Source organism: Spodoptera frugiperda, chromosome 19 (assembly GCF_023101765.2).
Source record: "Spodoptera frugiperda isolate SF20-4 chromosome 19, AGI-APGP_CSIRO_Sfru_2.0, whole genome shotgun sequence".
Classification (NCBI taxonomy): Eukaryota; Metazoa; Arthropoda; class Insecta; order Lepidoptera; family Noctuidae; genus Spodoptera; species Spodoptera frugiperda.
Genome location: NC_064230.1, coordinates 5,709,086 through 5,767,506, shown reverse-complemented (window position 1 = coordinate 5,767,506; position 58,421 = coordinate 5,709,086). Strand labels below are relative to the sequence as shown.

General features: G+C 41.6%; 1 protein-coding gene across 1 annotated transcript; it reads left to right on the top strand.

Annotated features, from left to right (window-relative positions):
• Positions 1–200: 200 nt before the first annotated feature.
• On the top strand, positions 201–57,912 carry LOC126911843 (uncharacterized). The gene is given in 49 exon segments (XM_050700818.1): positions 201–681; positions 6,059–6,187; positions 7,877–8,012; positions 9,217–9,290; positions 10,159–10,263; positions 10,729–10,783; positions 10,786–10,813; positions 11,430–11,518; positions 12,192–12,309; positions 13,371–13,507; positions 14,250–14,405; positions 14,957–15,071; positions 16,491–16,557; positions 17,155–17,305; positions 18,072–18,156; positions 18,824–18,859; positions 19,213–19,291; positions 20,037–20,104; positions 20,648–20,745; positions 21,430–21,534; positions 22,968–23,253; positions 24,109–24,229; positions 25,153–25,278; positions 26,255–26,349; positions 27,328–30,245; positions 30,545–30,627; positions 31,421–31,525; positions 32,430–32,549; positions 33,378–33,533; positions 34,491–34,589; positions 36,536–36,733; positions 37,610–37,833; positions 38,927–39,062; positions 40,054–40,213; positions 45,158–45,255; positions 45,930–46,049; positions 46,715–46,868; positions 47,534–47,608; positions 48,073–48,197; positions 48,651–48,791; positions 49,519–49,732; positions 50,162–50,361; positions 50,891–50,962; positions 51,546–51,632; positions 52,885–52,993; positions 53,842–54,785; positions 55,922–56,021; positions 56,929–57,102; positions 57,578–57,912. Coding segments are annotated over 49 exon segments (9,753 nt in total). The 5' UTR covers positions 201–378; the 3' UTR covers positions 57,757–57,912.
• Positions 57,913–58,421: the final 509 nt, after the last annotated feature.

Sequence of the window (58,421 nt, the reverse complement as noted above, 5' to 3'; positions counted from 1 at the left end):
GATTATTGTGAGATTTAATTGTTATATGACAGGGAGACATTGATATACAATGAAAATAATTAAGAAAAGAAAAATACGATTGTAAAATTATCATAAACATTTTCGTATCAAATGAGAATGCAAAACGCAATTTTAGCCTAAACTCAAAATTGCCATACGAAATATTGTCACGTTATCCGCTTGCAACTGGTCACAAAATAGCTAAAAATATCGCCGCCATATTGGTATTGTCAAAAACTTCGGGATATATCGGTGCCGATGAAAAAATGGTTTCAAGTCTTTTAATTACCGAGTTATCTGTTTTCGAGTGATCTAAAAGAACCTGCGGTGACTTTAGATGTTACGTTTGTCGTATGAGTTGTGTTATTCGGTTCTTAAATGATGTTTTCAATGGAGAAATGTTTAGGCCGTAGTGGGAAAGGTGGTAGTGAGGGTGCCGATTTATTCGCCGGCGGTGGCGAGGGTTTGGGTAAAGAGGGAGTGCCTTCTGATGAGGTCGCTTCAGCCGTGGCCGCGGTCTCGGACGAGATCGGAGACATCCTGAAGGATGAGCTGGGTGACGCTGATCGCGCGGATCGCATCGGAGCGGAGCTTGCGGATTTGAGCGCGGAGCTCGGTCTGCTGGCGGGTCTAGCTGATGGGGAGCCGCAGCAGGACTTCCCGTCACTCTTCGAAATAGCCGTGAGTACCAATATGGCTGCTTTGATCTACTCGCTCGGTCTTGACAAATCCACTGTCTGGGCCTAAGTGTCAATGAACTTCGTTTCGCCAATACATATAGTCTGTTTGTGTATATTTTGTGACAATCCCACATTGAGAGTGTTACCTCTATTGATTGGGTTGTGCCAACTCCTCGAAAACCTGTTTGCCTGGTACCTGGTTATTAGTTTAACTCAAAATTTCAGTTATTCTTATTGCAGTAAAATTCTTATTTGTGAAATGTCCACACTTTGCATAATGATTAGAGTTAATCTTCATGAAATATTAATTTGGAAGAAATGGTCAGTTAAATGCAGCAATGGTAGGGTTTGGTAGGTTTTGTAGTAAAGTCTGTATCTTCTCTTACAATTCATATTTATTTATTTTTGATAACTAACATATTATAAAGTAGAATAGAATGTGAAACATTGGATTCTAATTAGAAATTAGTATGTAAACAAATGTTAGTTAGTCAGATAAACATATTTATTTACTATTTATATCACTTTCCCTTATACACATAAATCAATATTCACATCATCACCCTTGTTGTGCTCCAAAGGTACAGATAGAGGTGTATTCTACTAGAAATACTGACCATCCCATGTAAACTAACAATACAATAGATTTTTTAGTTTTAATTCCACTTATAAATGTATTTTTTAACATGCAATACCTCCCTTCTGCCCGCAATTAAATGCTCATGCAGCAGAGGTGCAACATAAATTAGTATTGTTAGTGTAGCATGGATTTCCGTAAAGTAACACCTGATTCTATTCTATATATCCCATGTAAAGTCAAAGTCAAATCATTTATTTCAATTAAACTATAAATAGGTACTTTTGAAACGTCAACAAATTAATATTAATAAATATCTAATGATATTGTTAGTGACCATGTCAGTTTAAAATCTTTATGTCATCAAATTAAGAAATAAATAATAGTCTGTCAGTCTGTCCGCCAGTGAAGCTAGGTGCACATTCCAAAGTGTAGTTTTGAATGGAGAAGAATGAGCAAAAAACTCCATTAGTTACTCTTTTAAAACTCATCTTAGTAGACAATTTGAACATCCTTTATTAACCACTTTGCCACTACTGTACGAGACACAAGAGAAAATAAATGATTGCATCTTATTTATATCTGAATTCTCACAAACTGCAAGTTATACATAGATATAATATACATCATTAGGAACACTCCCAAATGTAGTAAATAGATGATGGTGAAAAACAAGTATAATTTTTAATAAAATAAGGAATTTAATGTTTATTTTAGTGATGTTGCATGAATAACACGAAAACTAAAACTAATAAAATTATATAGTTAAACAAAATATGTTTGTGTTTTTTGGGAGTGTTCTGTTTACACCTTTTATATTATCAAGTTTACCTAATACAACCACCAAAACTGACTGCCTCATTGGCCAAGTGTGTCTGCCAGGCAAGAGGTCTTAGATTTCGATTCCCACATCTCAAGTTTGCAGATTCTTAGGTTCTTATTAGATTTTTCTGATAAGCCCTATAGATATGGTTATGATCAGTATTAAATTAATTATGCATTGTTGGTCGAGTGGTTGCAGGTGTGACTGCCAAGCAAGGGGTATCAGTTTTGATTCTTATGTTGAGCAAAGCATTGCTTGGCTTTTTTCGGTTTTTCGAAAATTTCTTTTCGAAAAAATTGTAGTAATCAGGGCAGGTTCTCTCAAACTTTTATGGTTCTTACCTTAAAAGACCATTATAGAATACATATTTTTCTTGAATTATATTTAGTTTTTTTGAACTTATATTTCTTTCATTTTATTCAGTATATCTGAACTTAAACTAGACTGTGGCCTCAAATTTTGTTCTGGTGTTTCTTCTCAGGGTAAAAGCAGAACCCTTAAGATTTTCTAATAAAGTTAAAAATGCTATTACTTACAATTTGACTGGCTGCCTTCCTGCATGGAGCTACTCTTTGTGTGATTCACAAATTGTTGTTTTGGATCTAGGTGTCATGTGCATATGAACTTTCATGTTTGTAAACAAACACAGAAGAAAATCCTAGTGTGGGAAAATAATAAAAAAAGAATAGAAATTATAATTATTATAAATTCTTGTTGGATTCTTGTAACATGCCGATAATGTTATAATTAAACTTGTGTTTTCAAACTTATTAAATTTATTTTCAATAACAATTTACATTGTGTGGGAATTAGAGATTTAAAACGAATAAATAACTTTTGAGTATTTGAATAATGGTCCCAATTGCAACATCACGCCTTTTATCCTCGAAAAGGTTGGCACAAGTGCACATTACGGCACATAATGCCGTTGTACAAGGTACACCCACTTTTCATCACTTGTGTTATAAGTCCTATGTAATAGGAGCTGAGTCTATGGCCATATACTGGACACATTTCTAGACTTCATGCTACCACTGAGAAATTTTCGAAAAAGCGCAAATGTCCAGTAATACTTGGCCCAACAGGGGAATCTAACCCGAGACCCCTTGCCAGGCAGTCGCAATTGCGACCACTCGACCAACGAGGCAGTCTGCTGTCTGTCCCAAGTTTGTCCCATAGTATCTTTTTTTTTTTATTTGACAGCCTTATATAACCTTTTTCAAGAATATGACTATCAGATGTTTTCACAGATTAGTGAAATAAATAAACAAACACATGTTTATCTTTAGTGAATTACTTAGTATAGATAAGTATTTAAGGATTTGTAGTTCAGTAACCTTTTGTAAAAGGTTGTACTGTGCTTAACATAACATTATCCTAAAAGAGGTAGACAGAAAGGTAGTTACTAACAGCTAGGTGGAAAATACAACTAGGTGTGGTTATACAACATTACAGTACACAACACTACAGTGTGGCTATGTTCAAAAAATAGGCTAAGGGTGCTTTCTATCAGAGATGTGCTATATTACGTTGCTGTAGACATACATACATATCGTCACGCCTTAAACCCCTAAGGGGTAGGCAGAGGTGCACATCATGGCATGTAATGCCACTGTACAATGTACACCCACTTTTCATAATTTATGTTGTAAGTCCCATGTAATAGGTGGTGAGCCTATATGTTGCTGTAGATGTGTTTGGTTACCACCAATCATCGTCACTAGTAGCTTAGCACTTGTAGAAATGGGTTGGACGAAGATACTATGTTTTTTATATGGCAAGGTGTGAGCTATGATTGCGGTATGGATGGATACTACGTATGATTTCCCTACTATAGACACATTGCATACTCGAGCTGCATATCTTCCTCGTGCAGCTATTTATTTTTTTAAAAACGATGCCCCATATTAGGATTTTCTTCTGTGTCGTGTGTGCGTTTACAAACATACAAGTTCACATACACATGACACCCAGACCAGAAACAACAATTTGTGGATCACACAAAGAGTTGCTCCGTGCGGGAATCGAACCCGCTACACGTTGCACAGCGTCCAGTTGCCCAGCCACCGTGTAGTCGAAACATACTATGTATGATTTCCATACTATCGATACATTGCATACTCGAGCTGCGTATCTTCCTCGTGCAGCTATTTTACAGCGGCACCTCTTTATAGCACATCTTCCTCGCACAGCTACATAGCTTAGTATCGGTGGAAACGGTCACATAGTTTCACAGCTTAGCTATTACATCTTCGTAGCATAGCTACATATCACATCTCTCGTCGAAAAGCACCCTATAATAGGTAATTAGAATGCCGAATGGCGTAATTCTAACACAGATCTTTCACGCGTTTTTTCCTACTTACCTTTATGTTTTTTCCAACAAATATTTTCATTTCTTCATTTGAAAGATATTTTTAGCTTGTCTATTGACTCATACAATGCATTATGCATTTTGAGGTGACTATGGAAGGTCGGTTCTAATACGGCATCTGCTTATTTTCAATGTTGTATTTTTGTGTTTATATTATGACGACTGGTAGTTGTTGAGAGGTAAAGCAGAAGTATATAAGTATAGTGTTTGTGGGTGTTCTACATGAGCACCTTTTTTTATGAAACACTTTTTTCAAGGTTAACGAGCAGACGTATCACCTGATGGTAAGCAATCGCCGCCGCCCATGGACACTTGAAACACCAGAGGCGTTACAAGTGCGTTGCCGGCTTTTTGGGGGTTAGGAATTTAAGGGTTGTTGTTCGGGAATCGAAGATTGGGAAGATTGGGAGGGGGAATTGAGCTTCCGGTAACCTCACTAACACAATTCAATCGTTGTTTCACGTCGGTTTTCTGTGAGGCCGTGGTATCAATCCGGTCGAGCTGGCCCATTTGTGCCGAAGCATGGCTCTCACACACTCTGCCTAGTTATAATTTTGTAACGCGAATTGGGTTTCAATGCTCTTTTGAAAAACATTTTTTTAAAAGAGTAACGATAGGGTTTCTTGCTCGTTCTTCTCCATTCGAAGCTACACTTTGGAACGAGCACCTTGCTTCACTGAAAGACAGACTGACGGGCAATTCAATTTGACGTTTCAAAAGTGCCTAATTTAGGATTAATTGAAATAAATGCTTTGACTTTGACTTTGAATGTCGAAGAAAACACGTTTTTTATGGTTTACTCATATCCTTTAGCTGTTTCTTCCAAAAAACCTTAAACATTAATTTAACAAAATCATTATTCTCCCGCGTTACCTCACTTACATCACTCACACAACGCAAGCGGTGTTTCACGTCGGTTTTCTGTGAGGCCGTGGTATCACTCCGGAGCAGTGCCGAAGCAAGGCTTTTTCACACTTAAAAATGTACTACATATCTATACTAATATTGTAAGCCGAAAAGTTGGTTTGTTTGTTTGTTTGAACGCGCTAATCTCCGGAACTACTGGTCCGATTTGAATAATTATTTTTGTGTTGGGTAGTGCATTTATCAAGGAAGGCTATAGGCTATAAAACATCACGCTATGACCAATAGGAGCCAAGCAGATCGGGTGAAACCGCGCGGAAGTAGCTAGTTGTTTATAAATTGTATAGTTGTAAGTCAAAGTCAAAATCATTTATTTCAAATAGACCAGCCAGCCATTTTTGAACTTCAAAGCAAATATAATAATATTAATAACGTCTGTCTGTCGGTCAGTCCTCTAGTCTAGTAATAAATATTGTGTGATGAAGCGAAAGAGGTGTCTAAGAATCGTAGCAATTGGCGTTCCATTGTCTCTGCCTACTCCCATGGGACACAGGCGTGAGGTTATGTATGTATGTAGTTAGATTTAGATTTCAGCCATGATCGTCCCACTGCAGGACAAAGGCCTCCCTACCTTCCTTCCACTCCTCTCTGTTTGAAGCTTTTTGCGGCCAATCCTTGTCATAGTATAGTCATAGTAATATGTATGTAGTTGTAATAAATAATGATGTTCTTGTTCACAGATGGGCCACCGTGGTTCTCGCAGTGGGTCATCGTCGTCGTCGTGGTCGGGGGGCCGCGGAGGTCGCCCGAGGCGCAACTCGAGACCGCTGAGGGCACCCAGGCGGCGGCCCATCGCTAAGGGGAAGGAGGTAGGGGTCCCATACTTTGTAATGTGAACTTAAAGTTTTGAAGCTCATCTAGAGACCTCTGAGAGTGTCTTATCTTCAGGGTGCTTTACTACCCGACTATCCTACTGTACTGATGACGTCATACGGAATGCGTGCGATGCGGGTCTGTGGACGCTTACCTAGACTACATGTGTCTGGAGAATGTAACAGTGCAGTGTGCTTGTATAGTTCAGTCCTTACTATAAACTGTAAAAATAGAGTGAGGGTGCTTTTCCATCAAAGATGTGCTATGCTACGTTGCTGTGGATGCATTTGGCTTCCACCAATCGTATTCTTTGGTGCACATAGCTTAGCACTGGTGGAAACGGACTCAGCTAAGTTTTTTGTATGGAAAGATGCAATGGATGCTTCCTTACTATTGATACATCGCATACTAGAGCTGCGCCGCAAAGTTTAGGGGAGCGAATGAGCAGAATGATCACCTGATGGTAAGCAATCAGGGCTGCCCATGGACCATCTGCACCGCAATACCAGAGGGGAATTCTACTGTTGAGGTCTATATTTATCCAGGAGTAAACGGAAACTACCTGATGATTATGAGATCAAGGCTCTTACTCTTGATCTTGAAACCAATTTCAATCCAATAAAATCTCAATAATTATTCAATGTCAAAACTATACAACCCCAATCGTAGCTATTAAAATAGCATTAAGAGTACGGAATATAAAGCCAAACTCAATACCATTTAGTTAATTCAATATCCACGCAATACGGATGCAATGGGTGCTAGTGTTGCAACTCAAGAGTACGAAATTTCACAATGTCAATGTTGATCGATCGGAATTGGATTCAAGAGTAAGCCCCCTGTTCTTCGCAGCTTCATCATCATCAACAGCCTGTAAGTGGCCACTGCTGACTAAAGGCCCAATTCCCCCTTTCCCAATCTTCCCAATCCCCGATTCTCGAACAACAACCCTTAAATTCCTAACCCCCAAAAAGCCGGCAACGCACTTGTAACGCCTCTGGTGTTTCAAGTGTCCATGGGCGGCGGCGATTGTTTACCATCAGGTGATACGTCTGCTCGATTACCGGCGTGTCTCATAAAAAAAATCAATGTCGATCAATCGGAATTTGATTTAAGAGTAAGCCCCCTATTTTTCCGGTGCTGCGGACTACCTTACCGGGGCTTCGGCTCAAAAAGCAGGAGTAGGAACAGGGTGGTTTTTAGTCAGTAAGAGTCTAAAACTCCCTCCCGCCTCGCTGTTCTCAGCTTCACTAACTTTAATTCATACTTATTACTATACCTACCTATTACTGAAAGCAAGTATAACAGCTCACGCATAGGACCCACTTAGTTTTAAATCAAATTAGCGTGGTGCTTGACGACTGAACTACTCCCAGTGGTGTCACAGTCTCTTTAGTGCCTTTAGGCTTAAGTCATCCTGTCTCCTGCATTAAATTCACCGAGGGAAGTGGAAACTATCGTTTTCTTTTTCTTCTTCTCTAATAATATCTTCTGATTTATTTCGTCGCGGGATCCAAGACAGTCATTCATGTCCCTGGGACGCGCCGGACTTCAGTGTTCCGGTGTTTTCATGGTTGTATCTACTGTAGATCCTAGCTTACAGGAGTTGCTGCCGCAGTGAGGGAGGTTGTGGCTGGCTTGTCCCATAAAGATAAAAAAACTTTAATTCATCCTCTTGTCACCAGATGTCACGTCGACGCAGCGCAGCGGCTCGGCGCGCAGTGTGTATGCGCGTGCGCCGGGTCGAGGTCGTGTCGGACGCGTCGGACGTAGGCGCCGACTCCGACTCAGACGACCAGTGGACCGAGCTGGACGATCCATGTAAGTCGACAATAGGGTATTATCCTACTAGTCAAATTCAATACTTTTATCGAAATGTCAAAAACGTTACTTTTCTATGAATTTTGTATGACATTGCAAATTATGACGTCATAATTTTTTGCGTCAAATAGCATACTTATTACGCAAAAAATAGCAAGAAAAATTAAATAAATAAGTATATCGTCAAATGAATGAAAGTACGATTATTTTGGGATATTTTATTATATTGAAATATCAAAATAATTTATTTTTGACCTAGGAAACTACCCAATTGTGTTTAAGTCTTTGCCTGCCAATAGAAATACTGTTGAAGGCAAATCCTCCGCTAACGTCGGTCACCGGTGACCACCACGGCGTACAATGTGTTAATGTTTGGAAGTTGCTATATTAGCTCATAACTACTAAATGGCTACACAGAATTAGGTAGTTTCTTTAGTCAAAAATATATTATTTCGACTTTACAATTTATACAATATTCAAAAATAATCATACTTTCATTCATAGATTTGATGATCTACTTAATTTTCGAATTATTCTAGCTAATTTTCTAGAAATAAGTCTGCTATTTGACGTAAAAATCTAATGACGTCATAACGCACAATTTCATACAAAATTCATAGAAAATATCGTATTTGACGTTTCGAAAAAGAAGTATTGATTGACTAGTAGGAAACTAGCCAATTGGCTAGATTTACCTATTTAACAAATTGCTTCGAAATTAAAACACAATATAATATTTTAAAAAACTATTGATTTTGACTATAATTATACGTTATTTTTCTAGCAAACTTTAAACGAATAAATATGCTTTTTGACGCAAAAAGTCGTACAAAATTCACAGAAAAGTAAAAGAATTTGACTAAATAGAGAAACTATTGAGTAAATATATTGGTTTTTTTAAACTTTACCCCGCACTAGTATTTTCTCCTGTGTCGTGGGTGCGTTTACAAACATACAAGTTCACATACACATGACACCCAGACCCGAAACAATAATTTGTGGATCATACAAAGAGTTGTTCTGTGCGGGAATCGGTAGATAGTTGCCCAATGCCCAGCCACCGCGCCAACTGTGCAGTCCACTGTTCACTGACACATGTTCACACATAGTTGCTCCGTGCGGGAATCGGCAGCCAATTGCCCAGCCACCGCGCCAACTGAGCTGAGCAGTCCACTGTTTCACTAACACATGTTTGTTGCTCCAGGTTCGTCCGACGCTCCATCCATGAAGCCTGCAGCCGTTGACGTGGACTGCAACGGATACCAGCACAAAGCTTCGGTCAGTACTCCAGTACATATCCTAAATCTATACTAATATTATAAAGATAAATGCACTATTCAACACAAAAAGAATTATTCAATTCGGACCAGTAATTCCGGAGATTAGCGCGTTCAAACAAACAAACAATAAAACAAACTCTTCAGCTTTATAATACTAGTATAGATAAGTTGGTAATCGAGCAGACAGATCATTTGATGGTAAGCAATCGCCGCCTCCCTTGGTCACCAGAGGTGTTATAAGTGCGTTGCCGGCCTTTTGGGAGTTAGGAATTGAAGAGGTTGTTGGGAAATTGATTGGGAAGATTGGGGAGGGGGGTAATTGGGTCTCCGGCAAAACATCACTCGCACAACAAAACAAGCGTGGTTTCACGTCGGATTTCTGTGAGGCCGTGGTAACACTCTGGTCGAGACGAAGGATGCTCTCCCACACTTAAAACTGTTACTTTGTGTTACTCCTCCATCGTTACTCTTCCTACGGGTATCGTATACCCGACTAAGGGACTACTTACATAACAGAGACTAGGTAGGCAACTCTCTGATACTCTTCTTATAAACCTGGTCCTATTAAACTTAGAACGGGATATTTACCATGTTCATTTATGTCTATGAGTTTCCGATATTTCGGCACTGTTGCAAGCGCCATGATCACGGATGAACTGCTGCTCAGTTCATCATAAATTATCACTTATATAAAAACTAATACACATGGTAAATATCCTGTTCTTAGTTCTAATGATATTACTTGTGACCAACTTAGCTTAAAAACTGAGATCTTCAAGCCTGTGTCAGCTTATTGTCCAGTAGTGGACTATCACAGACTGCTAATAAATGCCGTAGATGATAAATATTCCAATGTTTCTCCACAGGCGGAGGCCCCAGCAATGGGCCAGTTTCTCCTGCCGCTGCTGAGCGCTGAGGCTCCGGCTCCGGACCCTGAACACTCCTTCATCCGACACGAGGACATACTGCAGGTATGTCGATTGTGGAAGGTACATACATATACACAGACATACATCTTAATATATGGTGACTGGTAATTAGTGAACGATATTCAAACACGTGATCGTACTCATGATTACAAACAACTTTCCTAAAGAAAGCTTTTTGTATACTCATTAGTTATTTTTTTATCACAATAATGAAACAACTAAATTTCTTTTCTAGTCAGTCAGTTACTAGTCTTCTGATAACGCGGGCGTCTCGCTGCTAACAGCTGATCATGTGGAAGCATGCGCGCGCGAAATTTTGTTGTTTTATTGTCGTTTGCATGTTTGTTTGTTTGTTACTCAATCACGTCAAAACGATGGAATTAATCGGGTTGAAATTTGGAACAAGGATAGATTGTGACTTTTTATCCTTCGGGAATACGAACGAAGCCACGAAATAAGATATAATTTATTATAATGTGATAATATAACATTGCCTTCGTATTCTAGCTTCTCGCGTCGACGGAGGAGGGAGTTCACGAAGAGATACCCGCCGAGGAGGATCTGCACTCCCTCTTGAACCACAGACTGACATGTAAGTTCCCATAAATAAATATTTATTTCTATTAGTAAGCACTTTTACTAGAGAAGAGGATGTGTTTCTCAGTAGTAGCACGGACTCTGGAATTGTGACCGGTATATGGCAATAGTCTGACTCCCTATTACATGGGACTTTTGTTATGGTATTAGCTGGCAAACGAGCAGACGTTTCACCTGATGGTAAACAATCACCGCCGCAGACACATTTGAAACACCAGAGGCGTTATAAGTGCGGTCCCGGCCTTTTGGGGGTTAGAAATTAGGAATTAAAGGGTTGTTGGGGAATGGGCTTCCAGTAACGTCACTTACACATCGCAAGTGTTGTTTCACGTCGGTTTTCTGTGAGACCGTGGTATCATTCAGGTCGAGCCGGCACAGCACTTTCTAACATACATTAAATTGTCTTTACTTATTAAATTCACTTTTATATATATATTTTAGTTATGTACAATGTCAGTTACTTTAGTTGGTTGTGTACCGTTGTAACTGTTGAATTAAATTGATTACATAATTAAAAGACAGTAGGTAGTATCTTAACTTAATCAATTCACTATTTATCCACATGAGCGTAGGTAGTATCTACATCTTTTTTTTTATATCTTTCCCCGCAGGCTATCTGGCAGCGAGGTGCTAGAGTTTGACGACACATCGGTGACGGCCGAGGAGGAGGCCGCCCTACTGCACTACGTCTGCGGGATGGGTGAGTACCGCGCAACTAGATAATTCATAGCACGGAGCTCCGGACAACGTAATATGTTACCGGGGCTCCGGATCAAAGTAGGAAAAGGAATGGGGTGTTTTTTAGTCAGTAAAAGTCTGACACTCACTCCCGCCTCACCCAAGAAGGGAGAAGTTATTACTTGATTTTCCCCCTAAAAAAAATAGCTAATACAAAGTGAAGACGTGGCTCCGAAATTAACTCAAGATGTTAGTGCAGGGGTCACTGCAAGGTTTGAGATCTTTCTGTCTTTTTCTCTCTGTAACTTTGGACTGTCGAGAGTTTGATGCTAATAAGTTCAGGGATGGGTGACGGTACAACGCATCAAGCTAATATAAAGAGATAACAATATTTAGATAAAATGAATCAAAGTTTAGGAGTGGGAGCAAATACGTCATTTCTACGTAAAAAACGTACCTAGAAGTGACGTCACGCGATATTTCAAATCGATATAATCCGAAATTATTTGTTTCCGTAAGAAAAAAAATACATGTCTAATGTTTTAGAATAGAATAGTTTTTTTAAGCAACTAGACAGTCCTACGGCCGTCTTTTACATCCTTTTTTTAATATTCTTTACTATAACGTTCAACAGTGCCTACGCTATCTATATGTATATGAAATAAAATAATCTTGTGTTTGTGTGTTGTCCGCAGACGCGGAGCGCAGCGAGTCGAGCGCGGAGTGGTCCCCGGTGGCGGAGTGGCTGATGGGCGTGTTCCACTCGTGGTGCGAGATCTCCGCGCTCATGTTCACGCTCATCGGAACTAACATGTCAGTATATACTTGAAGATTACTTTTTTTTTAATGTAATAGGGGGCAAAACAAGCAGACGTATCAGGATGGTTTGCTGGGACCTCGTTGTCGCACGTATTCACTCGCAGCAATATTTCACTTTTTAAAATTCAACAACCGCAATTCAGGACTGATTTTTTGCAGACAACCCTATACCACCGTGTTCGTAATAAAATTATCTTTATGTATTTTTATTTTAGTTTCATTCATTAATCAGACCGGTGCAAGTTACTAGTATGATTTACCTGTTTATACCCAAGACTTGTGACGGGAAATAAATAGTCAACCTAATGTTTGTATAATCTATAAGTTTCATATCTTCGATTGGAATGGAATTTGTTCATTAACCAAGCCAGTGTAATTTAAAAAAAATTTTTTTTCTTGTTAAATATGTAATCATATTCTGGACTGAAATTTTTTAGACAACCCATTAATATATTTATTGACTTATTTTATTTGATAAAGAATATCTTTCATCCATTAACCAGCTCGGTGAAGGTCGTTGTATGGCGGGATCCTATACTATTAAAGATTGATTAAAAAAATACTTTGACTAGGTCAAAAAATCGTTAAATAAACCTCACGTGATTAATGGACGGCTTTTTTTTAAATCATTTATTCATTAAAGTTTACGTATTTAACTTTTACATCAAAAATCTCCAAACTGTATTACAGTTTGTTGGCGATAGTGGCGCTCTTATACTTATACAATGTTATTACTTATTACTACTATTTACGATTACATAATATATATCTTTATATCTAAAACAATTAATTTTAATTTTAAACAGGTAATTTGACTGCACGGTTGGCGCGGTGGCTGGGCAACTGGCTGCCGTGCAACGGGTAGCGGGTTCGATTCCCGCACGGAGCAACTCTTTGTGTGATCCACAAATTGTTGTTTCGGGTCTGGGTGTCATGTGCATGTGAAATTGTATGTTTGTAAACGCACCCACGACACAGGAGAAAATCCTAATGTGGGGCAACGTTTTTTTTAAAAGAGAGAAGAGAGAAAGAGATTATTTATACTGTCTGTCCAGGAGCATGGAGATGATGACGGAGGAGTGGGTGTACCGGTCCCGGTTCGGCTGCCACTGCCGGCTCTGCCTGTGCCTGGCCAACAACGCCGACGCCGTCTTCGCCGTCATACGGGACGTAGTCTGGGCACTCGCGCACTGTACGTATACTCTACATTACATATACGTTTGACTACACTTTTGGCGCGGTGGCTGAGCAACCGGCGGCCACGCAATGTGTAGCGGGTTCGATTCCTGCACGTACTAACTCTTTATGTGATCCACAAATTTTTGTTTCGTGAATGTCGTATGTAAACATGTATATTTGTAAACGCACACACGACACAGGAGACAATCCTAGTGTTAAGTTTTTAAACTAACATGGTCACTTGTAATATCATTAGAACTTAAAATTGGATATTAACCATGTTTATTAGTTTTTATGAATTTCCGGTAATATTTCGGCACTATTGCATCAGTGCACTAGTACTAAGATAATGCAGATACACGCGAAACACAACATATTGTCTGTTGTTGTCTTATATTTACGAAAAGTTAATGAAACAAGGAATTTATTTTTGCAAATAGGCCTTATTAAAAATCCTTGTTTATTCAAGTAAAGTTTATGTATATATTTTGTCTTTGCTGTTTATTCTTTATTCTCCGTACCTTATTTTCGCAGACTTTCTCTTTAAACCCTAAGGTTCTCTAGTAGAGAATACCATACGGCATTAACCCGTTGTCTGTCGGAACGCAGATCTACGTGAGACACAATGCGTTTTCTATTGTGTCTTATATACCGACAGACAAGTGGTTAAGTTTGCCTTATGTACTACTATTCTATTGTATTGTGTAATGTACACAAAGATTAATAAAATAAATGATTGTCCCCCCTCCCCCCAGGCGGTAGCACAGTGGGCGTGGCAGCGCGAGTGGTACGTGGGTTGGCGGGCGGGCACAGTCCCCCGCCGCGCCCGCCGCCGGGTGCCACACACCCGCCGCACCCCGCGCAGCTCTGGGACATGCACACGCTGCACCGCGCGCTCACCGCGCCGCAAGGTACCGCTATGTCTATATACTCGCTGTCTACACTACATTCGTATAAACATTTTCATGTCTACACTTATTCACACTCTCACTCACTCAGTCCGTCACTCACTCAGTCACTCAGTCACTCAGTCACTCACTCACTGACTCACTCACTCACTCACTCACTAACTCACTCACTCACTCACTCACTCACTTATCCCTTACTTAACCACTCACTTCCTCATACAAACAATCACACTCACTCAACTACTCACTGACTCACTCATTCAAACATACTCAATCATTTCCTCACTCCTTCACTCCATCACACACTGTTACTTTCACTTACGCACACACTCACTCACCCATTCCCTTTCTCACTCTCTTCACTTACTCAACCACTCATTTCCTCATACATATATACATACACTTACACTCACTCATCCACTTACTCACTCACTCAATCACACTCAATCATTTCTTCACACGTACACTCATTCACACACTCACTGCTATTCATGAATATAAGCTCCAAGCATGCCTCGAAACTAGTCAAGTTACCATTAACGTATGTATTGCAGGGTCAGCGATAATCCACGAGCAGTTGTCGAAGCTGGCGGCGCACAGCGACGTGACGCGCGACATCGTGCACAACATATGTCTCTGTCGCCCCTACGACAAGCCGCTCGACAAGGAGTTAGTACCACGTTATAAGTTTTTTTTATGTTAAATTGGCCGACGTTTGGCCGCTATCTCGCCTGATGGTAAGTGATGATGCGGCCTACGATGGAGCACGTCTGCCCATAAGCAACCTATTCACTCGGGCTTTGAAGACACCCAGGTTATACCCATCAGGAAACACAGACTCCGGCAAGGAGTTCCACTCCCTAGCCGTTCGCACAAGGAAGCTTGAAGCGAAGTTCAAGTTTTTAAACTGACATGGTCACTAACACTAACATTAGAACTTGAGACGGGATATTTACCATGTTTATTTATGTCTGTGAGTTTCCGATATTTCGGCACTGTTGCAAGCGCCGTGATCACGGATGAACTGTTCATCTAATACTAGTTTTAGTACCATATTACTATTATAATGTTATTCTAACAAAGTAAACTTATAACGATACAAATTCAAACAACGAACACACTCAAAGTGCCATCAGACCGCCACAGATGAGGCCCAGTATGGTTAATGCCTGATTCGGGGCTGTGGACTGCCTAGAGGGTTACCGGGGCCTCGGCTCGAAAAGCAGGAGTAGGAACGGGGTGGTTTTTAGTCAGTAAGGGTTACTCCCAATTACAGAAGAATCCGTTTATTATGACTCCGCCTATATTGACCAACCGGTTATTATAACGTAATTGCATGACGAAGTTTGGTTTTCATATAAAATTCTTTATAAAAAAGTCGGATATAATGACTTCCCTTACAGTGACATGCCGCTTTATATGACCCATTTTTAATAAATTATGTCCGGTTATAATGACCGGCACGATTCTTTACCTTCAATAATGTTCGTTAATTCCCGACGAATTATTATCACGATTTGTCCACAGCAATATTGAAAATGATAATTTGACCATAGCTATGTCTTCTATACACAATAGTGTGAGAGTCTGTTTTTACAATAAAATGAAGAAACAAAAGCAGACAAAAATTACAGATTACTTACAATAAAAAATACACTTGTATGTGTTATTATAATAATCTGCTGATTACGTGCAATTTTGATTTTGATTTAATATGGTCTTACACATATATGCAAATATACTATGTTTCTGTATTAAAATACTTAATACATACATATTTACATAAAAAAGATTTTCATTTATACATAACGCTTTGTATGACGTCCGCTTATTATGACGTGTTTGTCAATTCCTTTCGATGTCATTATAAACGGACTCTACTGTACTCCCCTTCCCAATCCCCGATTTCCCAACAACCCTTAAATTCCTAATCCCCAAAAGACCAACAACACTCTTGATACCCTTATGGTGTTTCAAATATCCATGGGCGGCGGCGATTGCTTGCCATCAGGTGATCGTAAGCAATCGCCGCCGCCCATGACTCGTTTACCGGATTATAGAAACTAAATGAATAATGTATTGTTTCAGGAACGCTGGCGAGAGGTTTTACAAGATATTGGAGAACTTCAAGGCAGCTTCTACTATCACGTTCAAGGTACGTTTATACGGAATGTTCAGTCTCTTCATCATCAGCCCATAAGTGGCCACTGCTGACCAAAGGCATACTGACAAAAAGTAATCTATGGCTCCGTTTACACCTTTAGCTATCTTCGTCTAAAGAAATCACGTAAATTCGTTGCTTTGTTTTGCTGTAAAGGACAGATATAGACATAAAAAGACATATTATGTGTTGTTGTTTTTAGGTCGATTCGCTAAAAAGGTGTTATAAATAGTTCTTGTCGCTCTATATTCGTATGCTTGTTTATGTACTTATAGTTTATTTACTTTTTATCCTACAGAAACGCGGGCAAATCCGCCGACAGAAGTTAGTTATAAGTCACTTTACATTTATAGTTATATGGTTGTTTATGTACTGATACTTTATTATACAGGGCTGTTGGCTGCCTGTGTTATACAGTGTTAACATTTATTATATAGGGTATTTCTCAATTTATACAGGTTCTACTTTTCTCGAACACTGAGTTTATATATGATATTAAATTATGTGGTTTAGTCAAGATTCTGTACTTAACAGGTTGTTGAATTGTTTCCAATATAATTGGTATATATAATTGTGTATTTCGCTGTGCAGGTGGAGATGTGGTCGGGCGGTGGTGGCGGTGGTGGCGCGGCGTGGGTCCGCGCGGCGCGGGCTCGGCTGGCGCGCTCCCTGCGGCCGCAGCACCGCGCCGACACGGCCGGCCGACTGCGACACGTACGAGACCGGACCACGCCCGCCGACCGTACGTATACACATTTCTATTTTAAATAAACATTGCATTGTGGAAGGAGGGTAGAACAGAAACAGAAGAATCCATAGATTCAATCCCTCCCACTCTTAGAAATCATAATCAATTGGGCAGTTTTTTTTAATGCACTTCCTTTAGCACGCTTTCGATCTCTCTGATGAAACTCATTCGACCCGGGAGGTGCTGGATTTTTTTTCGGTTTTCCGAAAATTTCTCAGTAGTAGCACAGAGTCTGGAATTGTGCTCAGTATATGGCAATAGGCTCACCCCCTATTACATGGGACTTATAACACAAATTGTGAAATGTTGATGTACATTGTACAGTAACATTACGTGCCCCTGCCTACCCTTTCGGGGATAAAAGACGTGATGTTGCTATTTTTTATAATAATATCGATAAAAGCTACTCCAATTTCCATTGACGACCGTTTTCTCATATACCTCAATGGACTTTTAATATCGGTTTTTAGTCAGTAAGAGTCTGACACTCCCTCTCGTCTCGTCCAAGGCGTGAGAAGTCATTGGATGATTTTCCCCCTTAAAGAAAAACTACCCCTATTTCAATGACGATTGTTTACTCATGAAGCTCATGTCCTAATACTCAAACGCTACTCAATTTTAAGACGCTCTCAAATGTAGTTCTGTCACTATCAATTCTTTATAAAATGACAGAGACAGCACAATATTTAAGTACAACTTAAAATTGAGTAGTATTCGGGCGTCAGTAAAGTAATGTGAGTATTACGTTGTGTTGTTCCAGTGTCGGCGTGGGCGGGGTACAAGCACAGCTGCGACTGCCTCACGCCGCGGACGCTCTGTGCCCAGCAGAGGAAACAGTTGCTCAGGTATGTGGGGGTATACCTTCGTAGAATTACTGTACCCTTAGTACGAGTTTGCTTTACATTGAACGAAAATAAAATGAGAGCGCGATTGGCGCTCTTATTGGTTGGCTCTCGTTTCGATTACTTTGAACGTAAAGCAAACTCATACTAAAAACTGTTTTGTAAAACCGAGTTTTAATATTACATCTTTTTTCGATTTTGTGGTGTAATAGCAGACTTGGGTAGTTAATTGCGTCTATTATGACATAAAAACATATATACATTACTAGCTACTTCCGCGCTGTTTCACCCGCTCTGCTTGGCTCCTATTGGTCATAGCGTGATGTTTTATAGCCTATAGCCTTCCTCGATAAATGCACTATTCAACACAAAAAGAATATTTCAAATCGGACCAGTAGTTCCGGAGATTAGCGCGTTCAAACAAACAAACAATCAAACAAACTCTTCAGCTTTATAATATTAGTATAGATATTGTGTACTTACATATCATAATCATTAATATACTTAACATCGTACATATTGGCTTACTCACGTAACTGTTTGACAAGGAACTCGACTAGTTTCCGCGACACACGACGCGACGACTGTGAGACACCCGATAACATAATAAATTAATTTAGTACGTCTCACGAAAGTTATAACAAAATTAATTGTATGTCTTTTGTTACAGCGGTCTATGGGGTCGACCTAGATTCTGTACTACCATGTAAGTAAAAACTATATACTTTTATGGTATAAGACGGTAAATGTGCAGACAGATGATCATCAGATAAGCAATCGCAGCCGCCCATGGACACTTGAAACATCAGAGGCGTTACAAGTGCGTTGCCTTTTGGGTGAAGAATTTAAGGGTTGTTGGGGAATCGGGGCTAATAATATTTTCTGATTTATTTCGTTGCGGGATCCAAGACAGTCATTCATGTCCCTGGGACGTTGGACTTCAGTGTTCCGGTGTTTACATGGTTGTATCTACTGTAGATCCTGGTGTATACAGGAGTTGCAGCGGTAAGGGAGGTTGTGGCGAGCTAGGCATTAAAAAAAAATGTATTTATTTTCCAGAATCTCATTTTTCGGTACGATCGAGGGTGCGATCGAATTCAACGGGACGGAAATCGAAACGCGAGCCGACGGTGATAAGGTAACTTCAGTTTTATTATTTTAAGCTAATTTTGTAACTAAAGGAAAATATCCAAAAGTGTATGGTTCAAAGACCTAAAATTCGATTTAAATCATTTATATGTGGCAAAGAGTGACAAACATATTATTATATCCTAAAACCAAAAGTTTATTATGGCCTAGCCTTATATAATACGATCTCCGGCCACCGTAAGTGCGGGTCTGTAAGGCGAACAAGGGTAGCTCACCGCCCGAACAGAACCAGACCACTGCGTACTCAAAGAGCCATCAGACCACAACAGATGGGAGTAGGAACGGGGTGGTTTTTATTCAGTAAGAGTCTGACACTCCCTCTCGCCTCGCCCAAGGCGGGAGAAGTCATTTGATAATTTTCACCCCTCAAAAAAGTCTTAGTTTGTGTGAACATAAACATTGTTCAATTCAAATTGTGTAAAAGTTTATCATAAGATCAGGGGGTCTACTCTAATTCAACTAAAAACAAAGTTTCGTCCGAAACTTCGCAGATTTCATACTACAATTCCATTTATTGCGAACTTTCGTAAACAAGAATGAACGAATGAAAAGAAGATAAATAAATAGGTTTTGATATGAAATCAAATATAAAACGTTGTTTCAACTAATTCTATTAGTAGATCAATAAAACCTACGGCCGAAGATTACGAAACTTCGGATTCGAGAACTGGAGTAGGTCCCCAGGCATACTGAAGAGTTTCGTATTAATTTGAGTATGAATTAATTTCCTGCAGCCTCCGAACGAGCAAGAATCCGAGACGACGAGTAGAGAGCTACAGCAGGGAGATGGAACGGGTGCCAAGTGAGTATACTGTTATACTAGTACTCCGCTCACGGCTTCGTGCGCGCTTTTTTAAATGGGAGGGGGGGAGGACACGATTTTTTGTTTTACAAATAGTCCACATAGGTACCAAGTTTTAGCTTTCTGTCTTGGAAATTGCGGTATCTTTTATACAAATTAAAAATGGGGGGGGGGGGGCTTTTAGAAAAGTGCTCGTTCTTGTCCATAGGACACTTTGGGACGAGCAAATAGAGCAACACTGACCGAAAAACAGATTTTTTTTATATTGATTTGACGTCCAAAAGTATGTTCCCGGTCTATTTAAAGCACATAATTTAGATTTTTACTTTGAGACTGCAAATGTTATTTCGTTATGTTGTCCTTAAGTTTATTTTCTTTTTCTATCCCTTTGACTGAATATTGGTGTACATTGTTCTCACAAGAATTGTATTGTGAATCTGATTGAAAATAACCTATGGAGTTTCTTGCTCGTTCTTCTCCATAGGAATCTAGCACTCGTCTCTTGCTCTGACGTTCACTTATACTTTGACTTATTTGTCCCAGGCCTCCGGAGGAAGGCCCCGACGACATCGAGAGTATGGGCAGCGCGGAGAGCCACGCCTCGCACGATACGGGGGACGAGGCTGATACTGGAGATGGGGGTATGTAGCTGTCTTTATCTTAACTGTACCCCTAGTATGAGTTGTCTTTACTTTACGTATCGAGATCGTTAAGCCGGTAAACGAGCAGACGGATCACCTGATGGTAAGCAAACGCCGCTGCCCGTGGATACCCGAAACACTAGAGGCCGGCCTTTTGGAGTTTAAGATTTTCAGGGCTGTTGTTCTACGTGGAGGACCAAGGGGGAGGCCTTTGTTCAGGAGTGGACGTCTCTCGGCTGATGATGATGATGATGATGATGGGAAACGAAGATTGGGAAGGGGTAATTAGTAATTGGGCCTCCGGTAACCTCACGCATACAACGCAAGCGTTGTTTCACGTCGCTTTTCTGTTCGGCCGTGGTATCACTCCGGTCGAGCCGGCGCAACAGTGCCGAAGTATGGCGAGCCCACATTTGAACTTCCATTTTGGTCGGATAAAGTTCTAATAAGATTATAATTGTTGTTTAATTCGTCACAATGAAACAAAACTATGTAGTATGGAGTTAAAGAAATTGGTCAATAATGTCCAAATACTCAAACGCTACTCAATTTTAAGACGCTCTCAAATGTAGTTCTGTCCCTATCAATTCAGAGATAGCACGATATTTAAGTACAAGTTAAAATTGAGTAGTGTTTGAGTATTCGGGCGTAAGAGGGTCAACTTATCCCTCCTTACGTGAGCAGCGTCGAGTGTGTGCGAGGGCGGCGAGTGCGCGGCGGGCGAGCTGGGCGCCGCGGACCCCGCCGACAAGGACTCCGACTCCAACCCCACCTGCGACCTGGACGACTGTGAGTATACCACCCCCTTTTTTTGAGGGGGGAATATCATCCAATGACTTCTCCCGCCTTGGGCGAGGCGAGAGGGAGTGTCAGACTCTTACTGACTAAAAACCACCCCGTTCCTACTCCTGCTTTTCAAGCCGGAGCCCCGGTAAACCCGCTAGGTAGTCCGCAGTTCCGGATTTGGCATCAGCCCTACTGGGCCCCATCTCTGATACACCACTCTCTACATTACCTTCTTCAAGTCCCGAGTGAACAGGGGGCCTACTATAATTCAACGAAAAACGAAGTTTCCTTCGAAACTTCGCTGAAGCGATTCATGTGGCATCTAGTAAAAGGCAGTAATAAGGCAATAAGAAAAGCATCGTATAAAAACAAACTTTCACAATATCGAATGATATCTTTAAATAGTCGTAGAGAATTGTCCGATTGCTTATTCATGTATAAATTGATTAACAATATTGTAGACTGCCCAGTGCTATTAAACAAAGTGAAATACCGAGTGCCTGCTGGATACCCGCGCAATCGCATCACCCTTCTGTATCCGCCTCCTCGCAGGACTGTACTAGGAGCAAACTCCCCATTGCCGAGACTATGTAGGTTGCTAAACAACTGTGGCGATTTGGTGGACATTCACGCGACGTCATTTGGTCGGTTCCGATCTACGCTGCTAAGACATCTGTCCAAGAGAAACTAAAAAACGCATAAATGTGGGTTACTGTCTCTCTTTATTTTTCATTGTTTTAGTTATTATTATTTTTTTCTTAAAAGTCTTTTTTTGTGTTAATGTGACATACAACAACTGTTTTACTTAGAATTTACATTATATAACAGTAAGGTATAACCGATAATGCTGTATTTACCTATAAGTATTTGTTACACTTACCTTAAGAACTTGCATGTATTTATTATATTGTACTGGTGTAAACAAATGTTGGTAAATCTAAATAAATAAATAAAATAAAATAAAAATAAATTGCATACTACAATTCTATTTATTACGAACTTTCGTGAACATAAATGAACGAATGAAAATTAAGATAAACAAATAGGTTTTGATGTGAAATTAAAAATAAAACGTTATTTCAAGTTATTCTATTAGTAACTCAATAAAACCTACGGCCGAAGATTAAACGAAACTTCGCATTTGAGAACAGGAGCAGGCCCCCTTAACGCGCGTTTGGAAAAGTTGTTTGTAATCATGCGTACAATCACATGTTTAAATATCGTTCACTAATTACCAGCCACCCTATACAATGTGATAGGCGTGAAATTAAAATGGCCATAACTTTTAGGGGAGGGGATTCGACCCCTTCGACCCAGGACTTTTGTCGTTAAAATTAGATGTAGTATTCAGCCTTAACGGGTTAGAAGTCTCGCCCCTATCACATTGTATATTACACATATACATCATACGTAACAAATCCTCTTCTTAATTCCAGTATCAGAATCGGACGCGAACTCCCTAGGCCTATCAACATCATCATCATTAGACTCAGCATCAGAACTCCTGCTGGCTGCAGCAGCCGCAGTCGAATCCCGGTCCCGGTCGGGCTCGGGATCCGGATCAGGATCCGGGTCCGGTGGCGATGCGGCCCCGGCGCAGCTGTGTAGGACCGTGAGACACTTGATGAGGTCCATAGCGTCTATTGAAAGGTTAATGGATCGCGTTTTGAAGCACTGCGACGATTGGCCCGCCCCGCCTACGAGGAATGATCATGAGGCCAGGTATGCTATGTTTTTTTTTTATACTTTTACTAGAGGGTCGGGGCGTCTTCGCATGGGTGTAATGCTGATACTAAATACACTATATAATATTATATAATATACACTAACGATAATACACTATATAATATGCTAAATACACTATAGAAAAACTGTGAACGTTGTATATAAAAACATAGCGGCCCGCTCTGGCTTCGCACGGGTATAACATATAGTCTATGTCACTCTCTGAAAAATTATTAAAATAGATCCAGTATTTTTGATAATAACTATCGTGAGACATACTAAATTAACTAAATAATCACGGTTTACTCACGTACATTAATGGAGAAAAGTTTTACTAGTTTCGAATCACCAAGGGACTCTAGATGACTAATTTTTATTTTAAAACATTAGACACGTATTTTTTATTTTTTTACGGTAATAAATACTTTCGAAGATATATCGATTTGACATATCGCGTGACGACACTTCTAGGTACGTTTTTATACGTAGGAATGACGTATTTGCTCCCACTCCTAAACTTTGATTCGTTATATCTAAGTATTGTTATCTAAAAAAATACGTGTCTAATATTTTTTAATTACCTAACTGACGGACTAAATAAATTTTTAATTTTCATACCCCGTCATCATCCCTATTCGGTCGGTATATATTTTTTTATGAATGTATCTTTTTTTGGGGTGGAAAATCATCCAATGACTTCTCCCGACTTGGCGAGAGGAAGTGTCAGATTCTTATTAACTAAAAACCACTCCGTTACTACACCTGCTTTTCGAGCCGGAGCCCCGGTAATCCCGCTACGTACGTAGTACGCAGCTCCGAATAAATCGACCCTTAATGTTTTACTCTTTCCAGGAAACGCGTGGACATGGGTCTATCGGAGGTGGACCGCAAGCTGATGGCGATGTACCGCCGGCTGCCCGAAGTGCATCGCAGGCAGCTGCAGGTCTATAGGAAACAAAAGAAATTGTCCACCGTAAGTATTGTATCATTTCATCATACATTATCTATAATACAAGTCAGACTATAACTCCCGAAGTGCATCGCAGGCAGCTGCAGGTCTATAGGAAACAAAAGAAATTGTCCACCGTAAGTATTGTGCCATTTCATCATGAGCACAGGCCTCTTCTCTCTTTAATAATAACTATCGGTAGACATACTAAATTAACTAAAGAATCACGGTTTACTCACGTAAATTAATGGAGAAAAGCTCTACTAGTTTCGAGTCACAGAGTGACTCTTCATCGTCATGAGCCTATAAGTGGCCACTGCTGACCAAAGCCCTCTTCTCATACGGTGAAGGTTTGAGCATTAATCAACAGGCTTGCTCAATGCGGGTTGGCGATTTCAAACTTGTGCTCAAACTTTCTCCATGTGAGAAAAAGGCCTTTAGTCAGCAGTGAACACTTATAGGTTGGTTATGAAGAAGTTTAATTCACTATCCCTACTCTAAACGTGGGTATTGAACACCCGGCACAACAATATTATTATAATTTAAAACTCTGCAGTTCTAGTAGGGCCGCGTTTTATAACATAAAGTATTGGTATTCCTTCTCCCCCTATAAAGGGGGATGCCTTCAGCGGACTGAAAGGGGATCTTTTGTCTGATGATGATGCTTATGATTAACCACTTGTCTGTCGGTAGACACAATAAAAAACTCATTGTGTCTCGCGTAGATCTGTGTTCCGACAGACAACGGGTTAATGTACCTTAAATAGAAGGCTTAATTTTTTCCGCGATCATTTCGTGAAATACAGTCCATTAAAAAATCATCCAATGGCGTCTCCCGCCTTGATTTAATCATGACACACTTACTGACTTAAACTTGACAGGCTATCCACAGCTTTGGAGTTTGTATGTTTGTAGACGAATCACTAAAGATCCCCCCTCCCCCCTAGGTATGCATGCAGCTAGTGGGGGGCCTGGCGCCGGCGCCCCCTCCGCCCGGGTCCCCGCCGCCCGCGGCCCCCCCGCAGGCGTGTCGCGCGCTCTGTCCCGAGTACCATCTGCAGAGGTTCAAGGAGGTCAGTATACCACCATACTGCTCAAACGTAGTAACAAAAATATACAATGTGATAGGCGTGGGACATCTAACCCGTTAAGGCTGAGTACTACATCTAATTTTATCGACAAAAAAAAAAATATGGGGTTTGAACCCCTAATTGAAAATATTGGAAAATAGTGATTTTTTCGTTAAAAATAATTCACAAATGATTTTTTTTTCTCACCAAAACATTATCAAACATATGAAAATAGTAATGAATTAGTTAGCCAAGGTTATTAGCTACCGTTTGTCGTTTTTTTTTGTTTCTACGACGCATACACAACGCAACCTTTGATATCAAAAAAAGTAAAAAAAATATGAAAATAGCCATAACTTTTAGGGGGAGGGGATTCGACCCCTTCGACTCTCGACTTTTGTCGATAAAATTAGATGTAGTACTCAGCCTTAACGGGTTAGAAGTCTCACCCCTATCACATTGTATTATTATGTATATTATGTATCATACCAAACTAGTGACGCTCGCTGCTCGGCTCCTAATGATTGCAGCGTGATGTTTTATAACCTATAGTCTTCTTCGACAACGGAACTAAAAAATTATTCAATTCCAATGAGCAATTTTAGCCCAAAATAGGACGTAATGACACCAGATTGGTTGAAAAAGATTTAAGATGATGATGATATGAACAGAGAGTGAGTCCAAATAATATTTAATGTACGGTAATGTCCCAATATATGGCAATAGGCTCACCCCTTATTGCATGGGACTTATAACACATTACAAATGGTAAAAGTGGGTGTACATTGTATAGCGGCATTACGTGCCGTAATGTGCACCTCTGCCTATCCCTTCGGATACTTGTGTTTAGTTTGTTAGAATCACATTATAAAAGTAATGTGGCAATCCGGAGCTGCGGACTGGATAAAAAGGGGATAAAATGGCGTGACGTTGTATGTATATGAAAATAATGTTTGTAACGTTGTTTGTTTGTTTGCAGGTCCGTCGTAAAGTAATGCACATGCGCGACCAACAACTCTACTACCACAGGCTACGGATGTGGCTTGAGGATCAGCTCAGGCAGGAGAGGGAGAGGTCAGTAACCTTACCTTAGATTAGATGGGCATAAGAGGGAGAGGTCAGTGTACCTACCTACCTACATTATATGGTTTTTATGGTATAAGCCGGTCAACGAATGACAATACGATTGGTGCGGTGGCTGGGCAACTGGTTGCCGCGCAACGGGTAGCGGGTTCGATTCCCGCACGGAGCAACTCTTTGTGTGATCCACAGATTGTTGTTTCGTGTCTGGGTATCATGTGTATGTGAACTTGTATGTTTGTAAACGCACCCACGACACAGGAGAAAATAAAAGTGTGGGATAACGTTTAAAAAAAAATGAACAGACGGATCACCTGATGGTAAGCAATAGCCACCGCACATTGTCCCATGGAAAAGCACATTTAGCCTTCGTAATTACATTTCCATGATCGTTTATCCACTTCTCACCAGTTTTAACTTGATAGAAACGATTTATATTAATTATTATGTTATCGGCTTACTCACGTAACTGTTTGACGAGGAACTCGACTAGTTTCAAGCCATGCTAGAGGCTCATATTCATGAGCAGCAGCGATTGTCGCGTTGCTACCGGCGACCGGAGTTAGGCGCCCTCTGCATGTAATGACACGCACTTTCTGACTCATGCGACGATGTTGGCACGTTAGACTCGTTGCCGGCGGCTGCGTAGGTGCTGGGTTCGATTCCCGGGTCGACGCAAAAACGGTGTTACATATACATCGTAGCTTGAAACTAGTCGAGTTCCTCGTCAAACAGTTACGTGAGTAACGCCCGAATACTCAAACGCTACTCAATTTTAAGTTGTACTTAAATATCGTGCTATCTCTGTCATTTTATAAAGAATTGATAGCGACAGAACTACATTTGAGAGCGTCTTAAAATTGAGTAGCGATTGAGTATTCGGGCATAAGTCTATAACATAATAATTAATTTAGTATGTCTCACGAAAGTTGTGATAAAACAATTTACATGTTATATATTTTACTCCAACAGCCTCCCAGAATCGAATGTCACCCTAATCGAAGACCTGCCCCGCCGTAAAAGGAGAACAGCGAGCCCAAAAGTCCCGCGCCTCACCACAGGCTCAAAGAGGAAACTAAAGCCAGTCTCACCATCCATTAGCAAGCCTCACAAAATCCTACAAATGCTTAAACATAAGGCACCAGCGCAAACCACTCATCTACTAACAGACATCAAAACTGATCAGAAAATAGAAGTAGACCCACCAGAAGCGTTCCCCCTAGAAAGAGAAGACAATATAAGTGATACGGAAACTATCGTTGGCGAGAAAGAGACAGTAGATATGTGTAAGGAGATGAAAGAATGCCTTGCGAAGTTCTCTAATTTCGGTTTAACGAATGATGGTGGTGAGGAGTTTCAAGTGCAAGTTGAGAATAAGTATCCGGAGTCTGTTAGTCCACCGTTGCAAGAAATGTCACCGACTACTCCTGAACCGATGCCTGTGTATTCTTCTAAACCGAATCAGCGGTTACTATCAGTCAATAAGTTCTTGAAAAAGGATGAGAAGGCAGATTTCAATCAACCGATTTCAACTGAAGTGTTAAATATACCACTCAATGCTCGTAGGACTCCGATCTTAGTGAAAGATGAGAAAGAATCTCTGACAGAGCCGTTAGACAATGATAAGGATCCTAATGTTTACAAATATGTCTCGTTCGGGCTGGAAATTAAGAAAGCAATGGAAGAATGTCAGAATATTATCAATTCTTATAACAGTATCAAAGACGGACGCAAAGAAGATGACAATCAGCTTTCTCTAGAACAGATATGCGAAGTTATGATGACACTAGACAAGAATTCAGCTGAATTCCTAGACAAAATTGACACTGAAGAATCTATAGACTTGAATTCAGCTAACACTAAGCTCGTAGAGCTTGTTGAAAATATGCCTCAGATTCTAGCTAACATGCCGGAGATAGCTTCCAAACTATCGGAGTTTGCGAACGCATCCTTTGAGTTACCGGAATTTGCGTCTATAATGAGCAATTTACCCGAAGTTAATAACGAAGCCCAGTTAACACCAGAGACGTTGAAACAAATACGTGAGTTAAAGCTAAATAAATCTAGGGATTATGTTAAAGTTACTAAGAATACAGCAAAAAGGAAAACACAGCGTAGAATTAAGAGTAATTTCGAATCTAATGATGTTATTGGTACTATGACTTTCGAGTTAGACAATAGAGACATAGTAGAGCTCTTAAAAGACGAAAAAGATCTTCAAGCTCTAATGAAGAATAAAAATAAGGATGATTTCAAAGATTTACTCTTCTCAATCTCCGCTCAAGTTGTCATTAACAAAGTTTTTGAATATCTAAAACAAAATAAGAGTCCGATGTTAGAAAAATGCATGGATGAAGAAAAAGACTTATTCTCTTTACCCAAAAGCAGTTTGAACTCAGAAATGTATTCTAAAGCGTCTACGTTATTCGATAATTCTGTCAAAGATGCCTTGAGTATGGAAGAGTTGAGGGACTTAGTCAAATCAAGGTTTAATTCGTGGAAACATTACGTTTCCTCCAAATTCAAGGGAATACCAGTTGAAATACTAGAGAATGAGATAGAAGCTATGCTAGATAAGTTTTACAGTTACATTCAAGACTTAGCTGGTAAGAATTATGCTCCAGACTTTGATAGAATGGCTGCTAAATTTGAAGAATTGAGGAAACACCATGAAACACACAGAGATTCTGACTCTGACTCCAGAGAGACGGTCAAACAGATTCTTCTAACGACATCAGTAGGTAATACTATCGATATCCTCATGATGAAATTCCCAAAATTAAACCATGAGAAGAAAGAGCTAGTGAAAGGTTTAAATTTTAAATATATGAGCGTTTTACGGCGTTGCTGCGAGTCTCAACCGCTTGCTAACTGGATTTTAACTGACCCAGAAACAGCTATTAATGTGATACAAGAGCTAATGGAATTTCAAGTTAAAAAGCCGGAGAATGTTCCAGATTTTTCTAATATGTCCAGTGATAAAAAGAGGGATTACTTTATAGAGCGATTGCGGGACGTTAACAAGCAATATCTTGAGACGTTACCTAAGAAAAATCTGTCAGGAGACGAATGGCTAGTCATGTTATACAAATTAGAACAGTATGAAGAGAAATTAAAAGAGAACTTCAATAAAGCGACACCTCAACCGGTTAAGACGACTCAGAACGCAAGCGAGGCGGAAATCTTGGCAGCTAAAGGTCTAAGCAAGATCATAGGTAAAGCTAGCATACGTGTGGTTAAAAAAACCGAGCAACCACCAAAGAAGAAAGAAGAACCAGTAAAGACTAATGAGACTGACGAGAAGAAATGTAAAAATGACGCTTTATTAGCTAAATGCGAAGCTATATTAACTTCTAAAGGGGAAAAGTCTTTATTAGACAGCTTTTACACGATCAAATCATATATCACACAGGGCTTACCAGTCCCTGAGACTTATAAGAAACATGTCATATCAATCTGCTCTTCAATTGACGCGAAGCTATTAGACGAAGATGTAGAAGAATTGAAATCGGATACGACAGAAGATAGCAAGGAAAAACCGCCTCTATCGCCCCAAAATCATGAGAATTTGGCGAAATATTCCGCTCAAGCGCTCCGTAATGCTAAACAGACTTTGAATGCAGTTGCTTTTAAGAATATTAATAGGAATGGACAGAGTAAATCTGAGAGTGACGTCTGTGATACTCCGAAAAGTGATTGTAAGTGGACAAATGATTGTATGTGCAACTCCTGTAAAGATACTGACTCCGTCTGCGTGGGAGATGCAGTGAAGAACTGCTATGATGATAAGAAAATAGAGAAAAAGAAGGAGATTAAGAAGCCCGTCGCTAAACCGAAGCCTGTTGCGAAAGCGTGTGAGAATGTCAATCATCAACAGCATGTTTGTAAAGGTGAGTTGGTTTCTCTCTATTTTGTGGACTAGGGGCCAAAAGAGGAGACGGATCACTGGATAGTGGCGAAGCGAGAGGGAGTGTCAGACTCTTACTGACTAGTAAGCAAGAAGGGAGTGTCAGTAAGAGTCTGACACTCCCTTCTTGCTTCAAGGCGGGAGGAGACATTGGATAATTTTCACACCTTAAAAAAATATAAAGACGCGATCTTTATATAGTACTTAATTTATTAATTTATTTAATTGAACATATGTAGTATACCAATGAAAGTGAGTGACAAGTATGTATATAATTCGCAGTGGGTCACGGCGGCGTGTCGTGTGCGGGGGAGGGCACGGACCAGCCCTGCACGTGCTGCTACTGCACCGTCTTCGGACACGCCGTGAGTATACTGACTACTATTCTTTTTCATTGGAAATTAATTTAAGTTTTGAAACTGACATGGTCACTAACACTATCATTAGAACTCAAGACGGGATATTTACCATGTTTATTAATTTTGACGAGTTTCCGATATTTCGTCACTGTTGCAAGCGCCATGATCACGGATGAACTGGAGTATATGCGGGTGGATGTTTACGAGCAGACAATTCGGTCTACCCGCTTTCTCGTTCGTTTGCTGACACGGACACCGCTACCACTGTCACTTGTACCTCGATTTAATTTTCGACACACAAAACTCGGTGTCCGCTCCCGAACTTTCTTCTTTCTTGGCACTTTTGCGGGTTTTAAAATTAATAAACATGCTAAATATCCCGTAATAAGTTCTAATAATAGGAAATGAATTTGTTTGTAGACTCTAGAACAAACTTTCGTGCCATTAAGCGTTTTTGCCATACCTATTACTGGAAGCAAGTTTAATACGTAGGATCCATTTACTTTTGATTCAAATTTCCGTTTATCTATATCTCTATTTATGTCAATATCTCTTTTTGTAACGGTCGAAAAACCGAAAAAAAAAGCCCTGTAATACTTTGCCCGATCCGGGAATCGAACCCTAGACCTCTTGTCCGGCAGTCGCGCTTAAGACCACTCGACCAACGAGGTAATTAATATATGTACGTAGCTGAACTAATTTTAATTATTTAAGATCTGTATTTATAATGCATACCTATGGTCCACAATAAAGCTGATTTGATTTGATTTGATTTGTAATCCCTTACAATCTGTTTCAGCCGCCTCTAACGACACCTGTGCCTAGGAATTTCAATGAGACGCGCGAGCGACTGCGGTCTATACTGAACAAGAAGAAACAACAGTGCAAGACTGCTAGTTCTAATGTAAGTCCATAATATATACTTTGTTACTAAGGGTCGGTTTATACTAGCGCAGAGAAGGGTCTTTCCAAAACTGAACATGACAAATTCAACCTTAACTCCACAGCGTAACGCACACATTATTTCGGAGATTTTAAAAAGGCACGCGCATTCTTCGGATTTTGCGCATCTGCGTGTGAAGAACGCCGGTTGGTACGCGCGTATCCATGCGCCCACTAGCGAACTTACGCGTATATACAATGTGATAGGGGCGAGACTTCTAACCCGTTAAGGCTGAGTACTACATCTAATTTTATCGACGAAAAAAATAATATGGGGGGTTGAACCCCCTCCCCCTAAAAATTATGGCTATTTTAATATTTTTTGTACTTTATGTGATATCAAAGGTTGTATGCCTATGTAACCTTGGCTAACTAATTCATTACTTTTTTCATATGTTTGATAATGTTTTGGTGAGAAAAAAAACATTTCTGAATTATTTATACCGAAGAAATCGCTATTTTTCAATATTTTCAATTGAGGTTTAACCCCCCATATTATTTTTTTTGATAAAATTAGATGTAGTACTCAGCCTTAACGGGTTAGAAGTCTCACCCCTATCACATTGTATATCAGTTGGAAATTGGCCTGCGTCGGTGTTGATAAGATGGACTATCGCGCGTATTCTAGCGAATGCGCGCTTATTCGCTGGAATTCGTTTTGGTTATAAAGAATTTGACGCTTCGATGCGCTTCGACTCTGCGCTAGTACCTATAAATTATTGACCCTAATATAAAAATATTTGTTAGTCTTTGTTTCATCTCGTGACGGCATTTTGGTAACTACAGAGGGCTTAGTACGAGTTTACTATCGAGTTAAATATCGCCATAAATGTAACTATATCTTCCACCTATATTATATTTTGCAGGGGGAACAAGAGCCGGCCGCTATCAAGCCGACCGGGGTGCAAACCCCGCCGGCCGCCACCGAGACCCCGGCGCAACCCAAGCCCACGACCAAACCACCGCCCGTCGCGCCCAAACCACCGGTAAATATATATTTTTATGGTATAAACCGGTAAACGAGCAGACGTATCACCTGATGGTAAGCAATCCCCGCCGCCCATGGATACTTGAAACACCAGAGGCGTTACAAGTGCTTTGCCGGTCTTTGGGGGGTTAGGAATTTAAGGGTTGTTGGGGAATCGGAGATTAGGAAGAGGGGGTAATTGGGCCTTTGGTAACCTCACTCACACAAAAGCAAGCGTTGGTTCACGTCGGTTTTTTGCTCGGCCGTGGTATTACTCCGGTCGAGCCGACCCGGCAGTGTCGAAGCATGGTGAGTTTTACATGTTAATAGGTATTTGGACACCACAGCTAACATAAGGGAAAAGGAAAACATCGTGAGGACACCTAAGTTTGCAATCGCCAACCCGCATTGAGCAAGTCTTTAATCATTAATCGCCTATGCACAAATCTTCTCCGTGTCGGCCGTGGGAATTGCAAGCTTATGAAGATGGATGGTTTCCTTACAGCTAGCTTCACTGACAGACAGACTGACGGACAATTCAATTTGACGTTTCAAAAGTGCCTTATTTAGGATTAATTGAAATAAATGCTTTGATTATGACTTTGATTTTCTAGGCTTTCCCCAGGAGCCTGTTCCCGACCCTCATACAATTAACCAATCTAGAAGTAGTAGTAATTACATCTTGAAGCCGATTTAATGATGATTTTAACACCTTATTTCTTACATTTAATGGGTCGACGTTTGGCCGCTATCTCACCTGATGGTAAGTGATGATGCGGCCTACGGTGGAGCACGTCTGCCCATAAGCAAATAACCTAAATCACCCATAACCTAAATCAATTCCCAGGCTCTCCCGAAGTCGCAGCCGCCGACGCTGACTGCGGCGCAGGTGCAGCAGAAGCGGCAGTCCCTGGACCTGCAGCAGCGGCAGCTGGCCGACAAGATGGCGCGCATGGCCGTGTCCGACAAACCCACCGCAGGAGCCGCGGGGGAGAAGGCTAAGGTAAGGGTTAAGTTGAAGTCAAATCATTTATTCCAATCTATTATATAAAAATAAGTCGGGTTTTCCTTCCTGACGCTATAACTCCAGAACGCACGAACCGATTTCCACGGTTTTGCATTCGTTGGAAAGGTCTCGGGCTCCGTGAGGTTTATAGCAAAGAAAATTCAGGAAAAATTCAAGAGTAAAGCAGAAAAACAGGGAAAATCATTGGTGGCGAAACGGAGTTCGCTGGGTTTGCTAGTCTCTATATATAAAAAACTATACCAGACCAACGAACAGGATCTATGTTCGTCGGTCTCGCTAAAACTCAAGAAGGCACAGAAGGCCAAGGTAATATAACATACTCACTACTCCCACGCGGTTTTTCCTGCTTCCTGGTTGTTATTGAACGTAGCGTGAGTTTTATAGCCTTCCTCTATAAATTGATGAATAGGGATGATGACGTGACGTGACGATGAGTCCGTCAGTTAGGTAATGAAGAAAATATTAGACACGCATTTTTTATTTTGTCGTATAAGATAACAATGCTAACATAAAACGTGTCAAAGTTTAGGAGTGGGAGCTAACTACGTCACTATTGAACAATTATATAAAATTGCGTTGCGTTCAAAGGAACGTATAAAATTTTCAAATAAAGACTAGACTAGGCTCAATCTAGAGAGTTTAACTGTAATATTTTTTTGCATTACTGTCAAAAATCATGATCGATCCACAGATTTTGTACTAAAATGGGCTAGTTTTCTATAGTTAATTGACTCTTTTTTTATGAAAGATACGACTTGTTTATTCGTCAGAAATTGCATTTTTTTTATTTAATCTGGAATTAATTTCTTATCACAAAGTTCTTAATCCACGCGACTGAACCCATAGGCATCATCTAATGTGAAATGTACCTTGAACCCTTAGACATCAGCTAGTGTAAAACACCCCTTTATGAACCTATTATAATATGTTCAGATGCTACAGCGCTCCGCCCCGGTACAAATCGACGTGCCGCCCGGACTGAAGGCTGAGGGCAAGGTCAATCCCAACGCCATGGAGCAGATACGATTACAGGTATGTTATAACTTATAAAGTAGAAATCTAGTGTCTCTGCCTACCCTCAATGGGAGATAGGTGCAACAATATGTAGCGTATGTCTGAGATAAATTCAAAATAATAGTTTTATATATGCTGACTGGTTGACTCATGATTACAATCAACTTTCCCAAAGAAACTTTTTTGTATACTAGGGATTGCAATCCGGTCCGGCGGATCCGGTGTGTTTTTGGACCTACCGGATCCGGTGAGTCGGCGCCGGATCCGGTGGCGGATCCGGTAAAGAACATTACATTAAAAGAGGAACTAGAAAATCAAATTCTGCAAGAAAAAAAGGGTATAGGGGGAAAGTTAATGCTAAAAAAGAAACAGATTATGAGAAAATACTTAAAAAAGAAATGACTGTGTATGAAGTAGTAGGAGTAAAAGGAAAACACATTTCGCTGATCTACAGTTACTTGATGGCGATTATGTCAATCAGTGTTGAGGCAGAAATGGCCTTTTCTGCCGCAGGTTATATTTGTAGTGCCATCAGAAGCAGACTAGGAGACAGTACTATAAACACTATTTGTTTTCTAAGATCGTTTTTTCAGGCACAGAAATGATTTTCATTTGAATTTTGCATTGCAAAAAATAAATGCTTCTTGTTTTGTTTCATAGGATTATGAACTGAAGTTGTTGATTTTATAAGTACAAATTTAAAAGACTGTTTTGTTATAACCTAACTGTGTAGATTATTAATAAGAGTTTAATACTTAAGTACTTTCAGATACTTAGGTACATAAATAGGTACAGCAATAAGTGAGAGTCAGACTGATTACTTTATTATTAAAAATAGTTTCATAATTTGATTTAGTACAAATAGTGCCAAAAATTACAATTAATACCAAAACATATAATTAAAAGTGATTTTATTTTCCATAAATACGTATTTTATTTTCTTTTTATACATTTATTATCAAAACTAAAAACTACTAAATACTAGGCCCTAAGTAACTTTAAAATCCGGGATTAGCATCAATCCGGTGAAATCCGTCCGGATTGAAAATGATACCGGATTGCAATCCCTATTGTATACTCATTAGTTTTATTTTTATCACAATAACAAAACAACAAATTTCGCTCGCGCGTGCTTTCGCATGATCAGCTGTTAGCAGCGAGGCGCCCGCGTTATCGGAAGACTAATAACTAGGTAGGTATTTTGAAACTTTACTTTGTTATTGTGATAAATACAATATGATAGGGGCGAGACTTCTAACCCGTTAAGGCTGAATACTACATCTAATTTTAACGACAAAAGTCCTGGGTCGAAGGGGTCGAATCCCCTCCCCCTGAAAATTATGGCCATTTTAATATTTTTTTTACTTTTTTTGATATCAAAAGGTTGTATGCGTCGTAGAAACAAAAAAAAGACGACAAACGGTAGCTAATAACCTTGGCTAACTAATTCATTACTTTTTTCATATGTTTGATAATGTTTTGGTGAGAAAAAAAATAATTTGTGAATTATTCTTACCGAAAAAATCACTATTTTCCTATATTTTCAATTAGGGGTTCAACCCCCCATATTATTTTTTTGTCGATAAAATTAGATGTAGTACTCAGCCTTAACGGGTTAGAAGTCCCACGCCTATCACATTGTATAAAACTAATTAGTATACAGAGATGGTTTCTTTGGGAAAGTTGTTTGTAATCATGAGTACAACCACCTGTTTAAATATCGTTCACTAATTACCGGTCACTCTTTATAAATCTTCAAAAGCCATTCAGAAATATGGTGACATTTCGAAAAAATATAATTCAATTTGATTATCTTACTAATATTATAAATGCAAATGTTTGTGAGTTTGTATGTATGTTTGTTACTCAATCACGTCAAAATTACTGAAGGGATCGGGATGAAATTTGGAACAGAGGTAGATTATGATCTGGAATAACACATCAAACACATTTTATTGTTACAGCAACTAAAACAACAACAACAGCAACAAGCCCAAGTGCAATTCCAGCAACAGCAGCTGCAGCAACAGCAACTGCAACAACAGCAGTTGCAGCAACAGCAGCAACAGAAGAAGCCGGAGCCGATATACGACCTGCCCATACACAACAAGCCCACGCTCACACCGCAACAACAGCAACAGATACGGCAACAGCAGCAACAGGTTAGTTATCCATATAACTAATCTACAAGTAAGCGTTCACAGGTCCGCATCGTACGCGTCGTACGCATCGCATCAAACGGATACATTTTTCAGACTGCGTTCTCTGTATTGACGGGGATCGGATTGCCGACGCGAACATTAACAATCAGATTGCCGATGTTACTTACACTCGGATTTGACATCGGTATTCCTATGCGATGCATACTGACGACGTATGACGTCGCATGTAGACATTGCCGATGATGCGATCCGACCGATACGTGCGATCCAACCGATGCGTGCGATCCGACCGATCCGACCGATACGTGCGATCCGTCCGATACGTGCGATCCGTCCGATACGTGCGATCCGACCGATACGTGCGATACGAGCGATCCGACCGATACGTGCGATCCGACCGATACGTGCGATCCGACCGATCCGTGCGATCCGACCGATACGTGCGATCCGACCGATACGTGCGATCCGACCGATACGTGCGATCCGACCGATCCGACCGATGCGTGCGATCCGACCGATACGTGCGATCCGACCGATACGTGCGATCCGACCGATCCGTGCGATCCGACCGATCCGTGCGATACGTGCGATCCGTCCGATCCGTGCGATCCGACCGATCCGTGCGATCCGTCCGATGCGTGCGATACGTGCGATCCGACCGATTCCTGCGATCCGACCGATCCGACCGATGCGTACGATCCGACCGATGCGTACGATCTGACCGATGCGTGCGATCCGTCCGATGCATACGATCCGACCGATGCGTGCGATGAGTACAATGCATGCGATGCGTACGATGCGGGCCTGTGGACGCTTACCTTAAATAGCACCGAGCCTCTAAATAATTTGTTGCTGACAAATTCTCTTCTCTTACAGCTCTTACAACAAAAACTCCAGCAACAGCAACAACAACAACAGCAACAGGCGCAACAGCAACAACAGCAACAGGCGCAGCAGCAACAACAGCAACAACAGCGGTTGCAGCAGCAACAGCAACAGCAGCAACAGGCCAGACAGAGCAGGGCGGGGCAGCAGAGGAGCACTGTGTCCCTGTCTAGCAGGGATACTAGTGTCTTCTCTACTTCCAGTGGATGTTCTGGGTGAGTGGGTTCAAATTCAAATTTAATTTATTCGCAAGAAATACATATTTTACAAAGGAAGATCTTACAGCCTAAAGTCATTATATTCTGCCTGCAAGCAAGCAAATTAATGTCTCACATTATCTTCTATTTCATTGTCTGGACCTTAAGAGGACCTTAAAAGACCTGTGAGTTTGTTTCGGCATTTCTTCTCAGAGTAGTCCGATAGGAAATGCCGGCCTCGCCTAGTTTTTTAAGATATTGATGTGTAAAAGTGTTATTTTATAACCTACTTACAGAAAATAAATAGCATTTCATAATTTCATTTCAATGTCACCGTTATAAATTATATAATTACAATATTAGTAGCCATTCTGTTAGTTCCTTTTTGAATAGATCACCCTGTAGTCATAAATTATGTATGTCATAAATTAATAGACATATATTATACACATTTTTCTTATAAACTTCTTTGCGACAAGTTGTTTCTAAAATATTTCGAATTATCGAAAGGTCCGAAATTTGAGCTTGCCTCAGTATACGTATGATGACGGTGTATGAAAATTAAAAATCTATTTAGTCCGTCAGTTAGGTAATGAAAAATATTAGACACGTAATTTTTATTTTGTCGTATAAGATAACAATACTTAGATAAAACGAATCAATGTTTAGGAGTGGATAGGAGAAGTGACGTCATCACTGCCCATGGACACCCGAAACACCAGAGGTGTTACAAGCGCGTTGCCGGCCTTTTGAGGGTTAGGTATTTAAGGGTTGTTCGGGAATCGGGGATTGGGAAGATTGGGAAGAGGGGTAATTGGGCCTCCGGTAACCTTACTTACACAACGCAAGCGTTGTTTCACGTCGGTGTACTGTGAGGCCGTGGTATCACTCCGGTCGAGCCGGCTCATCCGAGCCGAAGCATGGCTCTCCCACACTTATTTATTGATTTAATGTTCTTTATAAGCATTATTTTTGAAAAATATTAGCGTTCTGCACTTCTCCTACACATAAACTATAAGTGTACCAAATTTTATGCTCCTACGTCCGTCGTAAAAAGGGGTCAAAAGTTTTTGCATCACTTATTAATATATAGATAACGTGTCTCTTGCAGTGGGTCATGCTGGCGCGGTTCCCGGCCGGAGGACACGCGGGACCTGGACGCGCTGCTGCAGTACATTGAGGGTCCCGCGCGACATGTCGACCGGGGCAAGAAGCGGGCCAAGAAGCAACGGCAGAAGGCTAAGAAGGTAAGCAGTAGTCTTAGAATGTCTTAGAATGAAATAAGTCTTAGAATGAGTTAGCTTCATGTTTAAAGTAAAAAAATTGAAAGCGCGTTTGGAGTTCTCGTACTAAGGATTCTATTTGCTTGGTTTATTCGCGGTCAATTAGAGCGCCAAATGTAGTTTAATTTATTATAAAAATAAAGGAAATTCAAATAATTTGTTTTTGTGAATACGGGTTATAAAAGGGTGTTTAAATATATGATCATATTTTTCGGAGATTTTTAAACCGGGGCTCTGGTTATATGTAGGAGTTTGATACTTTATCTTACCTCACATAAGACTGTAAAAGGGAGTTATTGTATTACTTTTGTAATATATCACCCTCTCTTTGTAACTGAATATTTTAAAATTTTAACGAAAACTTGCTACTTTCTTGCGGTTTCACCCGCTCTGGCTGGCTCCTATTTATCGTGGTAATGTTTTACAGTCTTATTCGATAAATGGATTAACACAAAAATAATTATTCAATTCCGATCATTGTTTCTGGAGATTACTACATTTTTGGAGAGTAGTCTAGTGCCCTCAAGAAAAGGAGTATCCTCCGACCAAACGCATTCTTCAGCTCTATAGAATAGTCTAATCAAAGATGAACTGATTGGCCGTTAGAGCTAGTTCAAACACGATGCGATTTCAGAATCGCATGGAAATCGCGCGGGTCTTATTTGTATGAGTTACTAGCAAACTCGGCGAACTCCGTTTCGCCATCAATGATTTTCCCTGTTTTCCTGCTTTTCCTTCCTTGAATTTTTTCTGAATTTTCTATAAACCTTGTTGCTATAAACCTCACGGAGCCCGACCTTTCCAACGAATGCATAACCGTGGAAATCAGTTCGTGCGTACTGGAGTTATAGCGACAGGAAGGAAAACCTTACCTATTTTTATATTATAGATTATGTAATTGTTTAGACATAACCGCGCTGTTCCCGCATGTCTGAACTAACCCTTACTTCCTCAGCTGGAGTCTCGTCTCCTGGAGGAGCGCGCGGCGGTGGCGGCGGAGTTAGCCCGCGCGCGTCGCGAGCTGGACGCGCTGCACGTCGCGCGGAACGCCGCCAAGCGACGCCTCGACGCCACCCGCGCCACGCTGCAGCAACACAACAAGCCGGGGAAGAAAGGTAACTCGCTGTTTCTACTAATCTTGTGGCGCGGAACGCCGCCAAGCGACGCCTCGACGCCACCCGCGCCACGCTGCAGCAACACAACAAGCCGGGGAAGAAAGGTAACTCGCTGTTTCTACTAATCTTGTGGCGCGGAACGCCGCCAAGCGACGCCTCGACGCCACCCGCGCCACGCTGCAGCAACACAACAAGCCGGGGAAGAAAGGTAACTCGCTGTTTCTACTAATCTTGTGGCGCGGAACGCCGCCAAGCGACGCCTCGACGCCACCCGCGCCACGCTGCAGCAACACAACAAGCCGGGGAAGAAAGGTAACTCGCTGTTTCTACTAATCTTGTGGCGCGGAACGCCGCCAAGCGACGCCTCGACGCCACCCGCGCCACGCTGCAGCAACACAACAAGCCGGGGAAGAAAGGTAACTCGCTGTTTCTACTAATCTTGTGGCGCGGAACGCCGCCAAGCGACGCCTCGACGCCACCCGCGCCACGCTGCAGCAACACAACAAGCCGGGGAAGAAAGGTAACTCGCTGTTTCTACTAATCTTGTGGCGCGGAACGCCGCCAAGCGACGCCTCGACGCCACCCGCGCCACGCTGCAGCAACACAACAAGCCGGGGAAGAAAGGTAACTCGCTGTTTCTACTAATCTTGTGGCGCGGAACGCCGCCAAGCGACGCCTCGACGCCACCCGCGCCACGCTGCAGCAACACAACAAGCCGGGGAAGAAAGGTAACTCGCTGTTTCTACTAATCTTGTGGCGCGGAACGCCGCCAAGCGACGCCTCGACGCCACCCGCGCCACGCTGCAGCAACACAACAAGCCGGGGAAGAAAGGTAACTCGCTGTTTCTACTAATCTTGTGGCGCGGAACGCCGCCAAGCGACGCCTCGACGCCACCAGGGCCACGCTGCAGCAACACAACAAGCCGGGGAAGAAAGGTAACTCGCTGTTTCTACTAATCTTGTGGCGCGGAACGCCGCCAAGCGACGCCTCGACGCCACCCGCGCCACGCTGCAGCAACACAACAAGCCGGGGAAGAAAGGTAACTCGCTGTTTCTACTAATCTTGTGGCGCGGAACGCCGCCAAGCGACGCCTCGACGCCACCCGCGCCACGCTGCAGCAACACAACAAGCCGGGGAAGAAAGGTAACTCGCTGTTTCTACTAATCTTGTGGCGCGGAACGCCGCCAAGCGACGCCTCGACGCCACCCGCGCCACGCTGCAGCAACACAACAAGCCGGGGAAGAAAGGTAACTCGCTGTTTCTACTAATCTTGTGGCGCGGAACGCCGCCAAGCGACGCCTCGACGCCACCCGCGCCACGCTGCAGCAACACAACAAGCCGGGGAAGAAAGGTAACTCGCTGTTTCTACTAATCTTGTGGCGCGGAACGCCGCCAAGCGACGCCTCGACGCCACCCGCGCCACGCTGCAGCAACACAACAAGCCGGGGAAGAAAGGTAACTCGCTGTTTCTACTAATCTTGTGGCGCGGAACGCCGCCAAGCGACGCCTCGACGCCACCCGCGCCACGCTGCAGCAACACAACAAGCCGGGGAAGAAAGGTAACTCGCTGTTTCTACTAATCTTGTGGCGCGGAACGCCGCCAAGCGACGCCTCGACGCCACCCGCGCCACGCTGCAGCAACACAACAAGCCGGGGAAGAAAGGTAACTCGCTGTTTCTACTAATCTTGTGGCGCGGAACGCCGCCAAGCGACGCCTCGACGCCACCCGCGCCACGCTGCAGCAACACAACAAGCCGGGGAAGAAAGGTAACTCGCTGTTTCTACTAATCTTGTGGCGCGGAACGCCGCCAAGCGACGCCTCGACGCCACCCGCGCCACGCTGCAGCAACACAACAAGCCGGGGAAGAAAGGTAACTCGCTGTTTCTACTAATCTTGTGGCGCGGAACGCCGCCAAGCGACGCCTCGACGCCACCCGCGCCACGCTGCAGCAACACAACAAGCCGGGGAAGAAAGGTAACTCGCTGTTTCTACTAATCTTGTGGCGCGGAACGCCGCCAAGCGACGCCTCGACGCCACCCGCGCCACGCTGCAGCAACACAACAAGCCGGGGAAGAAAGGTAACTCGCTGTTTCTACTAATCTTGTGGCGCGGAACGCCGCCAAGCGACGCCTCGACGCCACCCGCGCCACGCTGCAGCAACACAACAAGCCGGGGAAGAAAGGTAACTCGCTGTTTCTACTAATCTTGTGGCGCGGAACGCCGCCAAGCGACGCCTCGACGCCACCCGCGCCACGCTGCAGCAACACAACAAGCCGGGGAAGAAAGGTAACTCGCTGTTTCTACTAATCTTGTGGCGCGGAACGCCGCCAAGCGACGCCTCGACGCCACCCGCGCCACGCTGCAGCAACACAACAAGCCGGGGAAGAAAGGTAACTCGCTGTTTCTACTAATCTTGTGGCGCGGAACGCCGCCAAGCGACGCCTCGACGCCACCCGCGCCACGCTGCAGCAACACAACAAGCCGGGGAAGAAAGGTAACTCGCTGTTTCTACTAATCTTGTGGCGCGGAACGCCGCCAAGCGACGCCTCGACGCCACCCGCGCCACGCTGCAGCAACACAACAAGCCGGGGAAGAAAGGTAACTCGCTGTTTCTACTAATCTTGTGGCGCGGAACGCCGCCAAGCGACGCCTCGACGCCACCCGCGCCACGCTGCAGCAACACAACAAGCCGGGGAAGAAAGGTAACTCGCTGTTTCTACTAATCTTGTGGCGCGGAACGCCGCCAAGCGACGCCTCGACGCCACCCGCGCCACGCTGCAGCAACACAACAAGCCGGGGAAGAAAGGTAACTCGCTGTTTCTACTAATCTTGTGGCGCGGAACGCCGCCAAGCGACGCCTCGACGCCACCCGCGCCACGCTGCAGCAACACAACAAGCCGGGGAAGAAAGGTAACTCGCTGTTTCTACTAATCTTGTGGCGCGGAACGCCGCCAAGCGACGCCTCGACGCCACCCGCGCCACGCTGCAGCAACACAACAAGCCGGGGAAGAAAGGTAACTCGCTGTTTCTACTAATCTTGTGGCGCGGAACGCCGCCAAGCGACGCCTCGACGCCACCCGCGCCACGCTGCAGCAACACAACAAGCCGGGGAAGAAAGGTAACTCGCTGTTTCTACTAATCTTGTGGCGCGGAACGCCGCCAAGCGACGCCTCGACGCCACCCGCGCCACGCTGCAGCAACACAACAAGCCGGGGAAGAAAGGTAACTCGCTGTTTCTACTAATCTTGTGGCGCGGAACGCCGCCAAGCGACGCCTCGACGCCACCCGCGCCACGCTGCAGCAACACAACAAGCCGGGGAAGAAAGGTAACTCGCTGTTTCTACTAATCTTGTGGCGCGGAACGCCGCCAAGCGACGCCTCGACGCCACCCGCGCCACGCTGCAGCAACACAACAAGCCGGGGAAGAAAGGTAACTCGCTGTTTCTACTAATCTTGTGGCGCGGAACGCCGCCAAGCGACGCCTCGACGCCACCCGCGCCACGCTGCAGCAACACAACAAGCCGGGGAAGAAAGGTAACTCGCTGTTTCTACTAATCTTGTGGCGCGGAACGCCGCCAAGCGACGCCTCGACGCCACCCGCGCCACGCTGCAGCAACACAACAAGCCGGGGAAGAAAGGTAACTCGCTGTTTCTACTAATCTTGTGGCGCGGAACGCCGCCAAGCGACGCCTCGACGCCACCCGCGCCACGCTGCAGCAACACAACAAGCCGGGGAAGAAAGGTAACTCGCTGTTTCTACTAATCTTGTGGCGCGGAACGCCGCCAAGCGACGCCTCGACGCCACCCGCGCCACGCTGCAGCAACACAACAAGCCGGGGAAGAAAGGTAACTCGCTGTTTCTACTAATCTTGTGGCGCGGAACGCCGCCAAGCGACGCCTCGACGCCACCCGCGCCACGCTGCAGCAACACAACAAGCCGGGGAAGAAAGGTAACTCGCTGTTTCTACTAATCTTGTGGCGCGGAACGCCGCCAAGCGACGCCTCGACGCCACCCGCGCCACGCTGCAGCAACACAACAAGCCGGGGAAGAAAGGTAACTCGCTGTTTCTACTAATCTTGTGGCGCGGAACGCCGCCAAGCGACGCCTCGACGCCACCCGCGCCACGCTGCAGCAACACAACAAGCCGGGGAAGAAAGGTACAACACAATTAATTACCACTAGCACTCTTCACGCGGGTGTACCACATAAACTCTAATCATTTATTGCATTCATATACAACGTGTAACAAAATACCCATATACATCAAGAAGCCCTGATGAATACAGGTTGAACAGAGTCTATACACAAAAATTCAGCTTAAAATACAGAAAGGTAATGCGTACCGTGTGAGGAGACCTCTCATGACTTCATTTAAACCATGTATTGATTATCATCTTGGATGACGATATACGAAAAATGCACGAATTAGGCCCAGTAAGTAAGACAAAAAGTGCATTATACTCTATGAACTAATTTGAGCACTCTTTGCAAATATGGCATCGCAATAACCGCGGCACGTGTCCGTAACATTCCTAGACAACCTACAATATTACAACTATTCTGTGGTCAAGAAACATGGAGCTGTTCACATAGAATTAACAATGGTAAAAACCGGTTCAACTAAACAATGTTTTTTATATAGAAAAATACATACTATGGATACGTGCTATAGATGCGTGCTATGGATGACTTCCCTACTATCGATACATCACATACTCGAGCTGCGTATCTTCCTCGCACAGCTACATAGCTTAGTATCAATAGAAACGGTCACATAGTTATACTACATCTTTGTAGCATAGCTACATAAATAAATAGTACATATCCGGTGTAAAAACACCCTAAAGCATATAAAATGATCTTAGTTCCTTCGTAATTTCCGATCAAACTATTTAGGGCTCCTTTGTCGCCTATCTAAATATAATTATTTATATTGTACAGGTAAAAAGCAGAAATTAAACCCGGCGCAGCAAGCGAAGGTGCAGCTCGTTGCTGAACAACTCGGAGAACTGACCACACTCATGAATACTACTTCTAAGGTATGTTTATACTTAGTAGGGATAAAGATGTCTATGTATAGTGGACGAATATTTAAATGAATTACAAATTAAAAATATATTTGTCATAATCATAATCAAAGTTTGGGAGTGCGATAAAGTAAAGGAAGAAAGAAAGATAGTGTTTTTTTATTTAGCACCGAGCACGATGCTCCAAAAAAAGAAACACAAAAAAATTTAACGCAAATAAAAATCGAGGAAAATTGAACGAGAAGGTGCGTAATTTCTACGTTTAAAATGTACGTAGAAGTTACGTCATGCGATATTTCAAATCAATATATCTTCAAAAGTATTTCGATATATCTTTGATGGTATGCTGTCACCCAAGTCAACTCATACCCTGTCTGTATATAAAATTTCATCAAAATCCGTTCAGTAGTTTCAGCGTAATTAACAGACAAACATCCAAACAAATTCACTTTCACATTTATAATGTTACTAACGACCCGCCCCAGCTTCGCATTGCAGCTATGCATGTATTATATACGCATGTATTATACATATAAACCTTCCTCTTGAATCACTCTATCTATTAAAAAAACCGCATCAAAATCCGTTGCGTAGTTTTAAAGATTTAAGCGTACAATGGGACATAGGGACAGAGAAAGCGACTTTGTTTTATACTATATATGTAATATGTATGTATGATTTTACAGGAAATGCAAGCGGCCGAGAAGCAAGTGTTGGACTTCACCCGGCGACTGCAGAACTGCGAGCGACAACTAGCGGAGTCGAGGGCCGTGCAGGGGAAACCTGAGAGGCCTACGCAATCTCAGGTATGATGATATTGAATATTTGATAAATTATTTAGATTAAATATGGTTACAACATCGTCGCTTGATTGGATTGGTGACACCACCCTTAGTATGAGTTTGCTTTACGTTTAAAGTAATCGAAACGTAAGCGCGTTCGACGCTCTGATTGGCCGGCTCGAATAAACCAACCAATTAGATAAACTCCTTAATTAGAATAAGCATGTTGCCATATCGGGCATAGTTCCAGATGAAAATTATCGTTCGATTGGTAGTTACTCGCATTTGCGAACTTTCTCGAAGCTAAACTCACAAAATAATCCTTAATTAGGCACTTTTGAATCGTCAAATTGAATTTTCCGTCAGTCTGTCTGTTAGTGACGCTAGGTGCTTAACCACCGATAAAGTCACCACAGAGGGATCTCAACTCCAGAGCTGCGGACTACCTAGCGGGTTTACCGGGGCTCCGGCTAGAAAAATAGGTGTTTAGTCAGTAAGAGTCTGACACTTCCTCTCTCCTCGCCCTGGCGAGAGAAGGCATTGGATGATTTTCCCCCCTTAAAAAATCGATGAAGTCTAACTGATTATATCAATAACAAGTATCCAATGTCAAATATTCCCATTACATATTATTCACATAGCTGAAAAAAGCTTTGAAAAAAAATTCAACAAACATTATCCTTTTACAGCTTGAGCAAGCAGCGTTGCAAGCGAAGCAACAACAGCTGCAACAACAACAACAGCTGCAGCAACAGTTGCAACACCAGCAACACTTGCAACTCATCGAGCTAGAGAAGCAAAAGCTAGAGAAGCAGAAGCAGGCTGCTACTGCTACGTTTATTAGTGAGTTTTATTACTTTAACCCTTTAACCGCCGCAGTTGTATATAAGCAACTTAATATTTTATAGTTGCTTATATACAACTGCGGCGGTTAAAGGGTTAATATGTTTTTTATGACCTAACATTGTATAGATTTAATACAATTATTTACCCTCTCCACTCCCATGTCAACAAATGTAAGCATAACTCTTACCCCCTCCCCCAAGCTTACGTAAACATTTTTTATTTAAAAAGTGTAAGTGTAGATTAGTGTAAAAAAGTAGTGATGACGTAATCATCATCTATTATTAGAACTTATGACGGGATATTTACCATGTTAATTCACTTTGGTGAGTTTCCGATATTTCGGCACTGTTGCAAGCGCCATGATCACGGATTAACGTCATAAGTTCTAATAATAGTGTTAGTGACCATGTCAGTTTAAAACCTTATAATTCATCATCTAAACTCCCCTACTGCCGATGCGATGTCATCAAAAACAATCACACAAAGATGGGCGTCTTTGTTTGTTTGTCACCCCCCCTCCCCATAGTGCTTACGTTATACTTGAACGCCCCCATATTTTCATTATAATCTTCACTTTACAAAACCTATAACTCAACAGACTGACATACATGGGGCCATTCAAATACGTACATTGTTTTAATATTGAATGTGTTTGTCCCCAGGCGAGGCGGGCGGCGGTATGGTGTGTGTACGTCGCGCGCCGCCAGATGGAGCCACTGCCATGCCCAAGCATACTGGTCGGTATTATATTCTTGTAATAATTAGTGAACGATATTTAAACACGTGATTGTACTCATGATTACAAACAACTTTCCCGAAGATTTTTTTTTGTATACTCATTAGTTTTATTTTTATCACAATAATAAAGTAAAGTAAGTAAAGTTAAAATACCTACCTAGTTACTAGTCTTCCGATAACGCGGGCGCCTCGCTGCTAACAGCTGATCATGCGAAAGCACGCGCGCGCGAAATATTAAAACTATATACAGAAATTCGTCGTATATTGATCGTTGAAAGTAATAATTATTTCTGTAATAAAATAAAAAATACGTGTCTATATTCTAAAATAATCTACAAGATGGACAATAAAAATAAAAATTACTCTTCTACACTATTTCTAGTTTTCACAAGCAATAGAAATTACTATTCTATATTATATTCTATTTAATATTTTATTATTAAATATATGTTTTATTTTCCAGTGCTAACAGTACCTGCCGAAGAGCCGTCTGCCGCGGCGAAGGCGGCTGAAAGTGGTCGCAAGCAGACCTGGGAACAAGCACTAGCTCACATCAACCAACTAGCTAAGGGCAAGGATAAGGAAAAGGTAATACATGAATAATTTATATAGTACCCTTAGTATGAGTTTGTTTTACGTTTAAAGTAATTGAAACGAGAGAGCGTTCGGCGCTCTGATTGGCCGGCTCGAATAAACTAACCAATCAGAGCGCCGAACGTAAAGCTAACTCGTATTAAGGGTCCTGTTTATGGTATAAATCATCAAACGAGCAGACATTGATAAGCAAAACCAGATGTATTTCAAGTTTGTGGGTCTGCGGACGGCGAGCAAGGATAGCTCGCCTCCAGAACAAAATTGTAGTTATTATAAAAATATTTCAGGCAATTTCATTTGAAGTTTGCTCAAGAAAAGTAACTCATATTGATAGTAGCTACCCCCTTCCAACCCTCTTTTCAACGTTTTTGACGTGATTGATTAATAATATACGCACAAACACACACACACTTTCCCATATTAAAATTTTCTCCATATTATTCACAGAAGAAGCACAAAGAAAACAAGGATCAGACGAAACAACAAGAGAAGTCGACCAAGGATGTCAAGGAGCCAGCTAAACCCAACGCCGCGGTACCCGAGCAGCCGCTGTCCAAGAAACAGAGGAAGCTATTGGCCAAACAACAGGTATTCTAATCTAATTTTATCATAGGCGTAGCCAGGTTTTAGTTTCGGGAGGGGTTCAAGAAAGTCGACCCATTAAATGTGTGAAAAAAAACCTTCATACATGAGAAAAAAACAATAATTATGTAATATGTATTAATTTACGTAATAAACAGATTCATAGGTAGTCATAAAGTCCTTTGCCAAACAGGGGTTGTAGGTACTATGCTAACTAGAAAAATAACGCTCTGTAATGTCTAAGTGCGCATTTCGGGGAGGGTTTGAACCCCCAACCCCCCCCCCGGCGACGCCTATGAATTTTATTATAACTATCGTGAGACATACTAAATTAATGATTATGTTATCGCCTTACTCACGTAACTATTTGACGAGGAATGAGACTAGTTTCAAGCCATGCTAGAGGCATAATGTGGCTCTAGCGCTAAATAATGAGCAACATTCCATGACAAACGACACGGTATAAAAAAATCAAAGTGTATTGTAATACCGCGCAATAGTAGTTGTTTCACTAGTTTTCGCCGACTGCTTGGCTCCTTTTGATTATAGCGTGATGTTTATAGCCTATAGCCTTCCTAGATAAATGCGCTATACAACACAAAACATATTATTTAATTCGGACCAATAGTTCCTTAGATTAGCGCGTTCAAACAAACAAACTCTTCATCTGTACAATATTAAGTAAGTATAGAAAGAATTACTAAGTTTTAATAACCATCTCTTCTCTTCTTAGGCGGAAGAAGAAGAAAAGAAGAAACAGCAACAGCAAGAACCCAAAGCAAAGAAGACGGCAGAAGTGAAAAAACCCGACCCACCGAAACCCGAACCGGCTAAGACTAAAGCCGAGAAAAAGGCGGAGACTAAGAAGGAGAAGAAAGAAGAGAAGAAAAAGAGAAAGCTGAGAAGAATGAGAAGAAAGGAAAGGAGAATAAACAGGAGAAAGGTTAGTAGTATTATTTTTGTAGTCTTATTTTGTCGTGGGTGTCTTAGACCCGGCTATAAGGGACTATAGCCTCACGTCTTTTGTCGTGGGTGTCTTAGACCCGGCTATAAGGGACTATAACCTCACGTCTTTTTTCCCCGATGGGGTAGACAGAGGTACACTTTATGGCCCATAAGTCCCATGTAATAGGGGGTGAGCCTATTGCCATATACTGGGCATAATTCCAGACTCCGTGCTACTACTGAGAAATTTTCGAAAAACCCGAAAAACGCCCAGCATTTCTATCCTCGACCCGGGGATTGACCCCGAGACACCTAGCTCGGCAGTCGCATTTGCGACCCGTTTATCAACGAGGCAGTAGTAGCATAATTATGCTATTCATCTAAATTCATAAGATTCGACTTGTAACTTGAAACAATTATTTTTTTTACAGCGCCTCAACCCCAACCTAAGACGAAGCAACCAGCGCAACAACAGCAACAACAAGCGGCAACAAAGAAAGAGAACAAGAAGCAGCAGCAACAACAACAACAACAGCAGCAGCAACAGCAACAGTTGCAGCAATTGCAGCAACAGAAGACACAAGTTATTAACATAACGCCCGATACTACTATTGAAGTTGTTAGTAAGAAGGTAAGATTTTTTTATTATTAAAGCTTTGGTATGCTGTGCCACCAGAGATGTGCTATGTAGCTATGCTACGAAGATGTAATAGCTAAGATGTGAAACTGTGTCCACTGATACTAAAGTCAAAGTGAAAATTATTTATTTCTAAAAGACCGAGAACGAACTTTTGAACGTCAAAGCAAATAATGCTAAGCTATGTAGCTGTGCGAGCAATATGCGCGGCTCGAGTATCGATAGTAGGAAAGCCATCCATAGCACGCACCTTTCCATATTAAAACAGCTTAGCTGAGTCCCTTTCTACTAGTGATATATGTCCGTCTAGGGCGCCCTCTATACATATCATTTCTAATTTAAGTTTCAAAGAAAAAAAAGCTGATACAATATCAGGATAAAATGTAGCCTATATTTCTACCCGTGGTATAACAATGGGACGACAATTGCTACGAATCTTACATACGTCGAATCTACACTTTGGATCTAACACCCAATTACACTATCAGACTAGTACTTACATTGAATATTATATTACTTCCAGAACCAGTGCAGCAACGAGTTGGAAAAGCCAGCGTCATGCAGCATCATGGAACAGCTCAGCTGTGGAGTACAGGTAGGTCATATGTGTATTTGTAACTTGGTAAACGAGCAGACGGATCACCTGATGGTAAGTAATCGCCGCCGCTCATGGACACTTGAAATACTAGAACCGTTACAAGTCCTTTGCCGACCTTTTGGGGATTAGGTATTTAAGGGTTGTTGGGGAGTCGGGAATTGCGTAGATTTCGAAGGGGGTAATTGGGTCTCCGGTAATCTCTCACAGCAAGCGTTGTTTCACGTCGGTTTTCTGTGAGGCCGTGGTATCACTCCTGTCGAGCCGGCACAGCAGTGCCGAAGCATGGCGAACCAACGCTTACTATTCTTTGAGACACAGACAGATTTTACGTTATATGTAACAATATCACGTCACACGGACTTCAGTGTTCCGGTGTTTTCATGGTAGTATCTACTGTAGATCCTGGTGCACAGGAGTTGCAGCGGTATGGGAGGTTGTGGCGGGCTTGTCCCATTAAAATCACGTTACTATGTTTATTTAACAGAGAGGAGTGGAAGGAAGGTAGGGAGGCCTTTGCCCTGCAGTGGGACGATCATGGCTGATATCTAATCTAAATCTAATCTACTATGTTTGTATCCAGGTGGCAGACTTGAAGCTGCCTCCGGGAATAACCCTGACCAGAGTCCAGCCTTCCGACAAGAAGGAACCACCGCCTATCAAGTCTGTGGTAAGTTCAACCGAATAGGGATGATGACGGGGTATGAAAATTAAAAATCTATTCAGTCCGTCAGTTAGGTAATGAAAAAATATTAGACACGTTTTTTTTATTTTGTCATATAAGATAACAAATACTTAGATGAAACGAATTAAAGTTTAGGAGTGCGAGCAAATATGTCATTTCTACGTATAAAACGTATTTAGAAGTGACGTCACGCGATATTTTAAGTCGATATATCTTCGAAAGTATTTGTTTCCGTAAGAAAATAAAAAATACGTTTGTAATGTTTAAAATTATCTACAAGACGGACATCTATATATTAATACGTGATGCAAAAACTTTCGGAACCTTTTTACGAAAATTGCGCGGACGTAGGAGCATAAAATTTGGTACACTTATAGTTTATGTGTAGGAGAAGTGAAAAATGCTAATATTTTTCAAAAATAATGCTTATAAAGTACATTAAATCAATAAATAAAACATTACACACACTACCATGCATAGTATCGTATTTGACAAAACGTCAAAGTTGATAGACATTGCGATGATATTCTCACGTCTCATATGAAATGAAAAGAGGTTTCTCATTGAAGGAGGTTTGGTTATTCATGATCCGCCGGAATATATTAATTTGAATTTCACAAAACTAATAGCAATTTGTTAAATAAAAATTATCCTTGAACGTATGGAAAGTGGTATTGTAAATTAAATCGTATATGGTCGAATTTCGACCACTAGGCGACCACTAGTTAAAAATAAAAGCGTGTTAATAAAAAGTTGTCATTTACCTTATTATTGTCATTTATTTGAGTTTTGAGGTAATTAATTTTTGTATTTAAATAAAAAAATAATCATTTACCATTTACCTATTATTTGAGTTTTATGGCAAATGCAATTTCGATCTCGCGAATCTCACCCATACCCATAGCATTCCCAATTTATTACCTCTTATTTCATAATGGTTTAACTTTTTGTTGCATAGGCGTAGCCAGGGGGGCTTTGGGGGTTCGCGTACCTAGACATTACAGAGCGTTATTTTTCTAGTTAGCATAGTACCTACTTACATCCCCTGTTTGGCAAAGGTTTCTATGAGTACCTATGAATCTGTTTATTACGTATAACATAAATTGTCTTTTTTTGTTTGTCATGTATGAAGGAAGTTTTGGTCACACATTTAGTGGGTCGACTTTCTTGAACCCCTACCGAAACTAAAACCTGGCTTCGCCTATGATTTGTTGTTTAAAACTGTTTTCCTTTCCAGCCTCTATGGAAAGCGGGCCAGTTGCCGGCAGCGCCGACGCCCGTGGCCCGGCCGGCGCCCATCATCAACGCGGACCCTGCCAATGTCATGTTCAGCACTGCTCACCCAGGTCTGTTGTAGCCGTCGTCATGTTATTTATACTTATACTATAGGTTACCGGGGCTCCGGCTCAAAGTAGGAGAAGGAACGGGGTGGTTTTTAGTTAGTAAGAGTCTGACACTCCCTCCCGCCACACCCAAGGCGGGAGAAGTCATAGGATGATTTTCCCCCCTCAAAAAAAAAAAACAAAAAAATGGTATTTATACTTAGGAATGGGGGCTATTGTATTCTTAGTCACAAGAAGGGGCAAGATTATATTTTTTAAAAGATATTGCCTCTTCACTAGTATTTTCTCCTGTGTCGTGGGTGCGTTTACAAACATACAAGTTCACATACACATGACACCCAGAACCGAAACAACAATTTGTGGATCACACAAAGAGTTGCTTCGTGCGGGATTCGATTGCGCTACACGTTGTTTACATTTTACAACTGTACAGTGCAAATGTAAGAAGAGACTTATTTGTCCAATCACAACCGCTTGCAAATATTGAATGTCTAATGGTGTGACATTAGCTAATTCCCTATTGGATGGAAATTGAGATTTTTACGAATAGCGTCATTTGGTTGCCAAAAAATACAATATATCTCATAAGAAGATAATGATGTGTGTGTAATAGATAAACATACATTTTTTGTTTAAAAATGTAACCATATACACACCACGTTTTTTAAACGCGCCGTCGGTGTCGACGCGCGTGTAAAACACGCGCCGGTGCCGCGCGTTTATTTCGATACAAACGACAACAAACTGCTCTGTAGGAGAAAAACGCGCCGGAGCCGCGCGTTGAAAAAACGTGGTGTGCATAGGCCCTTAATGTCCACATAAAATAACTAATTTACAAATCTTGTCCACAGAACCGCCAAAGCCAGTTATAATAGCCGACCCGCCTCCCGTACCGGGTAAATCGAAGAAGGCAAAGAAAAAAGCAAAGAAAGCAGCCGCGGCCGCTGAAGAAAAGCAAGATGGGACCAAGATTGTCACCCTTAGGAACCCAATGTTCCACCCGAACTTACCACCAGTTCAAATCACCAATCAACCAGCGAAGAAACAGGAACAGATTAGAGTACCAGACCCAATACCGATGCCACCGAATGCCTGCCAAGCCACCATCACTCCTACATCAAACGGGATGTTTACCATAAGGAATCCTTTAATGACAATGATGCATCAACAAAGCTTAATGGGAGTCAGGGCTCCGAGCCCCCAACACCCCATTTACCCCCAACAATACAATTATGTGAACCCCAACACGTACAATCCAATACAAAACAACAACTCCCAATACATTGACCCGCCCCGAGCTTCACCGAAGTCAGATGATTTCCAAACTCGAATAATGAACTTAGCTTCCTTTACACAGAAGAATGATGAAGGCTACTCCCTGTTTAAGACACCGGATGATCAGCAACAAAGGAATTTCCTAACACCGGAGTACTTTGAAAACCAAAGCCCTAAGTCCGTGGTGTCCCCAAACCCTATAGGAACTCGACCGGAACCGAATAGAGCATTTGACTCAGACATTTCTCTCTTTGCCAATCCGATTCAAAGGCCTGAACCTATAGGAACGCCTATGAAGCAGGAAGATCAGCAATATACTGGTTTATACACCCCCTTTGGTCAAGAAGACCGTAATGTCTTCAGAAATGCCCTTTTCAGTGATAAAAGTGATGATTTAGGGTTGAAAAATGTGGCTAACGGTGATACGTTGCCCTATTTTCAGCGTTTAAGGGTTGGATCGAAGTTAAATAATGAAGTGTCTATACATCATGTTACTGAGTCGAAATTCTATAAGACGCAGGTAAGTCCAGTTTTTTACTAGCTTCACTGACTGACAGACTGACGGACAATTCAATTTCACGTTTTAAAAGTGCTTTATCTAGGATTAATTGAAATAATGAATGACTTTGACTTTTGGTGTTTTATAGTAGGTGTGGGTTCGATTCCCGCTCGGACATAGTTTTGGGGGTTTTGAAGTCTGTGTTTATGCCAGTGGGAGATGGGTGTGATGATTTCTAGTTTCATGTTAAAGTTGAGATTGTGGTGTCATGGGTTCGATTCCCGTACCGGATGGTGAAGTTGAAATCGTGACTAATTTATTTTAATGTCCGTCTTGTAGTTTTTTTTTAAATTTTAGACACGTATTTTTTATTTACTTACGGACACAAATACTTTCAAAGAAGATATACAGATTTAAAATATCGCGTGACGTCACTTTTAGGTACATTTTATACGTAGAAGTAACGTATTTGCTCCCACTCCTAAACTTTGATTCGTTTTGTCTAAGTATTGTTATCTTATATGACAAAATAAAAAAATACGTGTCTAATATTTTTCCATTGCCTAACTGACGGACTAATTAGATTTTTAATTTTCATACCCCGTCATCATCCCTATTATCCCCATTAAAACATTTGTATATAAATAAATACGGACTATTCCGTTATTTATATTATTATTTATTTATTTATAGTTCCTATTGAATAGACAGGATATATCTGTGATAAACAGAAATATTATGTCTCTTTAAAACAGTATTACATTCCCATTCCCAGATCATTTGATAAATTCCATCCAAAGGTTGTCTGGAAGAAATCGCCGTGTGAGATAAGACCGCTCAATGTACTCTAATCACTATTGCAATGTAAATGTGTTTTACGTATGTGTGCAATCTATACTATCTGTACTAATATTATAAAGTTGAAGAGTTTGTTTGTTTGTTTGTTTGTTTGTTTGTTTAAACGCGCTAATCTCCGAAACCACAGGTCCGATTTAAATAATTATTTTTGTGTTGGATAGTCCATTTATCGAGGAAGGCTATAGGCTATAAAACATCACGCTATGACCAATAGCAGCCAAGCAGAGCGGGTGAAACCGCGCGGAAGTAGCTAGTAAAGTATAAATTAAATAAATTATAATACTATGTCCCCCCTGCAGGAGCCGGGCCACCCCCTAGAGTGTGGAGTGGGTGAGGAGTCGCTGTTCAGCAGGCCGGCACACGCCTGGCCGGACCAGCTCTACTCTACACATAAACCTGGTATGTATACTATACATTGTGTTCTTACAATAATATTTCTTTATAGTATAAGCCGGTAAACGAGCATACGGATCATAACACGCATCTTTCCATATAAAAGCATAGTTTAGCTGAGTCTGTTTCCACCAGTGCTAAGCTATGTGTACCAATGAATATGATTGGTGGAAGCCAAACGCATCCACAGCAATGTAGCATAGCACATCTCTGGTGGAAAGCATTCATAGGTTCATGGGATTTACCTATATATTTAATAAGTCTAAACTTGATATATCTTTGGGAAGGCAGTCCAAGTTTCCATCAGTGACCTTCTAATTCCATCGTCAGATCAACTCACTCGATGGTACTATGATATTGTAATGTGTTCTAATATAAGTGTCCACTGCTAAGAAAATGCCGCTTCTCAAAGGAATAACCATTAATCTTGTTCAATACTTATTGGGGATTTCAAACTTATAATTAGAAATTATAAGCCCAGCATCACCATGTTTTCTTTCAAAAAACATTTTTAAATGTACTAGCAAACCCCGGGAACTCCGTTTCGCCACCAAGGATTTTCCCTGTTTTCCTGCACTTATCTTGATTTTCCTTTGCTCTAAACCTCACGGAGCCCGAGACATTTCCAACGAATGCAAAACCGTGGAAATCGGTTCGTGCGTTCTGGAGTTATAGCGTCGGGAAGGAAATACGACTTATTTTTTCTTTTTTACATACATATAAAAATACATACAAAAATCGCCAAACTGTGAGCCAGTTTGTTGGCGATAATGGCGCTCTTTAATTTACAATTCTTATTCTTATATCCTTTATATTATTATGTACTTATCTACTTTAATACTTTTTTTGTATAAAACAGAAACTTATCACATACTATTATTTTTTTTGCATTATAGATGATACATTGTTACAGGTGCGCAATCAGCCCGAAGTTCGCCTACGGGGTCGTCGGTCCAGTCGACCAGCAGTGGTGGCGGGGTCGGTGGGGTCGGTGGGGTCGGCCAGCTGCCCCCCGGCGCCGCCCCGGCCACCCCGCCCGCAGACGACCGGCGGTTCGGCCCCATAGGGGCTAGACATCCGCATCCAGGTACGTAGCCTAATATAGCATATATACTGATATGTACTTATATGGCTTATGTAAATGGTAGGAGTCGACTCACATTTCGCTCATATTTTATGCGATGCAACATCTCGCCTTATCCCCCATGGAGTAGGTAGAGTTGCGTATTACAGTACAGTATAGGCTGAAGAGTACCGTTCATACAATGTTACATACATACAATGTAACACGCATTTTTAATAGTTACATAAAGAGAAGTATTGCTGGGCTGGTTTCGGTTTTTAAAAAATTTCTCATTAATAGCACGGAGTCTGCCATTGTCCTGTATATGGCAATAGGCTCACCCCTTATTACATGGGACTTATAACACATATGGCCGAAAGTGTGTGTACATTGTATAGCGGCATTACGTGCCTTATCTCTGCCTACCCCTTCGGGGATAAAAGGCATGACGATGCTGTTTTTTTATTAATACAACAACCATTATTTCCCATTATTCCAGAATCGAGCGTATTCCTCCCCGACTCCAGCATAACGAATCTATCTTCACTGGAAGTGTCCGAACGGGAAATCGAATCCTTCAAGCGCTTTGACTTCTATTTTGAGCCGCCGCAGCATAAACCGAAAGTTCAACTGGACGTGAGAGACATCGCTGCAGCTTTACGACAAAATCACAAGTAATTAGCCACGCCCCTTTTGGAAAATGTAAACAAATATAACTTGGTTAAAATGTGGACATTGGAGTGTATTGAGAACTTTATATTGATTTAATTTAACCGTCTCACTCAGAGACATTTAATGATCACTTAAACTGTTCCTTAGTAACGATTTTGTAACCATTAAATGACTCTGATGCCCGAATACTCAAACGCTGCACAATTTTAAGACGCTCTCAAATGTAGTTCTGTCACTGTCAATTCTTTATAAAATGACAGAAATAGCACGATGTTTAAGTACGACTAAATTGAGTAGCGTTTGTGTATTCGGGCGTAAGACATACGAAATTAATATTTTAGATGCCAACAAAAATCTGTTGAAGGCAAACCCTATGCTAGCGCCGGTCATATTCTCTTCAAATCAATCACTTATAATGAAACAACGCTTACGTTGACTGATGGAGGTCACCGAAGACCCAATGACCCCCTTCCCAATCCCCCATTCCCCAACAACTCTTAAATTCCTAACCCCCAAAAGGCCGGTAACGCACTTGTAACGCCTCTGGTGTTTCAAGTGTCCATGGGCGGTGGTGATTGCTTACCATCAGGTGATCCGTCTGCTCGTTTACCGGCTTATACCATAAATATATCCAAGGACTTTATTTTAATAAATATTATTTAATTATAGTT